Source organism: Osmerus mordax, chromosome 22 (genome assembly GCF_038355195.1).
Source record: "Osmerus mordax isolate fOsmMor3 chromosome 22, fOsmMor3.pri, whole genome shotgun sequence".
In the NCBI taxonomy this organism is placed as follows: Eukaryota; Metazoa; Chordata; class Actinopteri; order Osmeriformes; family Osmeridae; genus Osmerus; species Osmerus mordax.
In genome coordinates, this window is record NC_090071.1 from 13,659,962 (window position 1) to 13,732,050 (window position 72,089).

Consider the following 72,089-nt stretch of genomic DNA (forward strand, 5'->3'; position numbering starts at 1 on the left):
CAGGACTCCATTCCCTGGGCGGTGCCTCCTGCCGGGCCCATGCCAGAAATTAAGCAGGGATATACGGGGTCCTAACTGGCCACGACCGGTTTCGTCCTCTCCCAGGACTCGTCAGGTGACGGAAATAAAACATGAGCAGGAACCAGGGCCATCCTAGGCTACGGACTGACAGGGGACCTCGAGGCTACACCAAAGAAGGAGGATGGTGGTCACCCCGGTGCCCTCCTGGCAGCCCACCAGAAGCGGTATTCAGAATTATTGTCTAGGGAAAAGAGTAGAGAGGGAGAGAGAGAGAGAGGGGGAGGGCGCGCGTGTGTGCGAGGCATGTGTGTACACTCAGGGTGGTGAACAAGCTAAGTGAGAGAAGATCTGTAAAAGAAGAAGCATGGGTTAGGATTAGTGAAAGGGGGTCCAGAAAAACCTGTGGAAGGAGGGGGGGGGGGGGGGGATTGTCTTTATGTGTGAGTGCTTAATGCACAGAGAAGCCTAAAATGTGTGTGTGCCTAGAGAAAGAGAGAGAGCGGAACAGACCAGTAGAGAATAGTAGAGAGAGAGAGACACAGAATGTGTGTGTGAGTGTGTGAGAGAGTATGTGTGTGAGCAAAGCCTAAGATTATGTGTGTGTGCTTATGCACAGAAATGAATGTGTGAGCATGGAATGGGAGGGGGAGGAGGGAGAGGGAAGAAAAGAGAAAGTACATTATATCCATGCATACATATACACAGACATGTAGTACAAGCATGCACACACACTACCAGCAGTTCATGCAAACGCGTGGGGTATGAGTATGAGGTGGTAGGCCCAAGTTATTAATAAATGCACCCTATTAAATCAATCAAGCAACCAAACTAGACTAGAAAGAAAAACTTACATATGGCCCCAGAAGATGGAGAAGTGAAGATGAGATGGGAGATCCTAAGATGGATGCTTGCAGCGCGTGGTAGCAGCAGGTGCGTTTATGGGCAAAAAACAAGTGGGCTAATTAGCAACAGGTCCGCTAGCACGCATGCGTTCAGAGCATGGTACTGAATATGACACAAAACAAGCTAATAATTCGATAAAAAAACTATATAAACAATTTATGAACGGCAAAAGCAAGTTAGAAAAATTATTGAGGGGTGGGAGATGGTCTTACGGTCACGCAGCTCCGGTCGGCAGTCACAGTATCAAACGAACACACAGGCTTATTAATACCGGAGTATTAGTGACGGCGAAGAAAAAAGTTTTTGGAGAGAGGACGTCAAGGGGCGGGATCTCCAAATCATGTCACTTGCCATTGGAGTGTAAGGTCCGTGATTGACGTGGCGAACCGGGACGTGCAGCCAAGTCCGATGTAAACAAACACTGCAAAACTAGCAACGCCGTTCGGTAGCAGAAAACGGAGACTTGGAGATGAGAAAAAATTCCAAACCCAGAGGCAGTAGAGTGGTACAATCCTCAGAGTGTAGGGGAAAAACGAATCACGTTTTACACAGGTGTAGAACCGGTCTGCACTGCTACGTTATGTGAAAAATAGCTGCCGCAGAAGAACGACCTGCTGCGGTGACGTCACTGAGAGGAAATCCCAGGGAAGCCCCTGCGCGTCCGTGGTCTCTACAACAGGGTGTAGGTACAGGCGAAAAAAATATTATGTTGAGCAGCAATAAGGGACTGGACTACACATTAGCAGTAAACAGTAAACCAATATTATCCCTATTAATATAATATAATATATTATATAATAAACCCTTAGAATAAAAGGCAAAACCAGAACGTTCCAAGGTAAAATTAGGACTCCAAGATAATCTAAGGATGGCCAAAGTATCTAAAAAACAGTGGCAAAAACGTGATAAAAGCAGCTCTCAGACTAAGAATCACCATAGAGGTCACGACCAACATAATCCAGAGGCCTAGAGCCAGCCGTCTCACAGAGAAACCACGTCACACAAGCACATCCCTACTCTGGACAGCAACACAACTCAGACCACCAGAGTCCGCAAAGTGGTCGAGGTCACATCCGATATTCCCCAATCATCAATGCAGACCATGGTGCCTAATCCATGCCCTGACAGATGACAGCCGGTAGGCAAGACACCAGGGTCACATCCGATATACCTGATGTCAACAGCCACCCCAGGCAGTCACCCAAGGCCAAAACCCCATGACAAGGCCCAAGACCAAGATCACCGCTGAGGGTGAAAGCCCCGCAGTGAGTCCAAGTGGTCCAGAGATTATGGTATTAGCCAGTGAACAAGATACTCATCAAGACACCGGCCTAGGCCTCAATGGACAGAACAGTCTAGATTCCTAGAGTAGAGAGTAGACCTAAATCCATATGTGTGTGAAAAAATGTGGTCCAGTCTATATGGTGATCTCCAGCGTAATCCCTCCAGGAAGATGACCACAAAAGGTGGTGTGTATACACAAAGTAGGCGTCAAGGCGCCACTCCACAGGTAACCTAATGGCATAGCCACAGGTAAAAACAGCTCTGTGGGTAGATGTCACCTGGTCACAACTTCTGTAGCCGTACAGGGATGTGTATTTGGAGAGTACAGGCCGTGGCATACACTTTTTCTTGGTCTCCAGTGTAATCCCTCCAGGAAGATGACCACATAGAGTGGTGTGTAAACACAAAATAGGCGTGAGGGCGCCACTCCACAGGAAACCTAATGGCACAGCCACAGGTAAAATCACCTCTGTGGGTAGATGTCACCTGGTCACAACCTCTGCAGTTGTACAGGGATGTGTATTGTGAGAATACAGGCCGTAGCGTCCACTTCATTCTTCTCCACATGTGGTGAGGGGGGTGACGCGGTGGGGGCTCCATCGTCACGTGTGGGAGTGAGGGAATGTATAAAAGGAACATCCCCAGGTGGCCAACACACGGTGATAGCCCTTAGTACCGGTCCAGGCCTCAGTGTCCGTGGATGTGAATCCAAATAAGGAGAGAAAAAACTAGAAATACGTAGGCTATTAGATGTGAATAAACTCTGAGTAGTGGCTTCCGCATGCTAGGTTGACTTGCTGCTGTTGAGCCATGTCCTCTGACTATGCCATTGGGCGTCAGGAGGCTCCCGGTGGGTGATTGGCCGAGGAGGCCAGCTGAACCAGGAGCCGAGCGTCATGCAACACAACCTAGGTCCATTCATGGTAGTAAGATAAGGATAGGAGGCTGCTTAAGGGGAATCGGGCTAAAGGCTAGAGGGAAAATATCAAGCTAATCAAACTCCACCGGCTGTGGCAGGCTGAGTAGGAAGGTCTACCATTCCACGGACAGTCTGATGGGGGCCATTCTGGCTCCATACTAAATCCACACCCCCTAAGCGGTCCCCCCACTGTGCGAGCTGGTAAGGTCAATTAGTCGAAGCCCCAGCCAACACATCCACGGTCTTCTAGGTGAGAATGTTGTGAATGCAGGGGACATTAGGGACAGTTTGTATTGTGGACCCAGGTCTGGAGGAGAAGTCCAGACGCGCGTACGCGATCAATGGAGGTCTTTAAATCCAAAACAAGTGTATTGTATCTTCTCCCAGAAGGCTCCACATCAGATTTATTTGTGTCTAACAGGCGATACCATCCAGATCAGGTAGAGAATGGGGGGTCCCAGTCAGAGCACCTAAGTGTATCCAGGGGAGGCGAACCCTGATAGAGGTGACGGTGTCCGGGTACTCAAAAAACCAAACTAAACACAGGGAGGGGGATCACACTCCATGATGTGAGAGAGCCCCAAGTCCCAACTAGCGTGTGGGTGTCCCCACTAAACCTGGTTGCAGGGAGGGACACCAGAGAGACGGAGATGATAGGCCTCGGGTTGAAGGTAACTGACTAGAGTGCCCACCAGGAGTAGAGCGCCCCAGTGAAGGGGGGCTCGGCTAACCTAGGGGCTTATATAAGTAGGAACCAGGTACGGGAGCCTCAAAAGCGTGAGCAAAGTGCTGAACTAACCCGAACCACTAGATTTCTAATATGAGGTCAGGTTAGGCTAACAATGCTAAGCTAGGCTAAGCTAACAAAAACCGTCTAGATTGGTCAAAAAACGATATAGATCATAACTAACATGCAAAGTAGCGAATTGGGTAAAGGCTAACAATGCTAAGCTAGGCTAAGTTAACAAAAACCGTCTAGATTGGTCAAAAAACGATATAGATCATAACTAACATGCAAAGTAGCGAATTGGGTAAAGGCTAACAATGCTAAGCTAGGCTAAGCTAGGTGATGCTAAGCTAACAAAAACGTCTAAGTAAGCAAAAAACGTGTGGGTCATGTCAAACCTACCGAATAACGCGTCGGGCTAGGCTAACAATGCTAAGCTAAGCATGCTAAACGGCGTGAGATGGACCCAAAATGCGACGTTCTGATACATAACCTGGGTTCCTCGTGAAAAAGAGCGAAGGCCCGCCCGGTAGGTCTCTAGTCACACCGCGAGAATCAGGAGAAGCAATGTACATGGCTGCGAGTTTTAATCACATGCGGGTACATCATATAAAACCAGTACCCTCGCCACATCAACCCAGTGTGCGGCCGGTCTCATCTCCAAAAATGTGTCCCAACGGAAGTCTCAGCACATCTAGTTCCATGTCTCTGACTGGAGATCTGCCATGCACAAATTAGAGGGGCATATCCCCGTGCCCAGCTAGGAGGTGTTGCATGAAAGGGTTGGATCGCTAGTGGAGGGAGACGGTGCGAACAAGTTAGTGGTCCCAATATAACAGGCAGGTAAATTGGTGGCATCCTGATGTGGATTCAGATCACAGCCTTGTATGCTCCGGCGGGTTAGGTTTGACGTCTGAAAATCCCCCGAGCCCAGTAGTTCGGTACTTCGACCCACTTAGGCTCAGGACTGAGGCACACGCTATGCCAATGCTGAGTCATCCACCACATCCGAACAGGGGCTAGGCCCCTCTAGGAACCCCGAGGGGAACCCAGGCCGGGTAACCCCTGAAGTGCTCGCCACCCGACACAAGGTGAGTGAGGAGCACCCAGAGGGACAGTAATATATAAACATACAGTAAGAAACAATGCATAATATATAAGTATAGGTCGAGCACATGGATAGCCGTCTCCGTATCCACTTGACATGTTCAGGTAGCAGGGTCAATGCGGAAGCATGCTCAGGGTCAGAAAGGCCCCTTGTAGTTAGTAGAAGTTATTATCTGGAGGGTCTCTGTCCACCTGGGGACAAAGTAAACACCATCAGAGTATATAAAAGTCATAAATTGTTTGAAACCGAGTTATTATTCCAACTATGGTATTGATCCTTAGAGTCCCGATCCCAAAGGGGTCAAGGTACACATCCTCAGATTATAAATCAGGTTTGATGTCTGATGATCCCTCGAGCCCAGCAGTTTCGTGCTTCGACCCGCTTAGGCGTGAACTCTCACTGGTTGGGGTTAGAAAAAATGACTCAGTGAGGTGGCCCAGTGATCAGAGATAAACCCACTGGGGGGAAGCAACGGTCAAGTTTTAAGCGTAGACCCCCCCCAGGTTGGGGTTAGGATAAGTGACAGGGGGGCTATCCCACCCCATTAAGTCACGGTAGGTTAGTCGTCCGGTTAAGTTCTAGGCGTAGGCCCTCCCAGGTTGGGGTTAGGATAAGTGACAGGGGGGTTATCTTACCCCCTTAAAGTCACAGTAGGTAAGCCTTCCGGTTGAGTTTTAGGCGTAGACCCTCCCAGGTTGGGGTTAGGGTAAGTGACAGGGGGGCTATCTCACCCCATTAAGTCACAGCAGGTCAGTCGTCTGGTTAAGTTTTAGGCGTAGACCCTCCCAGGTTGGGGTTAGGGTAAGTGACAGGAGGGCTATCCTAGCCCATTAAGTCACAGTAGGTCAGCTTTACGGTTAAGTTTAGGCGTAGACCCTCCCAGGTTGGGGTTAGGATAGGTGACAGGGGGGCTATTCCACCCCATTAAATCACAGTAGGTCAGCCTATGGGATGGTGACGGTTGGGTTGAGGTACGCGGAGGAGGGCAAGAAAGGGAGAAATATGCAGGCGTCTAGGGGGAGTACCCGAGGAACGCAGGAGGGATAGATAGAAATAAAATAAAGGGCCTGTGTGGACATATGAGGTGCAACTGAGTGTGTGAGTGCGTGTCCTACCTTGACCGGGCAGCTAACTTAATCTGAAAAGCTAAAAAAGGTTCTACCTGGAAAGTTAAGAATCTATACCAATCCCGGGTGCAGATGTGGGGAGGACCCCAAGGAAATGCAGGGCTGTGGAAGGAAGGGGTTAATAAACAAGATACATGAGTGTCATAGCCCTGTCCTCACTGCACATGAGTGCGATGAAGATAAAGCCATGCAGACAATAGTGGTGGGAGTGGGGTGAGAGAGATATAGAGAGAGGCGCTCCTGTTAGAGCAAATAAAAGTTGTAGTCAAAAACGCAGGACTCCATTCCCTGGGCGGTGCCTCCTGCCGGGCCCATGCCAGAAATTAAGCAGGGATATACGGGGTCCTAACTGGCCACGACCGGTTTCGTCCTCTCCCAGGACTCGTCAGGTGACGGAAATAAAACATGAGCAGGAACCAGGGCCATCCTAGGCTACGGACTGACAGGGGACCTCGAGGCTACACCAAAGAAGGAGGATGGTGGTCACCCCGGTGCCCTCCTGGCAGCCCACCAGAAGCGGTATTCAGAATTATTGTCTAGGGAAAAGAGTAGAGAGGGAGAGAGAGAGAGAGGGGGAGGGCGCGCGTGTGTGCGAGGCATGTGTGTACACTCAGGGTGGTGAACAAGCTAAGTGAGAGAAGATCTGTAAAAGAAGAAGCATGGGTTAGGATTAGTGAAAGGGGGTCCAGAAAAACCTGTGGAAGGAGGGGGGGGGGGGGGGGATTGTCTTTATGTGTGAGTGCTTAATGCACAGAGAAGCCTAAAATGTGTGTGTGCCTAGAGAAAGAGAGAGAGCGGAACAGACCAGTAGAGAATAGTAGAGAGAGAGAGACAGAATGTGTGTGTGAGTGTGTGAGAGAGTATGTGTGTGAGCAAAGCCTAAGATTATGTGTGTGTGCTTATGCACAGAAATGAATGTGTGAGCATGGAATGGGAGGGGGAGGAGGGAGAGGGAAGAAAAGAGAAAGTACATTATATCCATGCATACATATACACAGACATGTAGTACAAGCATGCACACACACTACCAGCAGTTCATGCAAACGCGTGGGGTATGAGTATGAGGTGGTAGGCCCAAGTTATTAATAAATGCACCCTATTAAATCAATCAAGCAACCAAACTAGACTAGAAAGAAAAACTTACATATGGCCCCAGAAGATGGAGAAGTGAAGATGAGATGGGAGATCCTAAGATGGATGCTTGCAGCGCGTGGTAGCAGCAGGTGCGTTTATGGGCAAAAAACAAGTGGGCTAATTAGCAACAGGTCCGCTAGCACGCATGCGTTCAGAGCATGGTACTGAATATGACACAAAACAAGCTAATAATTCGATAAAAAAACTATATAAACAATTTATGAACGGCAAAAGCAAGTTAGAAAAATTATTGAGGGGTGGGAGATGGTCTTACGGTCACGCAGCTCCGGTCGGCAGTCACAGTATCAAACGAACACACAGGCTTATTAATACCGGAGTATTAGTGACGGCGAAGAAAAAAGTTTTTGGAGAGAGGACGTCAAGGGGCGGGATCTCCAAATCATGTCACTTGCCATTGGAGTGTAAGGTCCGTGATTGACGTGGCGAACCGGGACGTGCAGCCAAGTCCGATGTAAACAAACACTGCAAAACTAGCAACGCCGTTCGGTAGCAGAAAACGGAGACTTGGAGATGAGAAAAAATTCCAAACCCAGAGGCAGTAGAGTGGTACAATCCTCAGAGTGTAGGGGAAAAACGAATCACGTTTTACACAGGTGTAGAACCGGTCTGCACTGCTACGTTATGTGAAAAATAGCTGCCGCAGAAGAACGACCTGCTGCGGTGACGTCACTGAGAGGAAATCCCAGGGAAGCCCCTGCGCGTCCGTGGTCTCTACAACAGGGTGTAGGTACAGGCGAAAAAAATATTATGTTGAGCAGCAATAAGGGACTGGACTACACATTAGCAGTAAACAGTAAACCAATATTATCCCTATTAATATAATATAATATATTATATAATAAACCCTTAGAATAAAAGGCAAAACCAGAACGTTCCAAGGTAAAATTAGGACTCCAAGATAATCTAAGGATGGCCAAAGTATCTAAAAAACAGTGGCAAAAACGTGATAAAAGCAGCTCTCAGACTAAGAATCACCATAGAGGTCACGACCAACATAATCCAGAGGCCTAGAGCCAGCCGTCTCACAGAGAAACCACGTCACACAAGCACATCCCTACTCTGGACAGCAACACAACTCAGACCACCAGAGTCCGCAAAGTGGTCGAGGTCACATCCGATATTCCCCAATCATCAATGCAGACCATGGTGCCTAATCCATGCCCTGACAGATGACAGCCGGTAGGCAAGACACCAGGGTCACATCCGATATACCTGATGTCAACAGCCACCCCAGGCAGTCACCCAAGGCCAAAACCCCATGACAAGGCCCAAGACCAAGATCACCGCTGAGGGTGAAACGCCCCGCAGTGAGTCCAAGTGGTCCAGAGATTATGGTATTAGCCAGTGAACAAGATACTCATCAAGACACCGGCCTAGGCCTCAATGGACAGAACAGTCTAGATTCCTAGAGTAGAGAGTAGACCTAAATCCATATGTGTGTGAAAAAATGTGGTCCAGTCTATATGGTGATCTCCAGCGTAATCCCTCCAGGAAGATGACCACAAAAGGTGGTGTGTATACACAAAGTAGGCGTCAAGGCGCCACTCCACAGGTAACCTAATGGCATAGCCACAGGTAAAAACAGCTCTGTGGGTAGATGTCACCTGGTCACAACTTCTGTAGCCGTACAGGGATGTGTATTTGGAGAGTACAGGCCGTGGCATACACTTTTTCTTGGTCTCCAGTGTAATCCCTCCAGGAAGATGACCACATAGAGTGGTGTGTAAACACAAAATAGGCGTGAGGGCGCCACTCCACAGGAAACCTAATGGCACAGCCACAGGTAAAATCACCTCTGTGGGTAGATGTCACCTGGTCACAACCTCTGCAGTTGTACAGGGATGTGTATTGTGAGAATACAGGCCGTAGCGTCCACTTCATTCTTCTCCACATGTGGTGAGGGGGGTGACGCGGTGGGGGCTCCATCGTCACGTGTGGGAGTGAGGGAATGTATAAAAGGAACATCCCCAGGTGGCCAACACACGGTGATAGCCCTTAGTACCGGTCCAGGCCTCAGTGTCCGTGGATGTGAATCCAAATAAGGAGAGAAAAAACTAGAAATACGTAGGCTATTAGATGTGAATAAACTCTGAGTAGTGGCTTCCGCATGCTAGGTTGACTTGCTGCTGTTGAGCCATGTCCTCTGACTATGCCATTGGGCGTCAGGAGGCTCCCGGTGGGTGATTGGCCGAGGAGGCCAGCTGAACCAGGAGCCGAGCGTCATGCAACACAACCTAGGTCCATTCATGGTTAGGGTTAGGGTTAGGGTTAGGGTTAGGGTTAGGGTTAGGTTTAATGTCTGAAAATCCCCCGAGCCCAGTAGTTCGGTACTTCGACCCACTTAGGCTCAGGACTGAGGCACACGCTATGCCAATGCTGAGTCATCCACCACATCCGAACAGGGGCTAGGCCCCTCCAGGAACCCCGAGGGGAACCCAGGCCGGGTAACACCTGAAGCGCTCGCCACTCGACACAGGGTGAGTGAGGAGCACTCAGGGGGATAGTAATATATAAACATACAACAAGAAACAATGCATAATATATAAGTATAGGTCGAGCACATGGATGGCCGTCTCCGTATCCACTTGACATGTTCAGGTAGCAGGGTCAATGCGGGAGCATGCTCAGAGTCAGAAAGGTCCCTTGTTGTTAGTAGAAGTTAATATCTGGAGGGTCTCTGTCCACCTGGGGGACAAAGTAAACACCATCAGAGTATATAAAAGTCATAAAGTGTTTGAAACCGAGTTATTATTCCAATTATGGTATCAATCCTTAAGAGTCCCGATCCCCAAGGGGTCAAGGTACACATCCTCAGATTATAAATAGGTTTGATGTCTGATGATCACCCGAGCCCAGCAGTTTCGTGCTTCGACCCGTTTAGGTGTGAACTCTCACTGGTTGGGGTTAGGACAGGTGACCCAGTGAGGTGGCCCAGTGAGGTGGCCCAGTAATCAGAGATAAAACCACTGGGGGGAAGCAACGGTTAAGTTTTAGGCGTAGACCCCCCCAGGTTGGGGTTAGGATAAGTGACAGGGGGGCTATCCCACCCCATTAAGTCACAGTAGGTTAGTCGTCTGGTTAAGTTTTAGGCGTAGGCCCTCCCAGGTTGGGGTTAGGATAAGTGACAGGGGGGTTATCCTACCCCATTAAGTCACAGAAGGTAAGCCTTCCGGTTGAGTTTTAGGCGTAGACCCTCCCAGGTTGGGGTTAGGATAAGTGACAGGGGGGCTATCCTACCCCATTAAGTCACAGTAGGTCAGCCTTTCGGTTAAGTTTTAGGCGTAGACCCTCCCAGGTTGGGGTTAGGGTAAGTGACAGGGGGGCTATCCTACCCCATTAAGTCACAGTAGGCCAGCCTATGGGATGGTGACGGTTGGGTTAAGGTACGCGGAGAAGGGCAAAAGAGGGAGCAACATGCCGGCGTCTGGGGGGAGTACACGAGGAACGCAGGAGGGATAGAAATTAAATAAATAAAGGGCCTGTGTGGACATATAAGGTGCAATTGAGTGTGTGAGTGCGTGTCCTACCTTGACCGGGTAGCTAACTTAATCTGAAAAGCTAAAAAAGGTTCTACCTGGAAAGTTAAGAATCTATACCAATCCCGGGTGCAGATGTGGGGAGGACCCCAAGGAAATGCAGGGCTGTGGAAGGAAGGGGTTAATAAACAAGATACATGAGTGTCATAGCCCTGTCCTCACTGCACATGAGTGCGATGAAGATAAAGCCATGCAGACAATAGTGGTGGGAGTGGGGTGAGAGAGATATAGAGAGAGGCGCTCCTGTTAGAGCAAATAAAAGTTGTAGTCAAAAACGCAGGACTCCATTCCCTGGGCGGTGCCTCCTGCCGGGCCCATGCCAGAAATTAAGCAGGGATATACGGGGTCCTAACTGGCCACGACCGGTTTCGTCCTCTCCCAGGACTCGTCAGGTGACGGAAATAAAACATGAGCAGGAACCAGGGCCATCCTAGGCTACGGACTGACAGGGGACCTCGAGGCTACACCAAAGAAGGAGGATGGTGGTCACCCCGGTGCCCTCCTGGCAGCCCACCAGAAGCGGTATTCAGAATTATTGTCTAGGGAAAAGAGTAGAGAGGGAGAGAGAGAGAGAGAGAGGGGGAGGGCGCGCGTGTGTGCGAGGCATGTGTGTACACTCAGGGTGGTGAACAAGCTAAGTGAGAGGAGAAGATCTGTAAAAGAAGAAGCATGGGTTAGGATTAGTGAAAGGGGGTCCAGAAAAACCTGTGGAAGGAGGGGGGGGGGGGGGGGGGGATTGTCTTTATGTGTGGGTGCTTAATGCACAGAGAAGCCTAAAATGTGTGTGTGCCTAGAGAAAGAGAGAGAGCGGAACAGACCAGTAGAGAATAGTAGAGAGAGAGAGACAGAATGTGTGTGTGAGTGTGTGAGAGAGTATGTGTGTGAGCAAAGCCTAAGATTATGTGTGTGTGCTTATGCACAGAAATGAATGTGTGAGCATGGAATGGGAGGGGGAGGAGGGAGAGGGAAGAAAAGAGAAAGTACATTATATCCATGCATACATATACACAGACATGTAGTACAAGCATGCACACACACTATCAGCAGTTCATGCAAACGCGTGGGGTATGAGTATGAGGTGGTAGGCCCAAGTTATTAATAAATGCACCCTATTAAATCAATCAAGCAACCAAACTAGACTAGAAAGAAAAACTTACATATGGCCCCAGAAGATGGAGAAGTGAAGATGAGATGGGAGATCCTAAGATGGATGCTTGCAGCGCGTGGTAGCAGCAGGTGCGTTTATGGGCAAAAAACAAGTGGGCTAATTAGCAACAGGTCCGCTAGCACGCATGCGTTCAGAGCATGGTACTGAATATGACACAAAACAAGCTAATAATTCGATAAAAAAACTAGATAAACAATTTATGGATAGCAAAAGCAAGTTAGAAAACGTATTATTGAGGGGTGGGAAATGGTCTTACGGTCACGCAGCTCCGGTCGGCAGTCACAGTCTCAAACGAACACACAGGCTTATTAATACCGGAGTATTAGTGACGGTGAAGAAAAAAGTTTTTGGAGAGAGGACGTCAAGGGGCGGGATCTCCAAATCACGTCACTAGCCATTGGAGTGTAAGGTCTGTGATTGACGTGGCAAACCGGGACGTGCAGCCAAGTCCGATGTAAACAAACACTGCAAAACTAGCAACGCCGTTCGGTAGCAGAAAACGGAGACTTGGAGATGAGAAAAAATTCCAAACCAAGAGGCAGTAGAGTGGTACAATCCTCAGAGTGTAGGGGAAAACGAATCACGTTTTACACAGGTGTAGAACCGGTCTGCACTGCTACGTTATGTGAAAAATAGCTGCCGCAGAAGAACGACCTGCTGCGGTGACGTCACTGAGAGGAAATCCCAGGGAAGCCCCTGCGCGTCCGTGGTCTCTACAACAGGGTGTAGGTACAGGCGAAAAAAATATTATGTTGAGCAGCAATAAGGGACTGGACTACACATTAGCAGTAAACAGTAAACTAATATTATCCCTATTAATATAATATAATATATTATATAATAAACCCTTAGAATAAAAGGCAAAACCAGAACGTTCCAAGGTAAAATTAGGACTCCAAGATAATCTAAGGATGGCCAAAGTATCTAAAAAACAGTGGCAGAAACGTGATAAAAGCAGCTCTCAGACTAAGAATCACCATAGAGGTCACGACCAACATAATCCAGAGGCCTAGAGCCAGCCGTCTCACAGAGAAACCACGTCACACAAGCACATCCCTACTCTGGACAGCAACACAACTCAGACCACCAGAGTCCGCAAAGTGGTCGAGGTCACATCCGATATTCCCCAATCATCAATGCAGACCATGGTGCCTAATCCATGCCCTGACAGATGACAGCCGGTAGGCAAGACACCAGGGTCACATCCGATATACCTGATGTCAACAGCCACCCCAGGCAGTCACCCAAGGCCAAAACCCCATGACAAGGCCCAAGACCAAGATCACCGCTGAGGGTGAAACGCCCCGCAGTGAGTCCAAGTGGTCCAGAGATTATGGTATTAGCCAGTGAACAAGATACTCATCAAGACACCGGCCTAGGCCTCAATGGACAGAACGGTCTAGATTCCTAGAGTAGAGAGTAGGCCTAAATCCATATGTGTGTGAAAAAATGTGGTCCAGTCTATATGGTGATCTCCAGCGTAATCCCTCCAGGAAGATGACCACAAAAGGTGGTGTGTATACACAAAGTAGGCGTCAAGGCGCCACTCCACAGGTAACCTAATGGCATAGCCACAGGTAAAAACAGCTCTGTGGGTAGATGTCACCTGGTCACAACTTCTGTAGTTGTACAGGGATGTGTATTTGGAGAGTACAGGCCGTGGCATACACTTTTTCTTGGTCTCCAGTGTAATACCTCCAGGAAGATGACCACATAGAGTGGTGTATATACACAAAATAGGCGCGAGGGCGCCACTCCACAGGCAACCTAATGGCACAGCCACAGGTAAAATCACCTCTTTGGGTAGATGTCACCTGGTCACAACCTCTGCAGTTGTACAGGGATGTGTATTGTGAGAATACAGGCCGTAGCATCCACTTCATTCTTCTCCACATGTGGTGAGGGGGTGACGCGGTGGGGGCTCCATCGTCACGTGTGGGAGTGAGGGAATGTATAAAAGGAACATCCCCAGGTGGCCAACACACGGTGATAGCCCTTAGTACCGGTCCAGGCCTCAGTGTCCGTGGATGTGAATCCAAATAAGGAGAGCAAAAACTAAAAATACGTAGGCTATTAGATGTGAATAAACTCTGAGTAGTGGCTTCCGCATGCTAGGTTGACTTGCTGCTGTTGAGCCATGTCCTCTGACTCTGCCATTGGGCGTCAGGCGGCTCCCGGTGGGTGATTGGCCGAGGAGGCCAGCTGAACCAGGAGCCGAGCGTCATACAACACAACCTAGGTCCATTCATGGTAGTAAGTTATGGATAGGATGCTGCTTAAGGGGAATCGGGCTAAAGGCTAAAGGGAAAATATCCAGCTAATCAAAGGCCACCGGCTGTGGCAGGCTGAGTAGGAAGGTCTACCATTCCACGGACAGTCTGATGGGGGCCATTCTGGCTCCATACTAAATCCAAACCCCCTAAGCGGTCCCCCCACTGTGCGAGCTGGTAAGGTCAATTAGTCGAAGCCCCAGCCAACACATCCACGGTCTTCTAGGTGAGAATGTTGTTGTGAATGCAGGGGACATTAGGGACAGTTTGTATTATGGACCCAGGTCTGGAGGAGAAGTCCAGACGCGCGTACGCGATCAATGGAGGTCTTTAAATCCAAAACAAGTGTATTGTACCTTCTCCCAGAAGGCTCCACATCAGATTTATTTGTGTCTAATAGGCGATACAATCCAAGTCAGGTAGAGGATGGGGGGTCCCAGTCAGAGCACCTAAGTGTATCCAGGGGAGGCGAACCCTGATAGAGGTGACGATGGCCGGGTACTCAAAAAACCAAACTGAACACAGGGAGGGGGATCACACTCCATGATGTGAGAGAGCCCCAAGTCCCAACTAGCGTGTGGGTGTCCCCACTAAACCTGGTTGCAGGGAGGGACACCAGAGAGACGGAGTTGATAGGCCTGGGGTTGAAGGTGACTGACTAGAGTGCCCACCAGGAGTGGAGCGCCCCAGTGAAGGGGGGCTCGGCTAACCTAGGGGCTTATATAAGTAGGAACCAGGTATGGGAGCCTCAAAACCGTGAGCGAAGTGCTGAACTAAACCGAACCCCTAGATTACTAGTATGAGGCCAGGTTAGGCCAACCATACTAATTTAGGCTAAGCTAACAATACCAGTCTAGATGACGTGAACCGTGTGAAAAAATGCGAAACGGCAGCATCTGAAGGGCTAGGCTAACAAAGCTGAGTTAGGCTAACAATGCTAAGCTAGGCTAAGCTAACAAAAACCGTCCAGATAGGTCAAAAAACGATATAGATCATAACTAATATGCAAATTAGCGGGTTGGGTAAATGCTAACAATGCTAGGCTAGGCTAACAAAAAACCGTCTAAATTGGTCAGAAAAAGAATATAGATCATAACTAACATGCAAAATAGCAAATTGGGTAAAGGCTAACAATGCTAAGCTAGGCTAAGCTAGGTTATGCTAAGCTAACAAAAACGTCTAAATAAGTAAAAAACGTGTGGGTCATGTCAAACCTACCGAATAACGCATCGGGCTGGGCTAACAATGCTAAGCTAAGCTAAATATGCTAAATGGCGCAAGGCGGACCCAAAATACGACGTTCTAATATATAACCTGGGTTCCTCGTAAAAAAGAGCGCAGGCCCGCCCGGTAGGTCCCTAGTCACACCGCGAGAATCAGGAGAAGCAACGTACATGGCTGTGATGTTTAGTCACATGCGGGTAAATCATATAAAACCAGTACCCTCGCCACATCAACCCAGTGCGCGGCCGGTCTCAACTCCAAAAATATGTCCCAACGGAAGTCTCAGCACATCTAGTTCCGTGTCTCTGACTGGAGATCTGCCATGCACAAATTAGAGGGGCATATCCCCGTGCCCAGCTAGGAAGTGTTGCATGAAAGGGTTGAATCGCTAGTGGAGGGAGACAGTGCGAACAAGTCAGTGGTCCCAATATAACAAGCAAGTAAATTGGTGGCATCCTGATGTGGATTCAGATCACAGCCTTGTATGCTCCGGCGGGTTAGGTTTAATGTCTGAAAATCCCCCGAGCCCAGTAGTTCGGTACTTCGACCCACTTAGGCTCAGGACTGAGGCACACGCTATGCCAATGCTGAGTCATCCACCACATCCGAACAGGGGCTAGGCCCCTCCAGGAACCCCGAGGGGAACCCAGGCCGGGTAACACCTGAAGCGCTCGCCACTCGACACAGGGTGAGTGAGGAGCACTCAGGGGGATAGTAATATATAAACATACAACAAGAAACAATGCATAATATATAAGTATAGGTCGAGCACATGGATGGCCGTCTCCGTATCCACTTGACATGTTCAGGTAGCAGGGTCAATGCGGGAGCATGCTCAGAGTCAGAAAGGTCCCTTGTTGTTAGTAGAAGTTAATATCTGGAGGGTCTCTGTCCACCTGGGGGACAAAGTAAACACCATCAGAGTATATAAAAGTCATAAAGTGTTTGAAACCGAGTTATTATTCCAATTATGGTATCAATCCTTAAGAGTCCCGATCCCCAAGGGGTCAAGGTACACATCCTCAGATTATAAATAGGTTTGATGTCTGATGATCACCCGAGCCCAGCAGTTTCGTGCTTCGACCCGTTTAGGTGTGAACTCTCACTGGTTGGGGTTAGGACAGGTGACCCAGTGAGGTGGCCCAGTGAGGTGGCCCAGTAATCAGAGATAAAACCACTGGGGGGAAGCAACGGTTAAGTTTTAGGCGTAGACCCCCCCAGGTTGGGGTTAGGATAAGTGACAGGGGGGCTATCCCACCCCATTAAGTCACAGTAGGTTAGTCGTCTGGTTAAGTTTTAGGCGTAGGCCCTCCCAGGTTGGGGTTAGGATAAGTGACAGGGGGGTTATCCTACCCCATTAAGTCACAGAAGGTAAGCCTTCCGGTTGAGTTTTAGGCGTAGACCCTCCCAGGTTGGGGTTAGGATAAGTGACAGGGGGGCTATCCTACCCCATTAAGTCACAGTAGGTCAGCCTTTCGGTTAAGTTTTAGGCGTAGACCCTCCCAGGTTGGGGTTAGGGTAAGTGACAGGGGGGCTATCCTACCCCATTAAGTCACAGTAGGCCAGCCTATGGGATGGTGACGGTTGGGTTAAGGTACGCGGAGAAGGGCAAAAGAGGGAGCAACATGCCGGCGTCTGGGGGGAGTACACGAGGAACGCAGGAGGGATAGAAATTAAATAAATAAAGGGCCTGTGTGGACATATAAGGTGCAATTGAGTGTGTGAGTGCGTGTCCTACCTTGACCGGGTAGCTAACTTAATCTGAAAAGCTAAAAAAGGTTCTACCTGGAAAGTTAAGAATCTATACCAATCCCGGGTGCAGATGTGGGGAGGACCCCAAGGAAATGCAGGGCTGTGGAAGGAAGGGGTTAATAAACAAGATACATGAGTGTCATAGCCCTGTCCTCACTGCACATGAGTGCGATGAAGATAAAGCCATGCAGACAATAGTGGTGGGAGTGGGGTGAGAGAGATATAGAGAGAGGCGCTCCTGTTAGAGCAAATAAAAGTTGTAGTCAAAAACGCAGGACTCCATTCCCTGGGCGGTGCCTCCTGCCGGGCCCATGCCAGAAATTAAGCAGGGATATACGGGGTCCTAACTGGCCACGACCGGTTTCGTCCTCTCCCAGGACTCGTCAGGTGACGGAAATAAAACATGAGCAGGAACCAGGGCCATCCTAGGCTACGGACTGACAGGGGACCTCGAGGCTACACCAAAGAAGGAGGATGGTGGTCACCCCGGTGCCCTCCTGGCAGCCCACCAGAAGCGGTATTCAGAATTATTGTCTAGGGAAAAGAGTAGAGAGGGAGAGAGAGAGAGAGAGAGGGGGAGGGCGCGCGTGTGTGCGAGGCATGTGTGTACACTCAGGGTGGTGAACAAGCTAAGTGAGAGGAGAAGATCTGTAAAAGAAGAAGCATGGGTTAGGATTAGTGAAAGGGGGTCCAGAAAAACCTGTGGAAGGAGGGGGGGGGGGGGGGGGGATTGTCTTTATGTGTGGGTGCTTAATGCACAGAGAAGCCTAAAATGTGTGTGTGCCTAGAGAAAGAGAGAGAGCGGAACAGACCAGTAGAGAATAGTAGAGAGAGAGAGACAGAATGTGTGTGTGAGTGTGTGAGAGAGTATGTGTGTGAGCAAAGCCTAAGATTATGTGTGTGTGCTTATGCACAGAAATGAATGTGTGAGCATGGAATGGGAGGGGGAGGAGGGAGAGGGAAGAAAAGAGAAAGTACATTATATCCATGCATACATATACACAGACATGTAGTACAAGCATGCACACACACTATCAGCAGTTCATGCAAACGCGTGGGGTATGAGTATGAGGTGGTAGGCCCAAGTTATTAATAAATGCACCCTATTAAATCAATCAAGCAACCAAACTAGACTAGAAAGAAAAACTTACATATGGCCCCAGAAGATGGAGAAGTGAAGATGAGATGGGAGATCCTAAGATGGATGCTTGCAGCGCGTGGTAGCAGCAGGTGCGTTTATGGGCAAAAAACAAGTGGGCTAATTAGCAACAGGTCCGCTAGCACGCATGCGTTCAGAGCATGGTACTGAATATGACACAAAACAAGCTAATAATTCGATAAAAAAACTAGATAAACAATTTATGGATAGCAAAAGCAAGTTAGAAAACGTATTATTGAGGGGTGGGAAATGGTCTTACGGTCACGCAGCTCCGGTCGGCAGTCACAGTCTCAAACGAACACACAGGCTTATTAATACCGGAGTATTAGTGACGGTGAAGAAAAAAGTTTTTGGAGAGAGGACGTCAAGGGGCGGGATCTCCAAATCACGTCACTAGCCATTGGAGTGTAAGGTCTGTGATTGACGTGGCAAACCGGGACGTGCAGCCAAGTCCGATGTAAACAAACACTGCAAAACTAGCAACGCCGTTCGGTAGCAGAAAACGGAGACTTGGAGATGAGAAAAAATTCCAAACCAAGAGGCAGTAGAGTGGTACAATCCTCAGAGTGTAGGGGAAAACGAATCACGTTTTACACAGGTGTAGAACCGGTCTGCACTGCTACGTTATGTGAAAAATAGCTGCCGCAGAAGAACGACCTGCTGCGGTGACGTCACTGAGAGGAAATCCCAGGGAAGCCCCTGCGCGTCCGTGGTCTCTACAACAGGGTGTAGGTACAGGCGAAAAAAATATTATGTTGAGCAGCAATAAGGGACTGGACTACACATTAGCAGTAAACAGTAAACTAATATTATCCCTATTAATATAATATAATATATTATATAATAAACCCTTAGAATAAAAGGCAAAACCAGAACGTTCCAAGGTAAAATTAGGACTCCAAGATAATCTAAGGATGGCCAAAGTATCTAAAAAACAGTGGCAGAAACGTGATAAAAGCAGCTCTCAGACTAAGAATCACCATAGAGGTCACGACCAACATAATCCAGAGGCCTAGAGCCAGCCGTCTCACAGAGAAACCACGTCACACAAGCACATCCCTACTCTGGACAGCAACACAACTCAGACCACCAGAGTCCGCAAAGTGGTCGAGGTCACATCCGATATTCCCCAATCATCAATGCAGACCATGGTGCCTAATCCATGCCCTGACAGATGACAGCCGGTAGGCAAGACACCAGGGTCACATCCGATATACCTGATGTCAACAGCCACCCCAGGCAGTCACCCAAGGCCAAAACCCCATGACAAGGCCCAAGACCAAGATCACCGCTGAGGGTGAAACGCCCCGCAGTGAGTCCAAGTGGTCCAGAGATTATGGTATTAGCCAGTGAACAAGATACTCATCAAGACACCGGCCTAGGCCTCAATGGACAGAACGGTCTAGATTCCTAGAGTAGAGAGTAGGCCTAAATCCATATGTGTGTGAAAAAATGTGGTCCAGTCTATATGGTGATCTCCAGCGTAATCCCTCCAGGAAGATGACCACAAAAGGTGGTGTGTATACACAAAGTAGGCGTCAAGGCGCCACTCCACAGGTAACCTAATGGCATAGCCACAGGTAAAAACAGCTCTGTGGGTAGATGTCACCTGGTCACAACTTCTGTAGTTGTACAGGGATGTGTATTTGGAGAGTACAGGCCGTGGCATACACTTTTTCTTGGTCTCCAGTGTAATACCTCCAGGAAGATGACCACATAGAGTGGTGTATATACACAAAATAGGCGCGAGGGCGCCACTCCACAGGCAACCTAATGGCACAGCCACAGGTAAAATCACCTCTTTGGGTAGATGTCACCTGGTCACAACCTCTGCAGTTGTACAGGGATGTGTATTGTGAGAATACAGGCCGTAGCATCCACTTCATTCTTCTCCACATGTGGTGAGGGGGTGACGCGGTGGGGGCTCCATCGTCACGTGTGGGAGTGAGGGAATGTATAAAAGGAACATCCCCAGGTGGCCAACACACGGTGATAGCCCTTAGTACCGGTCCAGGCCTCAGTGTCCGTGGATGTGAATCCAAATAAGGAGAGCAAAAACTAAAAATACGTAGGCTATTAGATGTGAATAAACTCTGAGTAGTGGCTTCCGCATGCTAGGTTGACTTGCTGCTGTTGAGCCATGTCCTCTGACTCTGCCATTGGGCGTCAGGCGGCTCCCGGTGGGTGATTGGCCGAGGAGGCCAGCTGAACCAGGAGCCGAGCGTCATACAACACAACCTAGGTCCATTCATGGTAGTAAGTTATGGATAGGATGCTGCTTAAGGGGAATCGGGCTAAAGGCTAAAGGGAAAATATCCAGCTAATCAAAGGCCACCGGCTGTGGCAGGCTGAGTAGGAAGGTCTACCATTCCACGGACAGTCTGATGGGGGCCATTCTGGCTCCATACTAAATCCAAACCCCCTAAGCGGTCCCCCCACTGTGCGAGCTGGTAAGGTCAATTAGTCGAAGCCCCAGCCAACACATCCACGGTCTTCTAGGTGAGAATGTTGTTGTGAATGCAGGGGACATTAGGGACAGTTTGTATTATGGACCCAGGTCTGGAGGAGAAGTCCAGACGCGCGTACGCGATCAATGGAGGTCTTTAAATCCAAAACAAGTGTATTGTACCTTCTCCCAGAAGGCTCCACATCAGATTTATTTGTGTCTAATAGGCGATACAATCCAAGTCAGGTAGAGGATGGGGGGTCCCAGTCAGAGCACCTAAGTGTATCCAGGGGAGGCGAACCCTGATAGAGGTGACGATGGCCGGGTACTCAAAAAACCAAACTGAACACAGGGAGGGGGATCACACTCCATGATGTGAGAGAGCCCCAAGTCCCAACTAGCGTGTGGGTGTCCCCACTAAACCTGGTTGCAGGGAGGGACACCAGAGAGACGGAGTTGATAGGCCTGGGGTTGAAGGTGACTGACTAGAGTGCCCACCAGGAGTGGAGCGCCCCAGTGAAGGGGGGCTCGGCTAACCTAGGGGCTTATATAAGTAGGAACCAGGTATGGGAGCCTCAAAACCGTGAGCGAAGTGCTGAACTAAACCGAACCCCTAGATTACTAGTATGAGGCCAGGTTAGGCCAACCATACTAATTTAGGCTAAGCTAACAATACCAGTCTAGATGACGTGAACCGTGTGAAAAAATGCGAAACGGCAGCATCTGAAGGGCTAGGCTAACAAAGCTGAGTTAGGCTAACAATGCTAAGCTAGGCTAAGCTAACAAAAACCGTCCAGATAGGTCAAAAAACGATATAGATCATAACTAATATGCAAATTAGCGGGTTGGGTAAATGCTAACAATGCTAGGCTAGGCTAACAAAAAACCGTCTAAATTGGTCAGAAAAAGAATATAGATCATAACTAACATGCAAAATAGCAAATTGGGTAAAGGCTAACAATGCTAAGCTAGGCTAAGCTAGGTTATGCTAAGCTAACAAAAACGTCTAAATAAGTAAAAAACGTGTGGGTCATGTCAAACCTACCGAATAACGCATCGGGCTGGGCTAACAATGCTAAGCTAAGCTAAATATGCTAAATGGCGCAAGGCGGACCCAAAATACGACGTTCTAATATATAACCTGGGTTCCTCGTAAAAAAGAGCGCAGGCCCGCCCGGTAGGTCCCTAGTCACACCGCGAGAATCAGGAGAAGCAACGTACATGGCTGTGATGTTTAGTCACATGCGGGTAAATCATATAAAACCAGTACCCTCGCCACATCAACCCAGTGCGCGGCCGGTCTCAACTCCAAAAATATGTCCCAACGGAAGTCTCAGCACATCTAGTTCCGTGTCTCTGACTGGAGATCTGCCATGCACAAATTAGAGGGGCATATCCCCGTGCCCAGCTAGGAAGTGTTGCATGAAAGGGTTGAATCGCTAGTGGAGGGAGACAGTGCGAACAAGTCAGTGGTCCCAATATAACAAGCAAGTAAATTGGTGGCATCCTGATGTGGATTCAGATCACAGCCTTGTATGCTCCGGCGGGTTAGGTTTAATGTCTGAAAATCCCCCGAGCCCAGTAGTTCGGTACTTCGACCCACTTAGGCTCAGGACTGAGGCACACGCTATGCCAATGCTGAGTCATCCACCACATCCGAACAGGGGCTAGGCCCCTCCAGGAACCCCGAGGGGAACCCAGGCCGGGTAACACCTGAAGCGCTCGCCACTCGACACAGGGTGAGTGAGGAGCACTCAGGGGGATAGTAATATATAAACATACAACAAGAAACAATGCATAATATATAAGTATAGGTCGAGCACATGGATGGCCGTCTCCGTATCCACTTGACATGTTCAGGTAGCAGGGTCAATGCGGGAGCATGCTCAGAGTCAGAAAGGTCCCTTGTTGTTAGTAGAAGTTAATATCTGGAGGGTCTCTGTCCACCTGGGGGACAAAGTAAACACCATCAGAGTATATAAAAGTCATAAAGTGTTTGAAACCGAGTTATTATTCCAATTATGGTATCAATCCTTAAGAGTCCCGATCCCCAAGGGGTCAAGGTACACATCCTCAGATTATAAATAGGTTTGATGTCTGATGATCACCCGAGCCCAGCAGTTTCGTGCTTCGACCCGTTTAGGTGTGAACTCTCACTGGTTGGGGTTAGGACAGGTGACCCAGTGAGGTGGCCCAGTGAGGTGGCCCAGTAATCAGAGATAAAACCACTGGGGGGAAGCAACGGTTAAGTTTTAGGCGTAGACCCCCCCAGGTTGGGGTTAGGATAAGTGACAGGGGGGCTATCCCACCCCATTAAGTCACAGTAGGTTAGTCGTCTGGTTAAGTTTTAGGCGTAGGCCCTCCCAGGTTGGGGTTAGGATAAGTGACAGGGGGGTTATCCTACCCCATTAAGTCACAGAAGGTAAGCCTTCCGGTTGAGTTTTAGGCGTAGACCCTCCCAGGTTGGGGTTAGGATAAGTGACAGGGGGGCTATCCTACCCCATTAAGTCACAGTAGGTCAGCCTTTCGGTTAAGTTTTAGGCGTAGACCCTCCCAGGTTGGGGTTAGGGTAAGTGACAGGGGGGCTATCCTACCCCATTAAGTCACAGTAGGCCAGCCTATGGGATGGTGACGGTTGGGTTAAGGTACGCGGAGAAGGGCAAAAGAGGGAGCAACATGCCGGCGTCTGGGGGGAGTACACGAGGAACGCAGGAGGGATAGAAATTAAATAAATAAAGGGCCTGTGTGGACATATAAGGTGCAATTGAGTGTGTGAGTGCGTGTCCTACCTTGACCGGGTAGCTAACTTAATCTGAAAAGCTAAAAAAGGTTCTACCTGGAAAGTTAAGAATCTATACCAATCCCGGGTGCAGATGTGGGGAGGACCCCAAGGAAATGCAGGGCTGTGGAAGGAAGGGGTTAATAAACAAGATACATGAGTGTCATAGCCCTGTCCTCACTGCACATGAGTGCGATGAAGATAAAGCCATGCAGACAATAGTGGTGGGAGTGGGGTGAGAGAGATATAGAGAGAGGCGCTCCTGTTAGAGCAAATAAAAGTTGTAGTCAAAAACGCAGGACTCCATTCCCTGGGCGGTGCCTCCTGCCGGGCCCATGCCAGAAATTAAGCAGGGATATACGGGGTCCTAACTGGCCACGACCGGTTTCGTCCTCTCCCAGGACTCGTCAGGTGACGGAAATAAAACATGAGCAGGAACCAGGGCCATCCTAGGCTACGGACTGACAGGGGACCTCGAGGCTACACCAAAGAAGGAGGATGGTGGTCACCCCGGTGCCCTCCTGGCAGCCCACCAGAAGCGGTATTCAGAATTATTGTCTAGGGAAAAGAGTAGAGAGGGAGAGAGAGAGAGAGAGAGGGGGAGGGCGCGCGTGTGTGCGAGGCATGTGTGTACACTCAGGGTGGTGAACAAGCTAAGTGAGAGGAGAAGATCTGTAAAAGAAGAAGCATGGGTTAGGATTAGTGAAAGGGGGTCCAGAAAAACCTGTGGAAGGAGGGGGGGGGGGGGGGGGGATTGTCTTTATGTGTGGGTGCTTAATGCACAGAGAAGCCTAAAATGTGTGTGTGCCTAGAGAAAGAGAGAGAGCGGAACAGACCAGTAGAGAATAGTAGAGAGAGAGAGACAGAATGTGTGTGTGAGTGTGTGAGAGAGTATGTGTGTGAGCAAAGCCTAAGATTATGTGTGTGTGCTTATGCACAGAAATGAATGTGTGAGCATGGAATGGGAGGGGGAGGAGGGAGAGGGAAGAAAAGAGAAAGTACATTATATCCATGCATACATATACACAGACATGTAGTACAAGCATGCACACACACTATCAGCAGTTCATGCAAACGCGTGGGGTATGAGTATGAGGTGGTAGGCCCAAGTTATTAATAAATGCACCCTATTAAATCAATCAAGCAACCAAACTAGACTAGAAAGAAAAACTTACATATGGCCCCAGAAGATGGAGAAGTGAAGATGAGATGGGAGATCCTAAGATGGATGCTTGCAGCGCGTGGTAGCAGCAGGTGCGTTTATGGGCAAAAAACAAGTGGGCTAATTAGCAACAGGTCCGCTAGCACGCATGCGTTCAGAGCATGGTACTGAATATGACACAAAACAAGCTAATAATTCGATAAAAAAACTAGATAAACAATTTATGGATAGCAAAAGCAAGTTAGAAAACGTATTATTGAGGGGTGGGAAATGGTCTTACGGTCACGCAGCTCCGGTCGGCAGTCACAGTCTCAAACGAACACACAGGCTTATTAATACCGGAGTATTAGTGACGGTGAAGAAAAAAGTTTTTGGAGAGAGGACGTCAAGGGGCGGGATCTCCAAATCACGTCACTAGCCATTGGAGTGTAAGGTCTGTGATTGACGTGGCAAACCGGGACGTGCAGCCAAGTCCGATGTAAACAAACACTGCAAAACTAGCAACGCCGTTCGGTAGCAGAAAACGGAGACTTGGAGATGAGAAAAAATTCCAAACCAAGAGGCAGTAGAGTGGTACAATCCTCAGAGTGTAGGGGAAAACGAATCACGTTTTACACAGGTGTAGAACCGGTCTGCACTGCTACGTTATGTGAAAAATAGCTGCCGCAGAAGAACGACCTGCTGCGGTGACGTCACTGAGAGGAAATCCCAGGGAAGCCCCTGCGCGTCCGTGGTCTCTACAACAGGGTGTAGGTACAGGCGAAAAAAATATTATGTTGAGCAGCAATAAGGGACTGGACTACACATTAGCAGTAAACAGTAAACTAATATTATCCCTATTAATATAATATAATATATTATATAATAAACCCTTAGAATAAAAGGCAAAACCAGAACGTTCCAAGGTAAAATTAGGACTCCAAGATAATCTAAGGATGGCCAAAGTATCTAAAAAACAGTGGCAGAAACGTGATAAAAGCAGCTCTCAGACTAAGAATCACCATAGAGGTCACGACCAACATAATCCAGAGGCCTAGAGCCAGCCGTCTCACAGAGAAACCACGTCACACAAGCACATCCCTACTCTGGACAGCAACACAACTCAGACCACCAGAGTCCGCAAAGTGGTCGAGGTCACATCCGATATTCCCCAATCATCAATGCAGACCATGGTGCCTAATCCATGCCCTGACAGATGACAGCCGGTAGGCAAGACACCAGGGTCACATCCGATATACCTGATGTCAACAGCCACCCCAGGCAGTCACCCAAGGCCAAAACCCCATGACAAGGCCCAAGACCAAGATCACCGCTGAGGGTGAAACGCCCCGCAGTGAGTCCAAGTGGTCCAGAGATTATGGTATTAGCCAGTGAACAAGATACTCATCAAGACACCGGCCTAGGCCTCAATGGACAGAACGGTCTAGATTCCTAGAGTAGAGAGTAGGCCTAAATCCATATGTGTGTGAAAAAATGTGGTCCAGTCTATATGGTGATCTCCAGCGTAATCCCTCCAGGAAGATGACCACAAAAGGTGGTGTGTATACACAAAGTAGGCGTCAAGGCGCCACTCCACAGGTAACCTAATGGCATAGCCACAGGTAAAAACAGCTCTGTGGGTAGATGTCACCTGGTCACAACTTCTGTAGTTGTACAGGGATGTGTATTTGGAGAGTACAGGCCGTGGCATACACTTTTTCTTGGTCTCCAGTGTAATACCTCCAGGAAGATGACCACATAGAGTGGTGTATATACACAAAATAGGCGCGAGGGCGCCACTCCACAGGCAACCTAATGGCACAGCCACAGGTAAAATCACCTCTTTGGGTAGATGTCACCTGGTCACAACCTCTGCAGTTGTACAGGGATGTGTATTGTGAGAATACAGGCCGTAGCATCCACTTCATTCTTCTCCACATGTGGTGAGGGGGTGACGCGGTGGGGGCTCCATCGTCACGTGTGGGAGTGAGGGAATGTATAAAAGGAACATCCCCAGGTGGCCAACACACGGTGATAGCCCTTAGTACCGGTCCAGGCCTCAGTGTCCGTGGATGTGAATCCAAATAAGGAGAGCAAAAACTAAAAATACGTAGGCTATTAGATGTGAATAAACTCTGAGTAGTGGCTTCCGCATGCTAGGTTGACTTGCTGCTGTTGAGCCATGTCCTCTGACTCTGCCATTGGGCGTCAGGCGGCTCCCGGTGGGTGATTGGCCGAGGAGGCCAGCTGAACCAGGAGCCGAGCGTCATGCAACACAACCTAGGTCCATTCATGGTAGTAAGTTATGGATAGGATGCTGCTTAAGGGGAATCGGGCTAAAGGCTAAAGGGAAAATATCCAGCTAATCAAAGGCCACCGGCTGTGGCAGGCTGAGTAGGAAGGTCTACCATTCCACGGACAGTCTGATGGGGGCCATTCTGGCTCCATACTAAATCCAAACCCCCTAAGCGGTCCCCCCACTGTGCGAGCTGGTAAGGTCAATTAGTCGAAGCCCCAGCCAACACATCCACGGTCTTCTAGGTGAGAATGTTGTTGTGAATGCAGGGGACATTAGGGACAGTTTGTATTATGGACCCAGGTCTGGAGGAGAAGTCCAGACGCGCGTACGCGATCAATGGAGGTCTTTAAATCCAAAACAAGTGTATTGTACCTTCTCCCAGAAGGCTCCACATCAGATTTATTTGTGTCTAATAGGCGATACAATCCAAGTCAGGTAGAGGATGGGGGGTCCCAGTCAGAGCACCTAAGTGTATCCAGGGGAGGCGAACCCTGATAGAGGTGACGATGGCCGGGTACTCAAAAAACCAAACTGAACACAGGGAGGGGGATCACACTCCATGATGTGAGAGAGCCCCAAGTCCCAACTAGCGTGTGGGTGTCCCCACTAAACCTGGTTGCAGGGAGGGACACCAGAGAGACGGAGTTGATAGGCCTGGGGTTGAAGGTGACTGACTAGAGTGCCCACCAGGAGTGGAGCGCCCCAGTGAAGGGGGGCTCGGCTAACCTAGGGGCTTATATAAGTAGGAACCAGGTATGGGAGCCTCAAAACCGTGAGCGAAGTGCTGAACTAAACCGAACCCCTAGATTACTAGTATGAGGCCAGGTTAGGCCAACCATACTAATTTAGGCTAAGCTAACAATACCAGTCTAGATGACGTGAACCGTGTGAAAAAATGCGAAACGGCAGCATCTGAAGGGCTAGGCTAACAAAGCTGAGTTAGGCTAACAATGCTAAGCTAGGCTAAGCTAACAAAAACCGTCCAGATAGGTCAAAAAACGATATAGATCATAACTAATATGCAAATTAGCGGGTTGGGTAAATGCTAACAATGCTAGGCTAGGCTAACAAAAAAACGTCTAAATTGGTCAGAAAAAGAATATAGATCATAACTAACATGCAAAATAGCAAATTGGGTAAAGGCTAACAATGCTAAGCTAGGCTAAGCTAGGTTATGCTAAGCTAACAAAAACGTCTAAATAAGTAAAAAACGTGTGGGTCATGTCAAACCTACCGAATAACGCATCGGGCTGGGCTAACAATGCTAAGCTAAGCTAAATATGCTAAATGGCGCAAGGCGGACCCAAAATACGACGTTCTAATATATAACCTGGGTTCCTCGTAAAAAAGAGCGCAGGCCCGCCCGGTAGGTCCCTAGTCACACCGCGAGAATCAGGAGAAGCAACGTACATGGCTGTGATGTTTAGTCACATGCGGGTAAATCATATAAAACCAGTACCCTCGCCACATCAACCCAGTGCGCGGCCGGTCTCAACTCCAAAAATATGTCCCAACGGAAGTCTCAGCACATCTAGTTCCGTGTCTCTGACTGGAGATCTGCCATGCACAAATTAGAGGGGCATATCCCCGTGCCCAGCTAGGAAGTGTTGCATGAAAGGGTTGAATCGCTAGTGGAGGGAGACAGTGCGAACAAGTCAGTGGTCCCAATATAACAAGCAAGTAAATTGGTGGCATCCTGATGTGGATTCAGATCACAGCCTTGTATGCTCCGGCGGGTTAGGTTTAATGTCTGAAAATCCCCCGAGCCCAGTAGTTCGGTACTTCGACCCACTTAGGCTCAGGACTGAGGCACACGCTATGCCAATGCTGAGTCATCCACCACATCCGAACAGGGGCTAGGCCCCTCCAGGAACCCCGAGGGGAACCCAGGCCGGGTAACACCTGAAGCGCTCGCCACTCGACACAGGGTGAGTGAGGAGCACTCAGGGGGATAGTAATATATAAACATACAACAAGAAACAATGCATAATATATAAGTATAGGTCGAGCACATGGATGGCCGTCTCCGTATCCACTTGACATGTTCAGGTAGCAGGGTCAATGCGGGAGCATGCTCAGAGTCAGAAAGGTCCCTTGTTGTTAGTAGAAGTTAATATCTGGAGGGTCTCTGTCCACCTGGGGGACAAAGTAAACACCATCAGAGTATATAAAAGTCATAAAGTGTTTGAAACCGAGTTATTATTCCAATTATGGTATCAATCCTTAAGAGTCCCGATCCCCAAGGGGTCAAGGTACACATCCTCAGATTATAAATAGGTTTGATGTCTGATGATCACCCGAGCCCAGCAGTTTCGTGCTTCGACCCGTTTAGGTGTGAACTCTCACTGGTTGGGGTTAGGACAGGTGACCCAGTGAGGTGGCCCAGTGAGGTGGCCCAGTAATCAGAGATAAAACCACTGGGGGGAAGCAACGGTTAAGTTTTAGGCGTAGACCCCCCCAGGTTGGGGTTAGGATAAGTGACAGGGGGGCTATCCCACCCCATTAAGTCACAGTAGGTTAGTCGTCTGGTTAAGTTTTAGGCGTAGGCCCTCCCAGGTTGGGGTTAGGATAAGTGACAGGGGGGTTATCCTACCCCATTAAGTCACAGAAGGTAAGCCTTCCGGTTGAGTTTTAGGCGTAGACCCTCCCAGGTTGGGGTTAGGATAAGTGACAGGGGGGCTATCCTACCCCATTAAGTCACAGTAGGTCAGCCTTTCGGTTAAGTTTTAGGCGTAGACCCTCCCAGGTTGGGGTTAGGGTAAGTGACAGGGGGGCTATCCTACCCCATTAAGTCACAGTAGGCCAGCCTATGGGATGGTGACGGTTGGGTTAAGGTACGCGGAGAAGGGCAAAAGAGGGAGCAACATGCCGGCGTCTGGGGGGAGTACACGAGGAACGCAGGAGGGATAGAAATTAAATAAATAAAGGGCCTGTGTGGACATATAAGGTGCAATTGAGTGTGTGAGTGCGTGTCCTACCTTGACCGGGTAGCTAACTTAATCTGAAAAGCTAAAAAAGGTTCTACCTGGAAAGTTAAGAATCTATACCAATCCCGGGTGCAGATGTGGGGAGGACCCCAAGGAAATGCAGGGCTGTGGAAGGAAGGGGTTAATAAACAAGATACATGAGTGTCATAGCCCTGTCCTCACTGCACATGAGTGCGATGAAGATAAAGCCATGCAGACAATAGTGGTGGGAGTGGGGTGAGAGAGATATAGAGAGAGGCGCTCCTGTTAGAGCAAATAAAAGTTGTAGTCAAAAACGCAGGACTCCATTCCCTGGGCGGTGCCTCCTGCCGGGCCCATGCCAGAAATTAAGCAGGGATATACGGGGTCCTAACTGGCCACGACCGGTTTCGTCCTCTCCCAGGACTCGTCAGGTGACGGAAATAAAACATGAGCAGGAACCAGGGCCATCCTAGGCTACGGACTGACAGGGGACCTCGAGGCTACACCAAAGAAGGAGGATGGTGGTCACCCCGGTGCCCTCCTGGCAGCCCACCAGAAGCGGTATTCAGAATTATTGTCTAGGGAAAAGAGTAGAGAGGGAGAGAGAGAGAGAGAGAGGGGGAGGGCGCGCGTGTGTGCGAGGCATGTGTGTACACTCAGGGTGGTGAACAAGCTAAGTGAGAGGAGAAGATCTGTAAAAGAAGAAGCATGGGTTAGGATTAGTGAAAGGGGGTCCAGAAAAACCTGTGGAAGGAGGGGGGGGGGGGGGGGGATTGTCTTTATGTGTGGGTGCTTAATGCACAGAGAAGCCTAAAATGTGTGTGTGCCTAGAGAAAGAGAGAGAGCGGAACAGACCAGTAGAGAATAGTAGAGAGAGAGAGACAGAATGTGTGTGTGAGTGTGTGAGAGAGTATGTGTGTGAGCAAAGCCTAAGATTATGTGTGTGTGCTTATGCACAGAAATGAATGTGTGAGCATGGAATGGGAGGGGGAGGAGGGAGAGGGAAGAAAAGAGAAAGTACATTATATCCATGCATACATATACACAGACATGTAGTACAAGCATGCACACACACTATCAGCAGTTCATGCAAACGCGTGGGGTATGAGTATGAGGTGGTAGGCCCAAGTTATTAATAAATGCACCCTATTAAATCAATCAAGCAACCAAACTAGACTAGAAAGAAAAACTTACATATGGCCCCAGAAGATGGAGAAGTGAAGATGAGATGGGAGATCCTAAGATGGATGCTTGCAGCGCGTGGTAGCAGCAGGTGCGTTTATGGGCAAAAAACAAGTGGGCTAATTAGCAACAGGTCCGCTAGCACGCATGCGTTCAGAGCATGGTACTGAATATGACACAAAACAAGCTAATAATTCGATAAAAAAACTAGATAAACAATTTATGGATAGCAAAAGCAAGTTAGAAAACGTATTATTGAGGGGTGGGAAATGGTCTTACGGTCACGCAGCTCCGGTCGGCAGTCACAGTCTCAAACGAACACACAGGCTTATTAATACCGGAGTATTAGTGACGGTGAAGAAAAAAGTTTTTGGAGAGAGGACGTCAAGGGGCGGGATCTCCAAATCACGTCACTAGCCATTGGAGTGTAAGGTCTGTGATTGACGTGGCAAACCGGGACGTGCAGCCAAGTCCGATGTAAACAAACACTGCAAAACTAGCAACGCCGTTCGGTAGCAGAAAACGGAGACTTGGAGATGAGAAAAAATTCCAAACCAAGAGGCAGTAGAGTGGTACAATCCTCAGAGTGTAGGGGAAAACGAATCACGTTTTACACAGGTGTAGAACCGGTCTGCACTGCTACGTTATGTGAAAAATAGCTGCCGCAGAAGAACGACCTGCTGCGGTGACGTCACTGAGAGGAAATCCCAGGGAAGCCCCTGCGCGTCCGTGGTCTCTACAACAGGGTGTAGGTACAGGCGAAAAAAATATTATGTTGAGCAGCAATAAGGGACTGGACTACACATTAGCAGTAAACAGTAAACTAATATTATCCCTATTAATATAATATAATATATTATATAATAAACCCTTAGAATAAAAGGCAAAACCAGAACGTTCCAAGGTAAAATTAGGACTCCAAGATAATCTAAGGATGGCCAAAGTATCTAAAAAACAGTGGCAGAAACGTGATAAAAGCAGCTCTCAGACTAAGAATCACCATAGAGGTCACGACCAACATAATCCAGAGGCCTAGAGCCAGCCGTCTCACAGAGAAACCACGTCACACAAGCACATCCCTACTCTGGACAGCAACACAACTCAGACCACCAGAGTCCGCAAAGTGGTCGAGGTCACATCCGATATTCCCCAATCATCAATGCAGACCATGGTGCCTAATCCATGCCCTGACAGATGACAGCCGGTAGGCAAGACACCAGGGTCACATCCGATATACCTGATGTCAACAGCCACCCCAGGCAGTCACCCAAGGCCAAAACCCCATGACAAGGCCCAAGACCAAGATCACCGCTGAGGGTGAAACGCCCCGCAGTGAGTCCAAGTGGTCCAGAGATTATGGTATTAGCCAGTGAACAAGATACTCATCAAGACACCGGCCTAGGCCTCAATGGACAGAACGGTCTAGATTCCTAGAGTAGAGAGTAGGCCTAAATCCATATGTGTGTGAAAAAATGTGGTCCAGTCTATATGGTGATCTCCAGCGTAATCCCTCCAGGAAGATGACCACAAAAGGTGGTGTGTATACACAAAGTAGGCGTCAAGGCGCCACTCCACAGGTAACCTAATGGCATAGCCACAGGTAAAAACAGCTCTGTGGGTAGATGTCACCTGGTCACAACTTCTGTAGTTGTACAGGGATGTGTATTTGGAGAGTACAGGCCGTGGCATACACTTTTTCTTGGTCTCCAGTGTAATACCTCCAGGAAGATGACCACATAGAGTGGTGTATATACACAAAATAGGCGCGAGGGCGCCACTCCACAGGCAACCTAATGGCACAGCCACAGGTAAAATCACCTCTTTGGGTAGATGTCACCTGGTCACAACCTCTGCAGTTGTACAGGGATGTGTATTGTGAGAATACAGGCCGTAGCATCCACTTCATTCTTCTCCACATGTGGTGAGGGGGTGACGCGGTGGGGGCTCCATCGTCACGTGTGGGAGTGAGGGAACGTATAAAAGGAACATCCCCAGGTGGCCAACACACGGTGATAGCCCTTAGTACCGGTCCAGGCCTCAGTGTCCGTGGATGTGAATCCAAATAAGGAGAGCAAAAACTAAAAATACGTAGGCTATTAGATGTGAATAAACTCTGAGTAGTGGCTTCCGCATGCTAGGTTGACTTGCTGCTGTTGAGCCATGTCCTCTGACTCTGCCATTGGGCGTCAGGCGGCTCCCGGTGGGTGATTGGCCGAGGAGGCCAGCTGAACCAGGAGCCGAGCGTCATGCAACACAACCTAGGTCCATTCATGGTAGTAAGTTATGGATAGGATGCTGCTTAAGGGGAATCGGGCTAAAGGCTAAAGGGAAAATATCCAGCTAATCAAAGGCCACCGGCTGTGGCAGGCTGAGTAGGAAGGTCTACCATTCCACGGACAGTCTGATGGGGGCCATTCTGGCTCCATACTAAATCCAAACCCCCTAAGCGGTCCCCCCACTGTGCGAGCTGGTAAGGTCAATTAGTCGAAGCCCCAGCCAACACATCCACGGTCTTCTAGGTGAGAATGTTGTTGTGAATGCAGGGGACATTAGGGACAGTTTGTATTATGGACCCAGGTCTGGAGGAGAAGTCCAGACGCGCGTACGCGATCAATGGAGGTCTTTAAATCCAAAACAAGTGTATTGTATCTTCTCCCAGAAGGCTCCACATCAGATTTATTTGTGTCTAATAGGCGATACAATCCAAGTCAGGTAGAGGATGGGGGGTCCCAGTCAGAGCACCTAAGTGTATCCAGGGGAGGCGAACCCTGATAGAGGTGACGATGGCCGGGTACTCAAAAAACCAAACTGAACACAGGGAGGGGGATCACACTCCATGATGTGAGAGAGCCCCAAGTCCCAACTAGCGTGTGGGTGTCCCCACTAAACCTGGTTGCAGGGAGGGACACCAGAGAGACGGAGTTGATAGGCCTGGGGTTGAAGGTAACTGACTAGAGTGCCCACCAGGAGTGGAGCGCCCCAGTGAAGGGGGGCTCGGCTAACCTAGGGGCTTATATAAGTAGGAACCAGGTATGGGAGCCTCAAAACCGTGAGCGAAGTGCTGAACTAAACCGAACCCCTAGATTACTAGTATGAGGCCAGGTTAGGCCAACCATACTAATTTAGGCTAAGCTAACAATACCAGTCTAGATGACGTGAACCGTGTGAAAAAATGCGAAACGGCAGCATCTGAAGGGCTAGGCTAACAAAGCTGAGTTAGGCTAACAATGCTAAGCTAGGCTAAGCTAACAAAAACCGTCCAGATAGGTCAAAAAACGATATAGATCATAACTAATATGCAAATTAGCGGGTTGGGTAAATGCTAACAATGCTAGGCTAGGCTAACAAAAAACCGTCTAAATTGGTCAGAAAAAGAATATAGATCATAACTAACATGCAAAATAGCGAATTGGGTAAAGGCTAACAATGCTAAGCTAGGCTAAGCTAGGTTATGCTAAGCTAACAAAAACGTCTAAATAAGTAAAAAACGTGTGGGTCATGTCAAACCTACCGAATAACGCATCGGGCTAGGCTAACAATGCTAAGCTAAGCTAAATATGCTAAATGGCGCAAGGCGGACCCAAAATACGACGTTCTAATATATAACCTGGGTTCCTCGTAAAAAAGAGCGCAGGCCCGCCCGGTAGGTCCCTAGTCACACCGCGAGAATCAGGAGAAGCAACGTACATGGCTGTGATGTTTAGTCACATGCGGGTAAATCATATAAAACCAGTACCCTCGCCACATCAACCCAGTGCGCGGCCGGTCTCAACTCCAAAAATATGTCCCAACGGAAGTCTCAGCACATCTAGTTCCGTGTCTCTGACTGGAGATCTGCCATGCACAAATTAGAGGGGCATATCCCCGTGCCCAGCTAGGAAGTGTTGCATGAAAGGGTTGAATCGCTAGTGGAGGGAGACGGTGCGAACAAGTCAGTGGTCCCAATATAACAAGCAAGTAAATTGGTGGCATCCTGATGTGGATTCAGATCACAGCCTTGTATGCTCCGGCGGGTTAGGTTTAATGTCTGAAAATCCCCCGAGCCCAGTAGTTCGGTACTTCGACCCACTTAGGCTCAGGACTGAGGCACACGCTATGCCAATGCTGAGTCATCCACCACATCCGAACAGGGGCTAGGCCCCTCCAGGAACCCCGAGGGGAACCCAGGCCGGGTAACACCTGAAGCGCTCGCCACTCGACACAGGGTGAGTGAGGAGCACTCAGGGGGATAGTAATATATAAACATACAACAAGAAACAATGCATAATATATAAGTATAGGTCGAGCACATGGATGGCCGTCTCCGTATCCACTTGACATGTTCAGGTAGCAGGGTCAATGCGGGAGCATGCTCAGAGTCAGAAAGGTCCCTTGTTGTTAGTAGAAGTTAATATCTGGAGGGTCTCTGTCCACCTGGGGGACAAAGTAAACACCATCAGAGTATATAAAAGTCATAAAGTGTTTGAAACCGAGTTATTATTCCAACTATGGTATTGATCCTTAGAGTCCCGATCCCAAAGGGGTCAAGGTACACATCCTCAGATTATAAATAGGTTTGATGTCTGATGATCACCCGAGCCCAGCAGTTTCGTGCTTCGACCCGTTTAGGTGTGAACTCTCACTGGTTGGGGTTAGGACAGGTGACCCAGTGAGGTGGCCCAGTAATCAGAGATAAACCCACTGGGGGGAAGCAACGGTTAAGTTTTAGGCGTAGACTCCCCCAGGTTGGGGTTAGGATAAGTGACAGGGGGGCTATCCCACCCCATTTAAGTCACAGTAGGTAAGCCTTCCGGTTAAGTTTTTTAGGCGTAGACCCTCCCAGGTTGGGGTTAGGATAAGTGACAGGGGGGCTATCTCACCACATTAAGTCACAGCAGGTCAGTCGTCTGGTTAGGTTTTAGGCGTAGACCCTCCCAGGTTGGGGTTAGGATAAGTGACAGGAGGGCTATCCTAGCCCATTAAGTCACATTAGGTCAGCTTTACGGTTAAGTTTAGGCGTAGACCCTCCCAGGTTGGGGTTAGGATAGGTGACAGGGGGGCTATTCCACCCCATTAAATCACAGTAGGTCAGCCTATGGGATGGTGACGGTTGGGTTGAGGTACGCGGAGGAGGGCAAGAAAGGGAGCAATATGCAGGCGTCTAGGGGGAGTACCCGAGGAACGCAGGAGGGATAGATAGAAATTAAATAAAGGGCCTGTGTGGACATATGAGGTGCAACTGAGTGTGTGAGTGCGTGTCCTACCTTGACCGGGCAGCTAACTTAATCTGAAAAGCTAAAAAAGGTTCTACCTGGAAAGTTAAGAATCTATACCAATCCCGGGTGCAGATGTGGGGAGGACCCCAAGGAAATGCAGGGCTGTGGAAGGAAGGGGTTAATAAACAAGATACATGAGTGTCATAGCCCTGTCCTCACTGCACATGAGTGCGATGAAGATAAAGCCATGCAGACAATAGTGGTGGGAGTGGGGTGAGAGAGATATAGAGAGAGGCGCTCCTGTTAGAGCAAATAAAAGTTGTAGTCAAAAACGCAGGACTCCATTCCCTGGGCGGTGCCTCCTGCCGGGCCCATGCCAGAAATTAAGCAGGGATATACGGGGTCCTAACTGGCCACGACCGGTTTCGTCCTCTCCCAGGACTCGTCAGGTGACGGAAATAAAACATGAGCAGGAACCAGGGCCATCCTAGGCTACGGACTGACAGGGGACCTCGAGGCTACACCAAAGAAGGAGGATGGTGGTCACCCCGGTGCCCACCTGGCAGCCCACCAGAAGCGGTATTCAGAATTATTGTCTAGGGAAAAGAGTAGAGAGGGAGAGAGAGAGAGAGGGGGAGGGCGCGCGTGCGTGCGAGGCATGTGTGTACACTCAGGGTGGTGAACAAGCTAAGTGAGAGGAGAAGATCTGTAAAAGAATAAGCATGGGTTAGGATTAGTGAAAGGGGGTCCAGAAAAACCTGTGGAAGGAGGGGGGGGGGGGGGGGTTGTCTTTATGTGTGAGTGCTTAATGCACAGAGAAGCCTAAAATGTGTGTGTGCCTAGAGAAGGAGAGAGAGCGGAACAGACCAGTAGAGAATAGTAGAGAGAGAGAGACAGAATGTGTGTGTGAGTGTGTGAGAGAGTATGTGTGTGAGCAAAGCCTAAGATTATGTGTGTGTGCTTATGCACAGAAATGAATGTGTGAGCATGGAATGGGAGGGGGAGGAGGGAGAGGGAAGAAAAGAGAAAGTACATTATATCCATGCATACATATACACAGACATGTAGTACAAGCATGCACACACACTATCAGCAGTTCATGCAAACGCGTGGGGTATGAGTATGAGGTGGTAGGCCCAAGTTATTAATAAATGCACCCTATTAAATCAATCAAGCAACCAAACTAGACTAGAAAGAAAAACTCACATATGGCCCCAGAAGATGGAGAAGTGAGGATGAGATGGGAGATCCTAAGATGGATGCTTGCAGCGCGTGGTAGCAGCAGGTGCGTTTATGGGCAAAAAACAAGTGGGCTAATTAACAACAGGTCCGCTAGCACGCATGCGTTCAGAGCATGGTACTGAATATGACACAAAACAAGCTAATAATTCGATAAAAAAACTAGATAAACAATTTATGGATAGCAAAAGCAAGTTAGAAAACTTATTATTGAGGGGTGGGAAATGGTCTTACGGTCACGCAGCTCCGGTCGGCAGTCACAGTCTCAAACGAACACACAGGCTTATTAATACCGGAGTATTAGTGACGGTGAAGAAAAAAGTTTTTGGAGAGAGGACGTCAAGGGGCGGGATCTCCAAATCGCGTCACTAGCCATTGGAGTGTAAGGTCTGTGATTGACGTGGCAAACCGGGACGTGCAGCCAAGTCCGATGTAAACAAACACTGCAAAACTAGCAACGCCGTTCAATAGCAGAAAACGGAGACTTGGAGATGAGAAAAAATTCCAAACCAAGAGGTAGTAGAGTGGTACAATCCTCAGATTGTAGGGAAAAAACGAATTACGTTTTACACAGATGCAGAACCGGTCTGCACTGTTACGTTATGTGAAAAGCAGCTGCCGCAGAAAAACTATCTGCTGCGGTGACGTCACTGAGAGGAAATCCCAAGGAAGCCCCTTCGCGTCTGTGATCTCTACAACAGGGTGTAGGTACAGGCGAAAAAATTATGTTGAGCAGCAATAAGGGACTGGACTACACATTAGTATTAAATAGTGAACCAATATTGTCCCTATTAATATAATAAAATCTAATCCCTTAGAACAAATGGCAAAACCAGAACTTTCCAAGGCAGGGTTAGGGTTAGGGTTAGGGTTAGGGTTAGGGTTAGGGTTAGGGTTAGGGTTAGGGTTAGGTGTGGCAGTAATCACGAGGAAACACCCTGTGGGACCCCAACGGGACCACAGTACAGGTGAGACCCCATTTAGGCACGCGCACCTGAAACCCCACTCACTCTGTCCCCCTGAAATGAATGAATGAGCAGGAGTCTGTTTTATAGGCTCCTCCCTTTCCCCTGCCAGACCTATCGACCAATAGGAGTAGTATTAGTAACCCTCAGGGATACAGTTGTCTGAAGACTTTACTACTACCAATTGTAACATAGGATATTCTTCTTGGACGTATTGTTCCTGATGATCCTATGTCCATGTCTTGTTTTCTTCTTTCCAACCTGACCTTATTGGCAAATGGGAGCCTATCAGTATTAACAACCCCCAGGGATGACATACTGTTGTCCGAAGACATTAACACTACCCATTGCTAAGGTCATCAGGATAAAAATATCTTGAGTCCAAGTCTTCATCCAACATCTTGTGTCCAAGTCTTCTTCCAATATCCTGTGTTCAGAATATCCTTGTCTTGTTGTCTTCTTTCCAACCTGACCTTATTGGCAAATGGGAGCCTATCAGTATTAACAACCCCCAGGGATGACATACTGTTGTCCGAAGACATTAACACTACCCATTGCTAAGGTCATCAGAATAAAAATATCTTGAGTCCAAGTCTTCATCCAACATCTTGTGTCCAAGTCTTCTTCCAATATCCTGTTTTCAGAATATCCTTGTCTTGTTGTCTTCTTTCCAACCTGACCTTATTGGCAAATAGGAGCCTATCAGTATTAACAACCCCCAGGGATGACATACTGTTGTCCGAAGACATTAACACTACCCATTGCTAAGGTCATCAGAATAAAAATATCTTGAGTCCAAGTCTTCATCCAACATCTTGTGTCCAAGTCTTCTTCCAATATCCTGTGTTCAGAATATCCATGTCTTGTTGTCTTCTTTCCAGCCAGACCCTATTGGCAAATAGGAGCCTATCAGTATTAACAACCCCCAGGGATGACATACTGTTGTCCGAAGACATTAACACTACCCATTGCTAAGGTCATCAGAATAAAAATATCTTGAGTCCAAGTCTTCATCCAACATCTTGTGTCCAAGTCTTCTTCCAATATCCTGTGTTCAAGTCTTCATCCAACATCCTGTGTCAAAGTCTTCCTCCAAAATCCCGTGTCCAAGTCTTCTTCCAATATCCTGTGTACAAGTCTTCATCCAACATCCCGTGTCAAAGTCTTCTGTCACTGTCTGGTCTTCTTCTTTAAGACCTAACCTTTTTTGGCAAGTAGGAGCCTATCAGCATTAACATCCCTCAGGGATGACATACTGTTGTCCGAAGACTTTAACACTCCCCATTGCTAACATAAGTACAGCTGTCTTATCGTCTGTCAGTCAAGTAGAAGTGAGAGATAAATCCAAATGTGAATCTAAATTGTGGAAACACATCATCAGTAGTATACCTAGGATCATCGGGCGTTTCGGCCTTCGAAACACTAGACACCCTCCCCATAGGCAGGCCCACCAGGGTTGATCAAATCCCCAGTGTGTGTTTCCAGTCCAATTGGTGAATCAACATATAAATTTGGAAAAAGTCTGGTCCACAGAAAAACAGTCCATCCTAATGCAGTCTTGAGGTGTAACTGGGGATAATAAAGAAAATACCAACGGAATACATATACATGTATTAATTAAACAGCCGCCTTGAACCAAAGCGTCTTTACAATAAAAAGTCACTTAACAATAAAACAACATGAATGTCAACAATAATACTTACCAATAAAACGTCACTTAACAATAAAACAACATTAATGTCAACAATAATACTTACCTGTGCTAGGAGTAAAAGAGGGTTAGGGTGAGAAGAGAAAGCAAGAAGGGTTAGGTTTAAGACAAGAAAAGGAGAGACCCACCAGGGGCCTAGGGTTGGGGTTAGGATAGGGTGCAGGTGGGGTTAGGGTTGAGAGCAGGAGGGTTGGGTTTAGGTAAGAGAAGGAGAGGAAAATTAAATCAGTGACTCATACAGGGTCGACACCCACAGGGCGAATGACACTGCTGCCCACGGGGCTTGAGTCGAATTCTCCCGCCCAGCCCAAAGGAATCAATCCCAGGGGGTGGAAGGCAGAGACAGAGTAGGAAAAGCAGGGAATAGTGAAGAAGATCTGTTTGACCCGGTCCAGAATGATGTGAAGAATCCAAAATTAGGAGAGCCACAGGCCATCCTAAATTGATTGTCAAGTGAAGAAATCCTGTAGAAGACTGGAATGAGGAAGTCCTGTTTACTTCAGTCCAGAGTGTTGTGAAAAATCCAAAAATAGGAGAGTAAGGCCACAGGCCATCTTACAAAAATGTAGAGTGAACAAAACCTTGTAAAATATCTTCTTGAGGCAATATAGTAAATAAGAGTGGAAATGGAAAGGGGGCAATATGAGCAAGTGGGGCCAAGGCCCCGGCAGAGTTAGGTGTGGCAGTAATCACGAGGAAACACCCTGTGGGACCCCAACGGGACCACAGTACAGGTGAGACCCCATTTAGGCACGCGCACCTGAAACCCCACTCACTCTGTCCCCCTGAAATGAATGAATGAGCAGGAGTCTGTTTTATAGGCTCCTCCCTTTCCCCTGCCAGACCTATCGACCAATAGGAGTAGTATTAGTAACCCTCAGGGATACAGTTGTCTGAAGACTTTACTACTACCAATTGTAACATAGGATATTCTTCTTGGACGTATTGTTCCTGATGATCCTATGTCCATGTCTTGTTTTCTTCTTTCCAACCTGACCTTATTGGCAAATGGGAGCCTATCAGTATTAACAACCCCCAGGGATGACATACTGTTGTCCGAAGACATTAACACTACCCATTGCTAAGGTCATCAGGATAAAAATATCTTGAGTCCAAGTCTTCATCCAACATCTTGTGTCCAAGTCTTCTTCCAATATCCTGTGTTCAGAATATCCTTGTCTTGTTGTCTTCTTTCCAACCTGACCTTATTGGCAAATGGGAGCCTATCAGTATTAACAACCCCCAGGGATGACATACTGTTGTCCGAAGACATTAACACTACCCATTGCTAAGGTCATCAGAATAAAAATATCTTGAGTCCAAGTCTTCATCCAACATCTTGTGTCCAAGTCTTCTTCCAATATCCTGTTTTCAGAATATCCTTGTCTTGTTGTCTTCTTTCCAACCTGACCTTATTGGCAAATAGGAGCCTATCAGTATTAACAACCCCCAGGGATGACATACTGTTGTCCGAAGACATTAACACTACCCATTGCTAAGGTCATCAGAATAAAAATATCTTGAGTCCAAGTCTTCATCCAACATCTTGTGTCCAAGTCTTCTTCCAATATCCTGTGTTCAGAATATCCATGTCTTGTTGTCTTCTTTCCAGCCAGACCCTATTGGCAAATAGGAGCCTATCAGTATTAACAACCCCCAGGGATGACATACTGTTGTCCGAAGACATTAACACTACCCATTGCTAAGGTCATCAGAATAAAAATATCTTGAGTCCAAGTCTTCATCCAACATCTTGTGTCCAAGTCTTCTTCCAATATCCTGTGTTCAAGTCTTCATCCAACATCCTGTGTCAAAGTCTTCCTCCAAAATCCCGTGTCCAAGTCTTCTTCCAATATCCTGTGTACAAGTCTTCATCCAACATCCCGTGTCAAAGTCTTCTGTCACTGTCTGGTCTTCTTCTTTAAGACCTAACCTTTTTTGGCAAGTAGGAGCCTATCAGCATTAACATCCCTCAGGGATGACATACTGTTGTCCGAAGACTTTAACACTCCCCATTGCTAACATAAGTACAGCTGTCTTATCGTCTGTCAGTCAAGTAGAAGTGAGAGATAAATCCAAATGTGAATCTAAATTGTGGAAACACATCATCAGTAGTATACCTAGGATCATCGGGCGTTTCGGCCTTCGAAACACTAGACACCCTCCCCATAGGCAGGCCCACCAGGGTTGATCAAATCCCCAGTGTGTGTTTCCAGTCCAATTGGTGAATCAACATATAAATTTGGAAAAAGTCTGGTCCACAGAAAAACAGTCCATCCTAATGCAGTCTTGAGGTGTAACTGGGGATAATAAAGAAAATACCAACGGAATACATATACATGTATTAATTAAACAGCCGCCTTGAACCAAAGCGTCTTTACAATAAAAAGTCACTTAACAATAAAACAACATGAATGTCAACAATAATACTTACCAATAAAACGTCACTTAACAATAAAACAACATTAATGTCAACAATAATACTTACCTGTGCTAGGAGTAAAAGAGGGTTAGGGTGAGAAGAGAAAGCAAGAAGGGTTAGGTTTAAGACAAGAAAAGGAGAGACCCACCAGGGGCCTAGGGTTGGGGTTAGGATAGGGTGCAGGTGGGGTTAGGGTTGAGAGCAGGAGGGTTGGGTTTAGGTAAGAGAAGGAGAGGAAAATTAAATCAGTGACTCATACAGGGTCGACACCCACAGGGCGAATGACACTGCTGCCCACGGGGCTTGAGTCGAATTCTCCCGCCCAGCCCAAAGGAATCAATCCCAGGGGGTGGAAGGCAGAGACAGAGTAGGAAAAGCAGGGAATAGTGAAGAAGATCTGTTTGACCCGGTCCAGAATGATGTGAAGAATCCAAAATTAGGAGAGCCACAGGCCATCCTAAATTGATTGTCAAGTGAAGAAATCCTGTAGAAGACTGGAATGAGGAAGTCCTGTTTACTTCAGTCCAGAGTGTTGTGAAAAATCCAAAAATAGGAGAGTAAGGCCACAGGCCATCTTACAAAAATGTAGAGTGAACAAAACCTTGTAAAATATCTTCTTGAGGCAATATAGTAAATAAGAGTGGAAATGGAAAGGGGGCAATATGAGCAAGTGGGGCCAAGGCCCCGGCAGAGTTAGGTGTGGCAGTAATCACGAGGAAACACCCTGTGGGACCCCAACGGGACCACAGTACAGGTGAGACCCCATTTAGGCACGCGCACCTGAAACCCCACTCACTCTGTCCCCCTGAAATGAATGAATGAGCAGGAGTCTGTTTTATAGGCTCCTCCCTTTCCCCTGCCAGACCTATCGACCAATAGGAGTAGTATTAGTAACCCTCAGGGATACAGTTGTCTGAAGACTTTACTACTACCAATTGTAACATAGGATATTCTTCTTGGACGTATTGTTCCTGATGATCCTATGTCCATGTCTTGTTTTCTTCTTTCCAACCTGACCTTATTGGCAAATGGGAGCCTATCAGTATTAACAACCCCCAGGGATGACATACTGTTGTCCGAAGACATTAACACTACCCATTGCTAAGGTCATCAGGATAAAAATATCTTGAGTCCAAGTCTTCATCCAACATCTTGTGTCCAAGTCTTCTTCCAATATCCTGTGTTCAGAATATCCTTGTCTTGTTGTCTTCTTTCCAACCTGACCTTATTGGCAAATGGGAGCCTATCAGTATTAACAACCCCCAGGGATGACATACTGTTAGGGTTAGGGTTAGGGTTAGGGTTAGGGTTAGGGTTAGGGTTAGGGTTAGGGTTAGGGTTAGGTTTGGGTTAGGGTGGGGTTAAAAAGAAAAACTGGATGGTCTTAAAAAGCGCGGGCCTATCATTTCTGTGTTTAAAAAAATATATAACAAAGGACAGGAGGGAAAACAGAAATACAAAAAAAATTTTGTGTTGTGAAATAATGTGTGTGTTTTCTTTTACAGGTGCTGTGTGGTGGTGGCTGAGTGGATGGTGCTGAGGATTGGAGGACCAAGGTAGGTGTTGTTGAATTTGTTCTTTAGTGTGTAGATCTATGTGCCAGTATGTAAGTGTGTGCGTGTGTATGGATATATAGTCAGGTAAGTTATGTGTGTGTATATTACTTTAGGTCATGTATGCGTAAGAATATGTATGAGTGTGTACATGTATATGTTCCAAAGTGTTGTGCAGTAATGTGTTTGTTCTTTTACAGATGCTGTGTGACGATGGATGAGTGGATGGTGCTGATCAAGGTAAGTGTTAATTTATTTATTGAGTGAAGCAGGTCTTGTATGAGATGAAGAGTGTTATGTTTTTTCATTCAGTCCCAGGGGTGTAATTGTGTTTAACTGTGTGATCCATTTTCTTTCGGCGTGTTTCCGCTGTCCACTGGACCACCCGGACCCCGACTCCACACCAGATATGATGAGGTGAGTGACGGGGTGCTCCTGGAAGTGTGTGACGAGTGTTGTTTGTAGGTGTGCCCGTGAGATGTTGTATAGGTGTTGTTTGAGCCTAGTGTCTATTGATGAACCGGTTTCTCCTATGTAGTGTTTGTGACAGAGGGTGCAGGTGATGATGTATACTGCATTGGAGGTTTGTAAGGTGAGGTTGTCCGGGACTGGAGCTGATGTGTGACCGTGAGGGTTTGTAATGAATTTTCTGTATTTATAATGAAGTGTATGAGGTTTGGCTGCTGGAGAGGGCATGGTGCTGAATTTGGTGTGTATGAGTATGTCCTTTAAGCTTTTATTTTTCCTGTATGCTGAAATGATCTTGTAGGGTTTTAGTGCGGGGTATGTGCGTTGAGCCGTGGTGAAGTTGTGTTTGAATGCATGTTGTAGGGGTCGAGTTTTATGTGAAAAAGTGGTGACTAGGGGAATGATAATCAACGGGTCCGTGACGGTGTCTGAGGTGAACGGTGTGCCGGTGTTGGTTGTGGGTGGTGGGGACGGGGGGGTGAAAACAGAATCCTGAGTGTTGTTACAATCAGGATCGGGAAGAATGGTGGGGTTAAAGGGAGGGTCAACATTCCGTGGGGAACTAGGGAGGGTATTAAAGGTAGGGTGGGGATGGGAAGGCAGGGTGGAATTAAAGGGCGGGTTGGGAAGGGTGGTGGGATTAAAGGGTGGGTCAACACCCAGTGGGGAACTAGGAAGGGGATTAAAGGAAGGGTGGGAATGGGAAGGCAGGGTGGGGTTAAAGGGCGGGTTGAAGGGACTTTTAAAGGGGGGGTTGGGTTTAGGCCTAGGGTTAAAGGGAGGGGTGGGGTTACAGGGAAGGTTGGGGTTGGGTATGGGGTCGGAGGGACTTTTAAAGGGAGGGTTGGGTTTAGGCCTAGGGTTAAAGGGAGGGGTGGGGTTACAGGGAGGGTTGGGGTTGGGTATGGGGTCGGAGGGACTTTTAGGGGGAGGGTTGGGTTTAGGCCTATGGTTAAAGGGAGGGGTGGGGTTACAGGGAGGGTTGGGGTTGGGTATGGGGTCCGAGGGGTTGGGGTTAGGATGAGGGACCAGGTTGGGTGTAGCTCTTGGGGTGGGCAGAGAGGGGTTAAAGGGAAGGTTGGGTTGGGGTTTAAGACGGCGGATGGAATTGAATATGGGGTAGAGATGGGGTGTTGGATGGAGTCCCGCAGCAAGGTCCCGGGAAGGTTCAGGGCTAGGAGGGGGGTTGGGGGAGGATGCAGGATACGAACCCGGTGTAGGGTAAGGGGAGGGATTCGGGGGGGATGGGGAAAGGAGGGAGAGGGACCGTGCTGCGGGTTGTGTATGTATTGATGCTTGTGTTTGGAGTGTAGGAATTGTGTGTAATGTGTGTGCCGTGTGTGTATTGGTTGTGTATGTGTCTTTGTTTGGTGCGGTGGGTGTATGTGTGGGCTGAGTGGGAGAGAGGGCTGCCAAAGTGTCATTCTTGATTGTGCGCAGAAACCGTTTGGAATATCCCCTGTGCCTAAGTGCGTGAAATAGTGTTGAGATGGCTATGTGTAAATCTTCTTTGTGAGAAGATATTCTATGAAACCGGATTATTTGTGATTTAACTATGCCTTTAAACGTGTGTTTGGGATGGTAACTGTGTTTGTGTAATAGGGCGTGTGTGTCTGTAGGTTTAAAATAAACGCGTGTCTGTAATGTCTTATGTGTTGTATTTATTGGGTGAAAATATACAGTGGTGTCCAAAAAGTGAATTTGCTGTGGGTCAATTATGTATTTTACTGTTATTGACGGGTGATGTGAGTTGAGTATGCGTATGAATTCCGTGAAATGTTTGATGTCGTGTGGCCATGCTCCTATGATGTCATCTAAAAATCTGTAGTAAAATGATGGTTGTAGTGGACACTTTGACAGCGCTTCTCTCTCCCACTCAGCCATGTATATGTTGGCATAGGCGGGTGCGAACTTTTTGCCCATAGCTGTTCCCGATATCTGTAGATAGTGTTTATTGTTAAATAAAAAGTCATTGCTGTCTAAACTAATTTGGAGTAATTGTAGAATGTCCTGATCCGGTCTATTGGGGTCTGGGTGTTTTTGAAATAATGACTTGACAGCCTGCACACCCATAGTGGTGTTAATGTTGGTGTACAGGCTGTCAACGTCAATGGTGAAAATGTGTGTGTGGGAGGGAACAGCTATGGGCTTGAGCTTCTCCAGGAAATGGTAGGTGTCTTTGAGGTAACTGGGGTGGCGGGTGGATAGGGGGTTGATGTAATGGTCAATGTATTCCGATATGTTATATGATTCGCTGTTGCAGTCCGAGACTATGGGTCTACCAGGAGGAACTTCAAAGGGAATGGTCCAGGTGTCCGGTTCTTTATGGATCTTGGGAAGTAAGTAAAATAGTCTCTGTCGTGGTGTGTCTGGTCCGTATAAGTAGTCCCGTTGTTTGGCTGTAATGTATTGTCTGCTGTAAAGTGATTTGATGATAGTCCTGAGTTTAACCTGTGTCTGTGGTTGTATGCTATCCGGTATGATCTTGTAATGTCTGTTGTTGTTTAATTGCCTGTTTGCCTCAAAGATGTACTGATGGTTATCTAAAATGACTATCTTGGATCCTTTGTCCGCTGGTTTGATGACTATGTGTGTGTTGTTTTTAAGTGTTTGTAGTGATTCTCGGAGTGTGGTCGTGAGGTTGTCTTGTCTGTCCGTCTGTGTGTTGTTGTAGTCCCGTAGTGTCCTTCTGTCTGTCTTAATAAGGTGCCTGATATGGTGATCCACCTGGGAGAGTTTGGGCTCCCAGGTGGAGGGATTGATAAATGGCAGGTGAGTGTCATTGTCCGTGAAGTCAAAGTAGTCCAAAATCTTGAGTCGTCTGTGGTATTTGTGAATGTCCCTTTGAAGTTCCTCCTGGTCAAAAGTGGTGGGGCGGGGAACGAAGGTGAGGCCTCTCTCCAGCAGTGCTATTTGTGTTTGTGACGGATGAAATGTTTTGGATAGATTAAGTATGTTGGAGTTGGGTGGTAGTGGTGCATGAGGGGGCTGAGAGACGGAGAGAGGGGGGCCAGTAGATGTGTGTGTCGTTAATGGATGAGTGGTGATGTTGGAAGTGTCCGGGTTGTGGGTAGGGGTGATTATAAATTTAGCTGTGCACACCAGTGTGAGAAAATTGCTGTTGCTGTTTCCGGTGTCCAGTGAATGGTGTCCCTAGTGGTGCGGAATGAGTCCTTCGGTATTTCAAAGAGTGTGGGTAGATGTGTGCTGATGTATCCATTCATTATCTTGATGTTTTGTTTCTGTTGTGGGGTGAGAAGTGGTGAGTGGTTCATGATGGGGACATAGATGGTGGCGTTGGGGAAAGTGCTCTGGGCTTCCTTGTACATGCTTGCTAACTGTTTCAGTGATGTCTGGTATGGGTCGTGGTCCTTGTTGTTGAGACCCACCGAGAGGACCACCACCTCTGTGTGTGGGTGTATATCAGTTTTTTCTAGAACCTTTTGGAAATGATAGAAAGTGGCCCCAGGGTAGCTGTCCACCTGTGCCATAGGGTTCTGGAAGGAGGGGACTCTGTTGAGGTTAGAGTCCCCAATGAACAAATGGGACTTGGTGCCCTTGATCGTCCAGTCCGCCACCTTGCGTGAGGGGCGAGCTATATGGTAGGAGGGTTTGAATGATGTGTGTGCGTGAGAGGAGGTGGTTTGGCTGTGTGATGGAGGCTGGGGACTACATGTTGGTTCTAAGGGTGTGTGTGCGGAGGCGCCAAGTCGTGGAGAGTCCCCCACAGGCCCCTTGGTAGGGTGGAAAGGGGAGGGCTCAGAGCAGGCTTTCTCCAAAGGTGATTTGCCTTTTAGGTGCCCTTTCATCATTTTAGCCTGCAATGAGGGCCTGTTTTTTGAGGGACTCTCCTGTCTGGCGCCTGGGGAAGGGAAAAAAGAGGGGGTTAATGTGTGTACAGTGATGTTTGGGCCAGGTTTCTGAGGGATGGGGGAGGCTGATGAGGGGGAATTGCGGTGACCTACGGGGGAGGGGAAGCTTGTCTCAGTGGAGAAAGCTTCCCGTGTACGTGTTTGTGTGTTAGAGGGGGAGTAGGTGTGTTTTTTGAAATGGGATTGAGTGAGGGACTTAGTGGTTAGTGTGGGGGGAGTCCTAAGTGTGGTGGCCAGAAGGGGGATCTGAGATGTGCGTGCGCCTAAATTAAGTGTGTACTTGTATGTGTGAGCGGTTCTGGGAAGGAGTGGGAATTCTGGTGATATCTGTGTGTTGTGAAAAGAAGTGTCTGTGATGTGTTGTTCGGTGGGTGTTCCTATGTGTGTGCTAATTGTTTCATTTTTTGTAGGTGTGTTTGTAAGTGGCTGAGGTGGCGGTGGAGCTGGCAAGGTGGCGGACTGGACGGTCGGCAAAGGTAGGTGCTGGGTTGTGATCTGGTGTGCAGGTGAAGCTGAAGGTAAGGTGACTGGTTGGAGGACAGGTGATGTTGGAGATTGGACTACAGGTGAGATGAAATGTGTGGTGCATGACTGTTGAGTTGTTGGGTGTGGTGTAGTCGTGTGTATGATGGGTGGCTGTTGTGTGGGTAAATGTGTTGTGGGAGTGGCCACAGGTGTAGGGGCCATGTCTGTGTGTGTAGTAATGAGTGGCTGTTGGGTGACTGTATGTGTTATGGTGGTATCTATGTGTTCTGTAAGTAAACGTAGGGTGGATGAGTGTGGTGCAGTGTTGTTGACTGTGTGTGAGACAGGTGGCTGTGGAGAGAGTAAGTGTGGTGCAATGTTACTGACTGTGTGTGTGGAAGGTGGCTGAGATGATGAGGGTGATGCAGTGTTGTTGGCTGTGTGAGGTGTGTGTAGTGTAGTGTTATTGGCTGTATGTGGTGTGTGTGTGTGTGATGCGGTGTTACTGGCTGTGTGTTGTGTGTGTTGTGTAGTGTTGTCGAGTGTATGTGGTGTGTGTGTGTGTGATGCAATGTTGTTGGCTGTGTGTGATGTGTGTTGTGTAGTGTTGTTGATTGTATGTGGTGTGTGTATGTGAGATGCAATGTTGTTGGTTGTGTGAGGTGTGTGTAGTGTGGTGTTGTTGGCTGTATGTGGTGTGTGTGTGTGTGATGCAGTGTTGTTGGCTGTGTGTGGTGTGTGTTGTGTAGTGTTGTTAGATGTATGTGGCGTGTGTGTGTGTGGTGCAGTGTTGCTGGCTATGTGTGGTGTGTGTTGTGTAGTATTGTTGGGTGTATGTGGTGTGTATGTGTGTGCTGGTGATGCAGTGTTGTTGGCTGTGTGTGGTGTGTGTTGTGCAGTGTTGTTAGACGTATGTGGCGTGTGTGTGTGTGATGCAGTGTTGTTGGCTATGTGTGGTGTGTGTTGTGTGGTATTGTTGGGTGTATGTGGTGTGTATGTGTGTGATGGTGATGCAGTGTTGTTGGCTGTGTGTAGTGTGTGTTGTGTGGTATTGTTGGCTGTGTGTGGTGTGTGTGTGTGTGCTGGTGATGCAGTGTTGTTAACTGTGTGTGGTATGTGTTGTGTAGTATTGTGGGTTGTATGTGGTGTGTGTGTGTGTGCTGGTGATGCAGTGTTGTCGGCTGTGTGTGGTGTGTGCTGTGTAGTATTGTTGGCTGTATGTGGTGTGTGTAGTGTAGTGTTGTTAGCTATGTGTGTTGTAGTTTGCTGCTGAAGGAATGACTGTGGTGTGTGTGGTGGTGTGGTGTCACTAGCTATGTGTATTGTAGATGACTGTTGAAGGAAGGACTGTGTTGGTTGAGGTGTAGGTGCCTGTGATGTAATAGTATGTGTGGAGATCCTGGATGACTGTTGGCTAGGTGTCTGTGATTTAAGTGTGTCTGCATATGTCTTGCGTGGCTGTTGAGTGAATGTGTGTGATGCAGGGATGGCTGTGTGTGTATAAGTGGTAGTAGTGAGTGGCTGATGTACAGATGGATCTGTTGTGGGGGTGACTATGTGTGTAGTGGCTGGCTGTTGGGTGGGTGACTGCGGTGTTGGAGTGGTCCTGTGTGTCTGTCCGTGCTGTGTGGCTGAGGGGAGTTGTAGAAGTGTCTCTACTGTTGTAATGGTTGTCTGTGTGAGTCTGTGTGTGTACCTCTTCTGTGCCCACCCCATGGCTATGTGCAATGCAGTGGTGTTGAGTGTGGGTGCTGTGGGAATGAGTGTCTGGATGGTAGTGTTGTAGTGTGTCTGTAAAATGCCCAGGTTATTGTTCATCCATAGTGTAGTGTTGTCTGCAACTAAAAGTGTGGTGTGTTCCGTGGGTGAAGAAGGCCTGATAAAAGAAGTGAGTTTCCCCACCTGTCTCATCATGCCTCTCGGGTGAGTCTTTGTTAAAATGGCGGCATTCATGATCTCTCCATGGTGGACTGCCTGTATTATTTTAAAATATAATTTTGCTGCTTGCCTGGTGGCCTCATCCGGTGCCTGACCAGTAGGCAGAGTGTTGTATGTGCTGTGTGTGTAGGTGTTGTGTGTGTGCGTGTCTGCATGGGTGTTGTGTGTTTGAGTATTGTGTGGCTGCGCATTGGGTGGATGCATTCGTTGTGGATAAGTGTTGTAGGCCTGGGTGTTGTGTGACTGAGTGTTATGTGATGCAGTGTGATGTGGATGAGGATTACGGGGTTGAGTGTTGTCTGGTAGGGTGTTGTGTGCTGAAGTGTGATATGTGTGAGTGTTGTGGCCCTGGGTGTTGTAGGTCTGAGTGTGGCGTGGTTGAATGTGTTGTACATGAGTGTTATGTGGGTGAGTGTTGTGTGCATGGATGTTATGTGGATGAATGTTACGGTATTGTGTCTGGATGGAAGGATGTGGTGTTCTATTGTAGGTGTGTGGTGTTCTAGGTGGTGGATGGATCTGTGGGTGAGTAATGTGTGAATGGAGGCTATGTGCAGCATTATTGTGTGCATAGGTATTGTGTGAGTGAATGTTATAGTGTTGTGTCTGAGTGGCAGGGTATGATGTTCTATTGTAGGTGTGTGGTGTTCTAAATGGTGGGTGACTCTGTAAATGTAGAAGTGATGGCAAACCTAACAAAGATGGCCTAGCTACACTGTTAAAACCGCTAACTAAACTGCTGGTGTGCTCTCCTGTCTTAAAACGCACAGCCGGCCTACCTCCCCGAGGGTACATATTTAAAAATCAGAGTGGGGTAATCTGGACAGCTGTGGTGTTTGTTAAAAAGCTGCCCAGACAGGGCCCTTACCGCCTAGTTTTTGGTGTTTTTCCAGCTGCCAGGGCGTTGGTGGTGGGTTTCCCAGGTCCGGTCCGTCTCCTCCTCTTCACCTCTCCAGGCTCAGGACACAGTGTTTAAGATTCCAAAGTGGAAATAGTAAAAATGTTGTGTTCCTGGTGTAGGTAAAAAGGGCCCGGGCCTGTAGATGGATATTAAAAAGAGAAAAAGCAATCCTGGGAAACCTTTGCTGCAGAGAGTCTAAAAAGAGCCCTCCCCAAACTGATTTTAAAATTGTAACTTTATTAAACTTTAAAATCAAATTATCAATGTCCAAACTCAAGGAGATAAAACCAAATGTGCATAAAAAGATAAAACCCGACGTTTCGCAGTAATTTCTGCTTCATCAGGGGAGATAGGCTCCCAGGAGAACACACCAGCTTTTATGAACTAGCACCCTTGGGAGAGGGGCGTGCCCCTCTCCCAAGGGTGCACCTAATTGGCCCTATCTGATTGGATGATACATTGTCCCTAAGCTATCCCTATGCTATGCCTAATTTCTAACTGGTTCTCTAAGCTAACTGGTTTCTGTGATTGGTTCATTTGAATTGTGTGATGTCATGGAGAGATGTATATGGGTAGGTCCTGGTATATTTCCATTCCTTTTATACAAGATTGCCAGAGGTTTGTGCAGAGGTGGAAATTTTCAGTTGTGTGTGTGTCATGTGCAATGCATTATGGGTGATGTAGTCTGTGAAAATATGGGGATGTGGACCCAAACCAAATAAATACAACTGTAACTCAAAAAACATATATATGGGTGTGCTGTGAATATTGGGTACCTCATGGAAAATGTGTTCTATAAAAGGGTGCTATTAAAATCCAATAAAATCCAAGTTGTAACAATAAAACCAATTGTGTTATGTGTCCCTGAGAAGGTAATGTAAGTGTAAATGTAACTAAAATAACTTATATTGTATTGTAGATGGGTGCGTAGTGTCCTGTCCGGTGGATCACGGAAGATGTCTTGTGTATGCTGATGGAGATATGGTAAGTATACTGTATGTTAATGTATATATGTGGGAGTCAAAATGTATTGCAGATCTTAAAAATAGGTTGTGTGTTGATATTGTTTCATGATCATGGGCATGATGAGACAGGTCTAAAAGATTAAAATAAAATAAATATGATAAAACATTGGGGGAAACTGCACAACTAGACTATAAAGCTTAAAATTGTACAGTCATCTAGTTTCTCTTTTTTCCTTTTTTAGGTGTAGGTAAATACTTCAGCCACTAGATGTCGCCATTCTGCCCCCTCTTTATTGGTAAGTCTATTTGTACAGATGTGCTAGATATGGTATATCGGAAAATGAAGTGTTTCAGATGTTTGATCTAGTATTCTGGTCCTGATGTATATCTGTGCATGTGGTGTATGTGGTAGTGTGTGTGATGTTCCTTATGGAGGGATAATCAGTGAATGTCATACAGTTTGTGTAAAGTTGATGTGATGTAAGAAATGGTGCTGTGTGTGGTGTATGAAATGTCTGTGGTGTCCATCCTGTATGAGTGTCAGTGTGTACAATGTGTGTGGTGCTAGTCTAGTGCGAGTCCTGGTGTCCTGGTGTGAAAGTATGAAGTCTGGTGATGTGATTCAATGTGTAGTAGGCTGTCCCGGTTAACAGTGTTCAGCCTGCTGGTTTCTCTATTTGTGCAGTGTAAGTGTAGTGTTCTAGTATATGATGAGTGTACTGTATATATTGCTGATATGATAGATGGGTGTATCTGGTGTGTACGAATGTAGGTATGTGAGTGCCAGTGTGTTGGTGTTAGGGTCATAATGTTGTATGAGGTATGTAGAGTATTCTATCCTGTCTCACTTATGTGGTGCCTTATGTCTGGGGTGTGTCTGCGTGCTGCTGAATGGAAAAAGTTTACTCTGTGGGGTTGAAGAGTCACATATACAACAATTTCAAAAGCACACAGTCCAACAACACATCACAACCATCATAATGCTTTTCTCTTGGCTGTTATGGATCCTAAGGGTTTATTGCTGTTGTAATGAAAATATTATCTAAGGCACAGGTGGGCCACCCCGGGGCCTTAACTGTAGTTGTTGTGGTTGTTGTTTTGCTCTCAGTGGATCCCAACCTGGTGGCCAGCGGACAGCGGGTACTTCTTGTGTATTGTGGTGAGAGGTGAGTGTAAATACAGAACTAAGGCTAAACAACAGAAATAATGGCTCTGGCAGGGTTAGGTTTGGGTTAGGGTGGGGTTAAAAAGAAAAACTGGATGGTCTTAAAAAGCGCGGGCCTATCATTTCTGTGTTTAAAAAAATATATAACAAAGGACAGGAGGGAAAACAGAAATACAAAAAAAATTTTGTGTTGTGAAATAATGTGTGTGTTTTCTTTTACAGGTGCTGTGTGGTGGTGGCTGAGTGGATGGTGCTGAGGATTGGAGGACCAAGGTAGGTGTTGTTGAATTTGTTCTTTAGTGTGTAGATCTATGTGCCAGTATGTAAGTGTGTGCGTGTGTATGGATATATAGTCAGGTAAGTTATGTGTGTGTATATTACTTTAGGTCATGTATGCGTAAGAATATGTATGAGTGTGTACATGTATATGTTCCAAAGTGTTGTGCAGTAATGTGTTTGTTCTTTTACAGATGCTGTGTGACGATGGATGAGTGGATGGTGCTGATCAAGGTAAGTGTTAATTTATTTATTGAGTGAAGCAGGTCTTGTATGAGATGAAGAGTGTTATGTTTTTTCATTCAGTCCCAGGGGTGTAATTGTGTTTAACTGTGTGATCCATTTTCTTTCGGCGTGTTTCCGCTGTCCACTGGACCACCCGGACCCCGACTCCACACCAGATATGATGAGGTGAGTGACGGGGTGCTCCTGGAAGTGTGTGACGAGTGTTGTTTGTAGGTGTGCCCGTGAGATGTTGTATAGGTGTTGTTTGAGCCTAGTGTCTATTGATGAACCGGTTTCTCCTATGTAGTGTTTGTGACAGAGGGTGCAGGTGATGATGTATACTGCATTGGAGGTTTGTAAGGTGAGGTTGTCCGGGACTGGAGCTGATGTGTGACCGTGAGGGTTTGTAATGAATTTTCTGTATTTATAATGAAGTGTATGAGGTTTGGCTGCTGGAGAGGGCATGGTGCTGAATTTGGTGTGTATGAGTATGTCCTTTAAGCTTTTATTTTTCCTGTATGCTGAAATGATCTTGTAGGGTTTTAGTGCGGGGTATGTGCGTTGAGCCGTGGTGAAGTTGTGTTTGAATGCATGTTGTAGGGGTCGAGTTTTATGTGAAAAAGTGGTGACTAGGGGAATGATAATCAACGGGTCCGTGACGGTGTCTGAGGTGAACGGTGTGCCGGTGTTGGTTGTGGGTGGTGGGGACGGGGGGGTGAAAACAGAATCCTGAGTGTTGTTACAATCAGGATCGGGAAGAATGGTGGGGTTAAAGGGAGGGTCAACATTCCGTGGGGAACTAGGGAGGGTATTAAAGGTAGGGTGGGGATGGGAAGGCAGGGTGGAATTAAAGGGCGGGTTGGGAAGGGTGGTGGGATTAAAGGGTGGGTCAACACCCAGTGGGGAACTAGGAAGGGGATTAAAGGAAGGGTGGGAATGGGAAGGCAGGGTGGGGTTAAAGGGCGGGTTGAAGGGACTTTTAAAGGGGGGGTTGGGTTTAGGCCTAGGGTTAAAGGGAGGGGTGGGGTTACAGGGAAGGTTGGGGTTGGGTATGGGGTCGGAGGGACTTTTAAAGGGAGGGTTGGGTTTAGGCCTAGGGTTAAAGGGAGGGGTGGGGTTACAGGGAGGGTTGGGGTTGGGTATGGGGTCGGAGGGACTTTTAGGGGGAGGGTTGGGTTTAGGCCTATGGTTAAAGGGAGGGGTGGGGTTACAGGGAGGGTTGGGGTTGGGTATGGGGTCCGAGGGGTTGGGGTTAGGATGAGGGACCAGGTTGGGTGTAGCTCTTGGGGTGGGCAGAGAGGGGTTAAAGGGAAGGTTGGGTTGGGGTTTAAGACGGCGGATGGAATTGAATATGGGGTAGAGATGGGGTGTTGGATGGAGTCCCGCAGCAAGGTCCCGGGAAGGTTCAGGGCTAGGAGGGGGGTTGGGGGAGGATGCAGGATACGAACCCGGTGTAGGGTAAGGGGAGGGATTCGGGGGGGATGGGGAAAGGAGGGAGAGGGACCGTGCTGCGGGTTGTGTATGTATTGATGCTTGTGTTTGGAGTGTAGGAATTGTGTGTAATGTGTGTGCCGTGTGTGTATTGGTTGTGTATGTGTCTTTGTTTGGTGCGGTGGGTGTATGTGTGGGCTGAGTGGGAGAGAGGGCTGCCAAAGTGTCATTCTTGATTGTGCGCAGAAACCGTTTGGAATATCCCCTGTGCCTAAGTGCGTGAAATAGTGTTGAGATGGCTATGTGTAAATCTTCTTTGTGAGAAGATATTCTATGAAACCGGATTATTTGTGATTTAACTATGCCTTTAAACGTGTGTTTGGGATGGTAACTGTGTTTGTGTAATAGGGCGTGTGTGTCTGTAGGTTTAAAATAAACGCGTGTCTGTAATGTCTTATGTGTTGTATTTATTGGGTGAAAATATACAGTGGTGTCCAAAAAGTGAATTTGCTGTGGGTCAATTATGTATTTTACTGTTATTGACGGGTGATGTGAGTTGAGTATGCGTATGAATTCCGTGAAATGTTTGATGTCGTGTGGCCATGCTCCTATGATGTCATCTAAAAATCTGTAGTAAAATGATGGTTGTAGTGGACACTTTGACAGCGCTTCTCTCTCCCACTCAGCCATGTATATGTTGGCATAGGCGGGTGCGAACTTTTTGCCCATAGCTGTTCCCGATATCTGTAGATAGTGTTTATTGTTAAATAAAAAGTCATTGCTGTCTAAACTAATTTGGAGTAATTGTAGAATGTCCTGATCCGGTCTATTGGGGTCTGGGTGTTTTTGAAATAATGACTTGACAGCCTGCACACCCATAGTGGTGTTAATGTTGGTGTACAGGCTGTCAACGTCAATGGTGAAAATGTGTGTGTGGGAGGGAACAGCTATGGGCTTGAGCTTCTCCAGGAAATGGTAGGTGTCTTTGAGGTAACTGGGGTGGCGGGTGGATAGGGGGTTGATGTAATGGTCAATGTATTCCGATATGTTATATGATTCGCTGTTGCAGTCCGAGACTATGGGTCTACCAGGAGGAACTTCAAAGGGAATGGTCCAGGTGTCCGGTTCTTTATGGATCTTGGGAAGTAAGTAAAATAGTCTCTGTCGTGGTGTGTCTGGTCCGTATAAGTAGTCCCGTTGTTTGGCTGTAATGTATTGTCTGCTGTAAAGTGATTTGATGATAGTCCTGAGTTTAACCTGTGTCTGTGGTTGTATGCTATCCGGTATGATCTTGTAATGTCTGTTGTTGTTTAATTGCCTGTTTGCCTCAAAGATGTACTGATGGTTATCTAAAATGACTATCTTGGATCCTTTGTCCGCTGGTTTGATGACTATGTGTGTGTTGTTTTTAAGTGTTTGTAGTGATTCTCGGAGTGTGGTCGTGAGGTTGTCTTGTCTGTCCGTCTGTGTGTTGTTGTAGTCCCGTAGTGTCCTTCTGTCTGTCTTAATAAGGTGCCTGATATGGTGATCCACCTGGGAGAGTTTGGGCTCCCAGGTGGAGGGATTGATAAATGGCAGGTGAGTGTCATTGTCCGTGAAGTCAAAGTAGTCCAAAATCTTGAGTCGTCTGTGGTATTTGTGAATGTCCCTTTGAAGTTCCTCCTGGTCAAAAGTGGTGGGGCGGGGAACGAAGGTGAGGCCTCTCTCCAGCAGTGCTATTTGTGTTTGTGACGGATGAAATGTTTTGGATAGATTAAGTATGTTGGAGTTGGGTGGTAGTGGTGCATGAGGGGGCTGAGAGACGGAGAGAGGGGGGCCAGTAGATGTGTGTGTCGTTAATGGATGAGTGGTGATGTTGGAAGTGTCCGGGTTGTGGGTAGGGGTGATTATAAATTTAGCTGTGCACACCAGTGTGAGAAAATTGCTGTTGCTGTTTCCGGTGTCCAGTGAATGGTGTCCCTAGTGGTGCGGAATGAGTCCTTCGGTATTTCAAAGAGTGTGGGTAGATGTGTGCTGATGTATCCATTCATTATCTTGATGTTTTGTTTCTGTTGTGGGGTGAGAAGTGGTGAGTGGTTCATGATGGGGACATAGATGGTGGCGTTGGGGAAAGTGCTCTGGGCTTCCTTGTACATGCTTGCTAACTGTTTCAGTGATGTCTGGTATGGGTCGTGGTCCTTGTTGTTGAGACCCACCGAGAGGACCACCACCTCTGTGTGTGGGTGTATATCAGTTTTTTCTAGAACCTTTTGGAAATGATAGAAAGTGGCCCCAGGGTAGCTGTCCACCTGTGCCATAGGGTTCTGGAAGGAGGGGACTCTGTTGAGGTTAGAGTCCCCAATGAACAAATGGGACTTGGTGCCCTTGATCGTCCAGTCCGCCACCTTGCGTGAGGGGCGAGCTATATGGTAGGAGGGTTTGAATGATGTGTGTGCGTGAGAGGAGGTGGTTTGGCTGTGTGATGGAGGCTGGGGACTACATGTTGGTTCTAAGGGTGTGTGTGCGGAGGCGCCAAGTCGTGGAGAGTCCCCCACAGGCCCCTTGGTAGGGTGGAAAGGGGAGGGCTCAGAGCAGGCTTTCTCCAAAGGTGATTTGCCTTTTAGGTGCCCTTTCATCATTTTAGCCTGCAATGAGGGCCTGTTTTTTGAGGGACTCTCCTGTCTGGCGCCTGGGGAAGGGAAAAAAGAGGGGGTTAATGTGTGTACAGTGATGTTTGGGCCAGGTTTCTGAGGGATGGGGGAGGCTGATGAGGGGGAATTGCGGTGACCTACGGGGGAGGGGAAGCTTGTCTCAGTGGAGAAAGCTTCCCGTGTACGTGTTTGTGTGTTAGAGGGGGAGTAGGTGTGTTTTTTGAAATGGGATTGAGTGAGGGACTTAGTGGTTAGTGTGGGGGGAGTCCTAAGTGTGGTGGCCAGAAGGGGGATCTGAGATGTGCGTGCGCCTAAATTAAGTGTGTACTTGTATGTGTGAGCGGTTCTGGGAAGGAGTGGGAATTCTGGTGATATCTGTGTGTTGTGAAAAGAAGTGTCTGTGATGTGTTGTTCGGTGGGTGTTCCTATGTGTGTGCTAATTGTTTCATTTTTTGTAGGTGTGTTTGTAAGTGGCTGAGGTGGCGGTGGAGCTGGCAAGGTGGCGGACTGGACGGTCGGCAAAGGTAGGTGCTGGGTTGTGATCTGGTGTGCAGGTGAAGCTGAAGGTAAGGTGACTGGTTGGAGGACAGGTGATGTTGGAGATTGGACTACAGGTGAGATGAAATGTGTGGTGCATGACTGTTGAGTTGTTGGGTGTGGTGTAGTCGTGTGTATGATGGGTGGCTGTTGTGTGGGTAAATGTGTTGTGGGAGTGGCCACAGGTGTAGGGGCCATGTCTGTGTGTGTAGTAATGAGTGGCTGTTGGGTGACTGTATGTGTTATGGTGGTATCTATGTGTTCTGTAAGTAAACGTAGGGTGGATGAGTGTGGTGCAGTGTTGTTGACTGTGTGTGAGACAGGTGGCTGTGGAGAGAGTAAGTGTGGTGCAATGTTACTGACTGTGTGTGTGGAAGGTGGCTGAGATGATGAGGGTGATGCAGTGTTGTTGGCTGTGTGAGGTGTGTGTAGTGTAGTGTTATTGGCTGTATGTGGTGTGTGTGTGTGTGATGCGGTGTTACTGGCTGTGTGTTGTGTGTGTTGTGTAGTGTTGTCGAGTGTATGTGGTGTGTGTGTGTGTGATGCAATGTTGTTGGCTGTGTGTGATGTGTGTTGTGTAGTGTTGTTGATTGTATGTGGTGTGTGTATGTGAGATGCAATGTTGTTGGTTGTGTGAGGTGTGTGTAGTGTGGTGTTGTTGGCTGTATGTGGTGTGTGTGTGTGTGATGCAGTGTTGTTGGCTGTGTGTGGTGTGTGTTGTGTAGTGTTGTTAGATGTATGTGGCGTGTGTGTGTGTGGTGCAGTGTTGCTGGCTATGTGTGGTGTGTGTTGTGTAGTATTGTTGGGTGTATGTGGTGTGTATGTGTGTGCTGGTGATGCAGTGTTGTTGGCTGTGTGTGGTGTGTGTTGTGCAGTGTTGTTAGACGTATGTGGCGTGTGTGTGTGTGATGCAGTGTTGTTGGCTATGTGTGGTGTGTGTTGTGTGGTATTGTTGGGTGTATGTGGTGTGTATGTGTGTGATGGTGATGCAGTGTTGTTGGCTGTGTGTAGTGTGTGTTGTGTGGTATTGTTGGCTGTGTGTGGTGTGTGTGTGTGTGCTGGTGATGCAGTGTTGTTAACTGTGTGTGGTATGTGTTGTGTAGTATTGTGGGTTGTATGTGGTGTGTGTGTGTGTGCTGGTGATGCAGTGTTGTCGGCTGTGTGTGGTGTGTGCTGTGTAGTATTGTTGGCTGTATGTGGTGTGTGTAGTGTAGTGTTGTTAGCTATGTGTGTTGTAGTTTGCTGCTGAAGGAATGACTGTGGTGTGTGTGGTGGTGTGGTGTCACTAGCTATGTGTATTGTAGATGACTGTTGAAGGAAGGACTGTGTTGGTTGAGGTGTAGGTGCCTGTGATGTAATAGTATGTGTGGAGATCCTGGATGACTGTTGGCTAGGTGTCTGTGATTTAAGTGTGTCTGCATATGTCTTGCGTGGCTGTTGAGTGAATGTGTGTGATGCAGGGATGGCTGTGTGTGTATAAGTGGTAGTAGTGAGTGGCTGATGTACAGATGGATCTGTTGTGGGGGTGACTATGTGTGTAGTGGCTGGCTGTTGGGTGGGTGACTGCGGTGTTGGAGTGGTCCTGTGTGTCTGTCCGTGCTGTGTGGCTGAGGGGAGTTGTAGAAGTGTCTCTACTGTTGTAATGGTTGTCTGTGTGAGTCTGTGTGTGTACCTCTTCTGTGCCCACCCCATGGCTATGTGCAATGCAGTGGTGTTGAGTGTGGGTGCTGTGGGAATGAGTGTCTGGATGGTAGTGTTGTAGTGTGTCTGTAGAATGCCCAGGTTATTGTTCATCCATAGTGTAGTGTTGTCTGCAACTAAAAGTGTGGTGTGTTCCGTGGGTGAAGAAGGCCTGATAAAAGAAGTGAGTTTCCCCACCTGTCTCATCATGCCTCTCGGGTGAGTCTTTGTTAAAATGGCGGCATTCATGATCTCTCCATGGTGGACTGCCTGTATTATTTTAAAATATAATTTTGCTGCTTGCCTGGTGGCCTCATCCGGTGCCTGACCAGTAGGCAGAGTGTTGTATGTGCTGTGTGTGTAGGTGTTGTGTGTGTGCGTGTCTGCATGGGTGTTGTGTGTTTGAGTATTGTGTGGCTGCGCATTGGGTGGATGCATTCGTTGTGGATAAGTGTTGTAGGCCTGGGTGTTGTGTGACTGAGTGTTATGTGATGCAGTGTGATGTGGATGAGGATTACGGGGTTGAGTGTTGTCTGGTAGGGTGTTGTGTGCTGAAGTGTGATATGTGTGAGTGTTGTGGCCCTGGGTGTTGTAGGTCTGAGTGTGGCGTGGTTGAATGTGTTGTACATGAGTGTTATGTGGGTGAGTGTTGTGTGCATGGATGTTATGTGGATGAATGTTACGGTATTGTGTCTGGATGGAAGGATGTGGTGTTCTATTGTAGGTGTGTGGTGTTCTAGGTGGTGGATGGATCTGTGGGTGAGTAATGTGTGAATGGAGGCTATGTGCAGCATTATTGTGTGCATAGGTATTGTGTGAGTGAATGTTATAGTGTTGTGTCTGAGTGGCAGGGTATGATGTTCTATTGTAGGTGTGTGGTGTTCTAAATGGTGGGTGACTCTGTAAATGTAGAAGTGATGGCAAACCTAACAAAGATGGCCTAGCTACACTGTTAAAACCGCTAACTAAACTGCTGGTGTGCTCTCCTGTCTTAAAACGCACAGCCGGCCTACCTCCCCGAGGGTACATATTTAAAAATCAGAGTGGGGTAATCTGGACAGCTGTGGTGTTTGTTAAAAAGCTGCCCAGACAGGGCCCTTACCGCCTAGTTTTTGGTGTTTTTCCAGCTGCCAGGGCGTTGGTGGTGGGTTTCCCAGGTCCGGTCCGTCTCCTCCTCTTCACCTCTCCAGGCTCAGGACACAGTGTTTAAGATTCCAAAGTGGAAATAGTAAAAATGTTGTGTTCCTGGTGTAGGTAAAAAGGGCCCGGGCCTGTAGATGGATATTAAAAAGAGAAAAAGCAATCCTGGGAAACCTTTGCTGCAGAGAGTCTAAAAAGAGCCCTCCCCAAACTGATTTTAAAATTGTAACTTTATTAAACTTTAAAATCAAATTATCAATGTCCAAACTCAAGGAGATAAAACCAAATGTGCATAAAAAGATAAAACCCGACGTTTCGCAGTAATTTCTGCTTCATCAGGGGAGATAGGCTCCCAGGAGAACACACCAGCTTTTATGAACTAGCACCCTTGGGAGAGGGGCGTGCCCCTCTCCCAAGGGTGCACCTAATTGGCCCTATCTGATTGGATGATACATTGTCCCTAAGCTATCCCTATGCTATGCCTAATTTCTAACTGGTTCTCTAAGCTAACTGGTTTCTGTGATTGGTTCATTTGAATTGTGTGATGTCATGGAGAGATGTATATGGGTAGGTCCTGGTATATTTCCATTCCTTTTATACAAGATTGCCAGAGGTTTGTGCAGAGGTGGAAATTTTCAGTTGTGTGTGTGTCATGTGCAATGCATTATGGGTGATGTAGTCTGTGAAAATATGGGGATGTGGACCCAAACCAAATAAATACAACTGTAACTCAAAAAACATATATATGGGTGTGCTGTGAATATTGGGTACCTCATGGAAAATGTGTTCTATAAAAGGGTGCTATTAAAATCCAATAAAATCCAAGTTGTAACAATAAAACCAATTGTGTTATGTGTCCCTGAGAAGGTAATGTAAGTGTAAATGTAACTAAAATAACTTATATTGTATTGTAGATGGGTGCGTAGTGTCCTGTCCGGTGGATCACGGAAGATGTCTTGTGTATGCTGATGGAGATATGGTAAGTATACTGTATGTTAATGTATATATGTGGGAGTCAAAATGTATTGCAGATCTTAAAAATAGGTTGTGTGTTGATATTGTTTCATGATCATGGGCATGATGAGACAGGTCTAAAAGATTAAAATAAAATAAATATGATAAAACATTGGGGGAAACTGCACAACTAGACTATAAAGCTTAAAATTGTACAGTCATCTAGTTTCTCTTTTTTCCTTTTTTAGGTGTAGGTAAATACTTCAGCCACTAGATGTCGCCATTCTGCCCCCTCTTTATTGGTAAGTCTATTTGTACAGATGTGCTAGATATGGTATATCGGAAAATGAAGTGTTTCAGATGTTTGATCTAGTATTCTGGTCCTGATGTATATCTGTGCATGTGGTGTATGTGGTAGTGTGTGTGATGTTCCTTATGGAGGGATAATCAGTGAATGTCATACAGTTTGTGTAAAGTTGATGTGATGTAAGAAATGGTGCTGTGTGTGGTGTATGAAATGTCTGTGGTGTCCATCCTGTATGAGTGTCAGTGTGTACAATGTGTGTGGTGCTAGTCTAGTGCGAGTCCTGGTGTCCTGGTGTGAAAGTATGAAGTCTGGTGATGTGATTCAATGTGTAGTAGGCTGTCCCGGTTAACAGTGTTCAGCCTGCTGGTTTCTCTATTTGTGCAGTGTAAGTGTAGTGTTCTAGTATATGATGAGTGTACTGTATATATTGCTGATATGATAGATGGGTGTATCTGGTGTGTACGAATGTAGGTATGTGAGTGCCAGTGTGTTGGTGTTAGGGTCATAATGTTGTATGAGGTATGTAGAGTATTCTATCCTGTCTCACTTATGTGGTGCCTTATGTCTGGGGTGTGTCTGCGTGCTGCTGAATGGAAAAAGTTTACTCTGTGGGGTTGAAGAGTCACATATACAACAATTTCAAAAGCACACAGTCCAACAACACATCACAACCATCATAATGCTTTTCTCTTGGCTGTTATGGATCCTAAGGGTTTATTGCTGTTGTAATGAAAATATTATCTAAGGCACAGGTGGGCCACCCCGGGGCCTTAACTGTAGTTGTTGTGGTTGTTGTTTTGCTCTCAGTGGATCCCAACCTGGTGGCCAGCGGACAGCGGGTACTTCTTGTGTATTGTGGTGAGAGGTGAGTGTAAATACAGAACTAAGGCTAAACAACAGAAATAATGGCTCTGGCAGGGTTAGGTTTGGGTTAGGGTGGGGTTAAAAAGAAAAACTGGATGGTCTTAAAAAGCGCGGGCCTATCATTTCTGTGTTTAAAAAAATATATAACAAAGGACAGGAGGGAAAACAGAAATACAAAAAAAATTTTTGTGTTGTGAAATAATGTGTGTGTTTTCTTTTACAGGTGCTGTGTGGTGGTGGCTGAGTGGATGGTGCTGAGGATTGGAGGACCAAGGTAGGTGTTGTTGAATTTGTTCTTTAGTGTGTAGATCTATGTGCCAGTATGTAAGTGTGTGCGTGTGTATGGATATATAGTCAGGTAAGTTATGTGTGTGTATATTACTTTAGGTCATGTATGCGTAAGAATATGTATGAGTGTGTACATGTATATGTTCCAAAGTGTTGTGCAGTAATGTGTTTGTTCTTTTACAGATGCTGTGTGACGATGGATGAGTGGATGGTGCTGATCAAGGTAAGTGTTAATTTATTTATTGAGTGAAGCAGGTCTTGTATGAGATGAAGAGTGTTATGTTTTTTCATTCAGTCCCAGGGGTGTAATTGTGTTTAACTGTGTGATCCATTTTCTTTCGGCGTGTTTCCGCTGTCCACTGGACCACCCGGACCCCGACTCCACACCAGATATGATGAGGTGAGTGACGGGGTGCTCCTGGAAGTGTGTGACGAGTGTTGTTTGTAGGTGTGCCCGTGAGATGTTGTATAGGTGTTGTTTGAGCCTAGTGTCTATTGATGAACCGGTTTCTCCTATGTAGTGTTTGTGACAGAGGGTGCAGGTGATGATGTATACTGCATTGGAGGTTTGTAAGGTGAGGTTGTCCGGGACTGGAGCTGATGTGTGACCGTGAGGGTTTGTAATGAATTTTCTGTATTTATAATGAAGTGTATGAGGTTTGGCTGCTGGAGAGGGCATGGTGCTGAATTTGGTGTGTATGAGTATGTCCTTTAAGCTTTTATTTTTCCTGTATGCTGAAATGATCTTGTAGGGTTTTAGTGCGGGGTATGTGCGTTGAGCCGTGGTGAAGTTGTGTTTGAATGCATGTTGTAGGGGTCGAGTTTTATGTGAAAAAGTGGTGACTAGGGGAATGATAATCAACGGGTCCGTGACGGTGTCTGAGGTGAACGGTGTGCCGGTGTTGGTTGTGGGTGGTGGGGACGGGGGGGTGAAAACAGAATCCTGAGTGTTGTTACAATCAGGATCGGGAAGAATGGTGGGGTTAAAGGGAGGGTCAACATTCCGTGGGGAACTAGGGAGGGTATTAAAGGTAGGGTGGGGATGGGAAGGCAGGGTGGAATTAAAGGGCGGGTTGGGAAGGGTGGTGGGATTAAAGGGTGGGTCAACACCCAGTGGGGAACTAGGAAGGGGATTAAAGGAAGGGTGGGAATGGGAAGGCAGGGTGGGGTTAAAGGGCGGGTTGAAGGGACTTTTAAAGGGGGGGTTGGGTTTAGGCCTAGGGTTAAAGGGAGGGGTGGGGTTACAGGGAAGGTTGGGGTTGGGTATGGGGTCGGAGGGACTTTTAAAGGGAGGGTTGGGTTTAGGCCTAGGGTTAAAGGGAGGGGTGGGGTTACAGGGAGGGTTGGGGTTGGGTATGGGGTCGGAGGGACTTTTAGGGGGAGGGTTGGGTTTAGGCCTATGGTTAAAGGGAGGGGTGGGGTTACAGGGAGGGTTGGGGTTGGGTATGGGGTCCGAGGGGTTGGGGTTAGGATGAGGGACCAGGTTGGGTGTAGCTCTTGGGGTGGGCAGAGAGGGTTAGGGTTAGGGTTAGGGTTAGGGTTAGGTTGTTATCTCTGATGCCCCCCGCGCCAAGCAGTTCAGTACTTCGACCCGCATAGGCTTAGGGGGAAATGCACTCGTATCCTAGAGCCATGTAGATCTTCCACCAGAGGGGGTAGGGGAGTAGACCCCCTCCAGGACCCCAAAGGGGTCCCAGGCCTGTAGACCCTGTTGCGCTCGCGGCCCAGGGTAAGTATAGGTCTAAGCACTAAAGAGGACGTTAGTAACCGATGGGTACATGGATGACCACCCCCGAATCCACTGACGGACGTGTGCGCACCACAGGGTCTAAGCAGGAGCGTGCTCTGAGGTCTTCTGTCCCCACAAGAGAGGTTCCCCCCGAGAGAGGTAGGTGACCTCGGGTGTCAAGGTTCACTCGTGGGTAGCAGAGGTGACCGGCCACCGTAGCACATGCTACATCCGAGTGTAGACACAGGGGGGTTCCACTCGTCCAATCCGAAGCGCGCAGCGCCGAGGCGCGTAGCGCGGAGGTGCCGCGCTGAGGCGCGTAGCGCCGAGGTGCCGCGCTGAGGTAGTCCATCTAATCTTCTTCACCCCACTGGTGATGGCAGCAGGGCCGTCTACCTCTTCCGTCGGTAGGAAGCATGAGAAGGGAGGGGTCACTCCTGTCTCCTCCCCCTGAGTCCGGTCAGGAGGAGTGACTCGTAAAGCAGCGGAGCCGGTAAAACCGTGGTCCAAGCCTGAGGCCGGCTTGAAAATCAACCGTAGCCACGGCTTGAAAATCAACCGTAGCCACGTCAGGACTGCTTTAGATGAAGTGGTGGGGTGGGCTGGACCGTAGCCTGGGCCTACGGCCGGAGGGGTCAAAGATCCCCCCGTTGCCGTGTGAGGGCCGGATGATGTGTAGTACACATCACCGAAGGAGGGAGCTGAGACAGCTCGGTCATCAGAGATGACAGAGGATCACAGGCTATGACCGAGGATCACAGGCTATGTGCGGAGGACCAAGTCCCCGACGGTCCAGCCCCCAGGATGGGCGATGATGGTCCAGTGGAGGCCAATCCGGGTCCTCTTCAAGAGATGGGGCATGAGCGTGAGTGAATGGATGCACCTGAGTGTGTGAGTGCGTGTCCTACCTTGGCCCGGTAGCTAACCTAATCTAGGGGGAGCCTGCCTGAAAAATTCAAAAGCCTATCCAGGGCCTGGTTTTGATGAGTAGAGGACATCTGCACTTGTCGTGCTGCTGGGGAGGAAAGGGGGGTTAATGGACAGGACACATGAGTGCCATGAATGCAATAAATGAGGGCGCTCTGGGGAAGAGCGCCGCAGACATACATGAGTATGTGGAAGACGGGTGTGTGTGTGTGAGAGAGAGAGAGAGAGAGAGAGAGAGAGAGAGAGAGAGAGAGAGAGAGAGAGAGCAGTTAGGGGAGAGCGGATAGAGGGAGATCAGCTAGAGAGAGAAAAGCTAGAGAGAGAACAGATAGAGAGAGAACAGCTAGAGAGAGCACGCGTGTGTGTGGGTGTGTGAGGGAGAGAGAGAGCAAGAGAGGGGCTCTTCCGAGCAAATAAAAGGTGTAGTCAAAAACGCAGAACTCCACTCCCTGGGAGGTGCCTTCCTGCTGGCACCTACCACAACATTAAGCAGGGAATCGTGAGGTTCTAACCGGCCACGACTGCAGTTTCGCTCTCCTCAGAGCTCGTCAGGTAGCAAAGTATGAAATAAAACACGTTATGCAGGTCAAGGGCCGTCCTACGACTAAGGACTATCAAGAACTCAGGGGTGACGACAAAAAGCGTCATCCCCCCTGTGCCTTGGGCGCCCACCAGAATCGGTAATCTCAATTAAACATCTAGGGAAAAGAGGAGACAAGAGAGAGAGAGAGAGAGTATGTGTGTGTGTGTGTGTGTGTGCATAGAAGGCAACATGGATGGACCGTGTGTGACAGGTGACCAAGGAACTGTGAAAGGAGAAAGGAACACAGGTTAGGGTTAGAGTGGTGCCAGAGTGGATCTGTAAGGAAAAAAGTGTGTAAATTAGAATTAGTAGGAAGGCCAGGGAGAGCCGAAGACACCGAAACCATAGGCCCAAAAGGGAGGTGATAGTGAAACAAAGAGAGAGAACGGCCTAGGGTTGGGGTGAGGAGACTAAGGAGGAGGTAGGGGGGGAGGGGGGTGGGAGAAAAGACACCAGGGCGGGACCTATGGTTAGGTAAGAGGTAGGAGGGGTTGGGGTTAGGGTAAACAGGTCGGCAAGGAGGTAGGGGTTAAGGAAGGATGGAAACAAGGTCAGCAGGGTTAAGGTTAGAGCAGGAGAGACAAAGCCGAAAGAAGAACCATCAGTGGATATCAGTATGGGATGTGGGTGGAAAGGAGAGACAGGCTCCACAACATGAGTGTGGAGGTGTGGTGGAGGGACTCACAGATGGCCACAGGTGAAGGAATGTAGAGAGGAGTGTCCAGTCCATGCAGGGGAGGAGTCCACGTGTAGATGGGAAGCCTGGGTGAATAGGGAGCGATGAATGGGCTGGTGTGATCATGACATGGCACAGTCAACAATGACCCGCACGCAGTCACAACACAGCCATGCTATACCACCGGAGATAGACAACTACCCCGTGGAAAAATAGCATATTGAGAATCCCACGATGTAGACTGAATCCAGGGTTGTGGCCATGCCAAGCCGCAGGGAGCACAGGCAGCATCCAGAGAGAACAGGCCCACCACTCCGAAGGTCAAAGGTCAAAAGCTCCCAGGGGTCAGAACCACACGTACGTCAGGTCCCCCAGTCACAACGGCCACCTACGGTGCAGGGTGTTTAAGGGTCACGTCCGATATTCCCCCAGCCTGGCAAAGGGTCACAAGCTGATCTTCCCCCGCGCACACACACCACCCATGCAAATCAGAGGTGCTTGGTCAAAGAACGTCACCCAGGCACCCGCAACCGGCGCAATGCACAGGTCACATCCGATATTCCCAGGCACTGCAACCAGCATAAGCAACGCCCTAGTAACGGTAGACCAAGGCTTCTGCAAGGGGCCAGAGGCCCCACAGAAGGCGCGAGCGGCAGGGGAGCAAAGTGACGCGACCGTAGAACGTGACCCCCCAGAGCCAAAGGCCAGAGACAGTCAGAGAGCAGGAACCGTCCAGCAGATGGTGCCACAGAGAGGGAGAGCGGTGCTTCACATAGGCCGTGAAGTTGGTGGAGCAGCTCAGCTTATGTAGTTTGACCCCGTGGGGACACGTCCTCCCGGGTCCAAGGAGGGACGGCGGGTAGATGAACCAGAGCTGAGATCAGCCTGGGGTTGAAGAAAAGCGCAGTGTAACACAGACGTAGGACCCGTCATGGTAGAGGTGAATCCAAATCTTCCGGGATGTGAGCAGGCTACCATTAAGCAGGTCTTCCCGATGACAGAGTGCAACTGTTTCCACACTACGCCGACCGCCACCCTGAGAGGTCCTCCCCCTGCGTACTACTACTCAGCCCATTCGTCGATACCATAGCAGACAGACACCCCCGCCCAGAACGGACGTTTGTGGAGTGAATGCGGAGGACGTCAGGGACAGTTCGTCGATTGAGGCATAGATAGGAAGAGAGGTCAGATGCGTAGTGAAACGCAGTCAATGACGGTCTATTTTGCCCATGACAGGAGGTGCTGTCTCTCTCCCAGAAGACCCGTCATCGGCTTTAGCGTGGCTCGGTGGTGTCCCGCCCCGGGGAAGGCGTGGTACCGGGGGGAGCGTGGCCTAGTTACCACCCGAGGGTCCAGAGAAGGCCGTCTGGGGGCGGGGTCAGGACACGTCCACGGCCGGTCCAGCAGACACAGGAAAGGTGGGTATGACACTCCATGATGTGACAAGACCCGCTCCGGCTGTGAGTGTAGGCCTTGTGCCGTCTCTAGAAGACGGGGAGGCCGAGAGGAGTAGAGAGGCCAGGGGTCGAAGGTCAAGTGGAGTGCCCAGCAGGTCAAGCCCCCTGTTCAGGAGGGCCTTCTTCTGTGGGGGCATGTTTATAGGTGGGGGCAAGGCTATAGCAGGGTGGCCCTTGGACCGTCAGTGCGGTGCAGAGTGTCTCTGTTCTTCAGCCCGAGAGCTTGTGTGAGGAGAGGAGCTCCCCACTGCTTCGATCGGGGCCATGCCGGTAAAGGGCATTCTGACCTACGTGTTGAGTGTAGAGGGCGTGCGAGGCCCGGTCCCCCTTGGGACTATAGCCGTATACCCCGAAGAGGCGTTTCGTTGGCCCGCCCGCTGGGTCTCCAATGTAACCGCGAGGATCTGGCAGGATGAAGCAAATGGCCGTGAGTTGTCACGTGCACTTATGAAGTTTCAACACCGTTTCCCTCGCTGAGTCTACCCCGATTGTAGGCCGGTCTCTCTCCAGAATCCCACGACGACGACCATCTTCTTGCGTCTGCATGCTAATGCGTCAGCGACAACACTCACAGTCCGTGTCTGTCCCAGGGAGGACTGCAGCGCGCGCGAGAGGGGGAAGCGTCCATCTTCCAGACTACGCTGTGTTACACGTGGGGACTGAGCGCCCGTGGAGAGAGGTGGGGCTTACGCAACAAGGAATCCGACGTTCCCCTGAGGGGTAATTCGGTGGCCCCCCAATGGGGCCTCAGCGGCATGGCCCTACATGCGCTGGCTGGGTTAGGTTGTTATCTCTGATGCCCCCCGCGCCAAGCAGTTCAGTACTTCGACCCGCATAGGCTTAGGGGGAAATGCACTCGTATCCTAGAGCCATGTAGATCTTCCACCAGAGGGGGTAGGGGAGTAGACCCCCTCCAGGACCCCAAAGGGGTCCCAGGCCTGTAGACCCTGTTGCGCTCGCGGCCCAGGGTAAGTATAGGTCTAAGCACTAAAGAGGACGTTAGTAACCGATGGGTACATGGATGACCACCCCCGAATCCACTGACGGACGTGTGCGCACCACAGGGTCTAAGCAGGAGCGTGCTCTGAGGTCTTCTGTCCCCACAAGAGAGGTTCCCCCCGAGAGAGGTAGGTGACCTCGGGTGTCAAGGTTCACTCGTGGGTAGCAGAGGTGACCGGCCACCGTAGCACATGCTACATCCGAGTGTAGACACAGGGGGGTTCCACTCGTCCAATCCGAAGCGCGCAGCGCCGAGGCGCGTAGCGCGGAGGTGCCGCGCTGAGGCGCGTAGCGCCGAGGTGCCGCGCTGAGGTAGTCCATCTAATCTTCTTCACCCCACTGGTGATGGCAGCAGGGCCGTCTACCTCTTCCGTCGGTAGGAAGCATGAGAAGGGAGGGGTCACTCCTGTCTCCTCCCCCTGAGTCCGGTCAGGAGGAGTGACTCGTAAAGCAGCGGAGCCGGTAAAACCGTGGTCCAAGCCTGAGGCCGGCTTGAAAATCAACCGTAGCCACGGCTTGAAAATCAACCGTAGCCACGTCAGGACTGCTTTAGATGAAGTGGTGGGGTGGGCTGGACCGTAGCCTGGGCCTACGGCCGGAGGGGTCAAAGATCCCCCCGTTGCCGTGTGAGGGCCGGATGATGTGTAGTACACATCACCGAAGGAGGGAGCTGAGACAGCTCGGTCATCAGAGATGACAGAGGATCACAGGCTATGACCGAGGATCACAGGCTATGTGCGGAGGACCAAGTCCCCGACGGTCCAGCCCCCAGGATGGGCGATGATGGTCCAGTGGAGGCCAATCCGGGTCCTCTTCAAGAGATGGGGCATGAGCGTGAGTGAATGGATGCACCTGAGTGTGTGAGTGCGTGTCCTACCTTGGCCCGGTAGCTAACCTAATCTAGGGGGAGCCTGCCTGAAAAATTCAAAAGCCTATCCAGGGCCTGGTTTTGATGAGTAGAGGACATCTGCACTTGTCGTGCTGCTGGGGAGGAAAGGGGGGTTAATGGACAGGACACATGAGTGCCATGAATGCAATAAATGAGGGCGCTCTGGGGAAGAGCGCCGCAGACATACATGAGTATGTGGAAGACAGGGCATGGGAGACAGAATTAAAGCGTGGGTGTGTGTGTGTGTGGGAGAGAGAGCAGTTAGGGGAGAGCGGGTAGAGGGAGATCAGCTAGAGAGAGAACAGCTAGAGAGAGAACAGCTAGAGAGAGCACGCGTGTGTGTGGGTGTGTGAGGGAGAGAGAGAGCAAGAGAGGGGCTCTTCCGAGCAAATAAAAGGTGTAGTCAAAAACGCAGAACTCCACTCCCTGGGAGGTGCCTTCCTGCTGGCACCTACCACAACATTAAGCAGGGAATCGTGAGGTTCTAACC